The sequence below is a fragment of the Manis pentadactyla genome, chromosome 8 (assembly GCF_030020395.1).
Source record: "Manis pentadactyla isolate mManPen7 chromosome 8, mManPen7.hap1, whole genome shotgun sequence".
Taxonomy (NCBI): domain Eukaryota; kingdom Metazoa; phylum Chordata; class Mammalia; order Pholidota; family Manidae; genus Manis; species Manis pentadactyla.
In genome coordinates, this window is record NC_080026.1 from 63,012,421 (window position 1) to 63,083,386 (window position 70,966).

General features: G+C 49.2%; 2 protein-coding genes and 1 pseudogene across 7 annotated transcripts; 1 reads left to right on the forward strand and 2 right to left on the reverse strand.

Annotated features, from left to right (window-relative positions):
- Positions 1-2,694: 2,694 nt before the first annotated feature.
- LOC118914098 (zinc finger protein 22) lies at positions 2,695-6,582 on the reverse strand. 3 transcript variants are annotated; one of them, XM_036888591.2, is made up of 2 exons: positions 6,224-6,582; positions 2,695-4,645 (listed from the first exon to the last, which is right to left on the reverse strand). In XM_036888591.2, exon 2 carries the CDS (start codon positions 4,560-4,562, stop codon positions 3,885-3,887), a length of 678 nt encoding a protein of 225 aa, XP_036744486.2. In that variant the 5' UTR covers positions 4,563-4,645; positions 6,224-6,582; the 3' UTR covers positions 2,695-3,884. The 3 variants fall into 3 exon arrangements, with proteins under 3 accessions (XP_036744486.2, XP_057361798.1, XP_057361799.1); XM_057505815.1 differs by having other exon boundaries at positions 6,213-6,582; XM_057505816.1 differs by lacking the exon at positions 6,224-6,582 and adding an exon at positions 5,924-6,206.
- A 4,960-nt stretch (positions 6,583-11,542) lies between these two features.
- Positions 11,543-50,822, reverse strand: LOC118914100 (ras association domain-containing protein 4-like; annotated as a pseudogene).
- LOC118922226 (protein DEPP-like) lies at positions 23,677-56,452 on the forward strand. Of its 4 annotated transcripts, XR_008998871.1 has the most exons (3): positions 23,700-24,526; positions 31,912-31,986; positions 55,772-56,452. XR_008998871.1 is itself a non-coding variant. In XM_057505817.1 (2 exons), exon 2 carries the CDS (start codon positions 25,120-25,122, stop codon positions 25,681-25,683), a length of 564 nt encoding a protein of 187 aa, XP_057361800.1. In that variant the 5' UTR covers positions 23,698-24,526; positions 25,093-25,119; the 3' UTR covers positions 25,684-27,672. The 4 variants fall into 4 exon arrangements, 1 of the variants encoding a protein (XP_057361800.1); XR_008998869.1 differs by lacking the exon at positions 31,912-31,986 and having other exon boundaries at positions 23,677-24,526; XR_008998870.1 differs by lacking the exon at positions 55,772-56,452 and having other exon boundaries at positions 23,677-24,526; positions 31,912-32,166.
- The last annotated feature ends 14,514 nt before the right edge of the window (positions 56,453-70,966 follow it).

Consider the following 70,966-nt stretch of genomic DNA (forward strand, 5'->3'; position numbering starts at 1 on the left):
GTACCAGATGTAAATTCTCCCTATATATTCTTCATCAGCTTTAGTGTGACTTTTTAAAAAGATAACCTCTTCTGTCTCATATGCATGGCCAGTGCTCAACAAAATGAGGCACTCTGCCTCCCTAGCACGGGTAATAAGCAGTTTGTGGCCTGTGTACTTGTTTCAAAGAGGCACTCCCACTCCCTGGTAACAAACTCACAGATTCTTAAATTTCCCTGTGGAGAAAGTGAACATCCCTATGGCCAGGATTCTCACCTGGCGCTGGTCGGCTTGCTCACTACACACGTGTGGGAAATATGTTCTTATCGACTCTACAGAGAGCTCTGCCCAGTGCTCTGGGTGGGTGACACGGCTGTATGGCTGCATGATGGCAATGCTTAGGACAGAGACTGAGACGGCTGCTGGAGTAGAGGGGCCCAGAGGCAGAGATGGGTTTCCTGCATGCAGACTTTCCCTGAGTGGATGGGATTCTAGTGACTGACCTGCCACCATGGGGATAAAGTTGAGTATAAGTGCTTTCATCCCAAGAACGTTCCACTGTCATTTTTTTGGTTTCACTGAATCCCTAGTGAACTTGTCCGAGGCTGAAACCCATTGGCAAGACATTCCCCTAGAAACTTACTGGCTGGTTCTTGACTTTTAAAGGCATCCCTTTTTCCCTAAGAGTCTTGACTCAGCCAAAGTAAAATAGTACTCTCTTTTAAACTTACAGGAGTAATACTTTTGCCACTCATAGTTTCAGATTTGATTCAACAGCTTCCCTGACTCTGGAGACCTAGTAAATTGATCATTAAATTCTAAATAATGCACAAGTCTCTTTGCTAAGCTCTCTACCTGCATTACTTTAGTCCCCTCCCCAACTCAACCAGTATGTACCTTCTTCAATTAAGAACAAATATTCAAACTACCCAGTTTCTGAGTGTCTTTCCTGAGGGGGATTTCAACCACAGGCAAGGTCACTCTGGATCTGGTGAAACTGAAATAGACGAAGCCCAAATGCTTGGAGAGTAGAAGGTCTTACACCAAGCTTTATTCCTGTGACTGCAAGTTCACTTCTGCCTCCAGGCCTCTCCACCACCAGGTGGAGTTCTTTATAAAGCAACAGACAGTTATGGCTCATTGCCAACATGTGTGCAAGCATGCACCAGCCAGCATTGCACATGCACAATGGGCAAATAGGTTGGGGTCAGGTAAGGATCCTGGCCATGGTAACTTCCATTTTCCCTATGCTAGGTAGCCAAGATGTAAACCTAAGTAGACTGACCCCAGGGCCCATAGCGTGCTTACCCCTCTCAAAGACTATTATAATGTATCAGACTTAGACACCATTTTATATAAACATATCACTACCTCTCCCCAGCAATAGATCATAGCAGTGATTCACTGTATCACTGTGTCCTGGACTAGCCTGTAAAGTTCACCTGTGGTGTGTCAGAAATGTAAATGATCTGGCTACAGCTCAGACTTACTGAATACGCAAATCTGGGAGTGGACTCGGCATCTGTTTTAACAAGCCCTCCAGGTGATTCCTATGAATGCTGAAATAAATAGAGAACCACTGGGTCAGAGGTCCCTCCTCTGTGCTCTCACAGCACCCTATGCTTGCTTTACTAATTTAGTTTTCCATTCCTCTTACTACCCATGTAATGGAAGTTCCTTTATGCTAAGGCTGTCTTGATCAGTTTTTTTTCTGCCACACACACTGAATAAATGAACATAAGAATGTGGAAGCTAAGGATTTTTAACATTTTACTCATTAGTGTAGGGTGGAAGAAATATAGCAATACTTGGGGAAAAAAGCATCTTTGGAACTTTTTTCTCCCCAAATGAAACATCCAGAGATTGTATAAGAAAGAGGCCTGCCAGAAAAGGATTCAGAGTGTGGTAAAACTGAGATATGGTGGTTATTCAGAATACTGAGGGGCTGAATGCTTTTGTAGGAGGCTGTTCAAAGAGACAAACCTGCCACACTCACATTCTGTTACTCAAACTTCCTGGACATTTCCTTTCATTCACTCACTCAGAACAACTGGGATTTTCTGTCCCAAGAGGCTCATGAAAGGAGCAAAAGCCTGCAGTGCCACTTCAGTTACCCGAGAAGGCTACCATGTTACTGACCTATTGGCTTCCAGCTTTAGGGCTCCCAGAAGAAATGCAAACTACAGTTAAGCTGGGAACACATCAGAACCTGGGAGTGTTTTCTTTATTTTATAGAAAATATGAATCTGTTCAGGATAAAAATATAAACTATGATATTTAACAATACACAGAGGACTTTGTTGCAGGATCCTATGGTTGCTCTCAAAATTGGCAAGTTCATTACATTTAAGAAAGTGGTATTGGTTACTTTACTCACAAAACTGTTAAAAGAACACCATAAATCCTCAAAATGGCCCCTGCGACAAAGGGACTTGGCTGTCATTAATAGGACACTTGCTAAGTGGTCAAAGAGCAAGCCTTTTGTAAAAGTAAATACAATCACCTCATATTCACGAAACGCTCTGTGGATATCCTCTTGGATGCTGCTGTTGTCAACTTCCAACATATGACCCTGCACTCAAATGCAAGGCCAAGAGGGAGGCAACGTTCAAGTTTGAGGAAACAAAACAGGCAGAACAAATGCTTCCTCCAAAAGCTGTGATTTTAGATATCCCAGGAGAAAAAAGAAACAGACAGGAGGAGGATGCAAAATAATCCACTTTAAAAAATTTTTATTTTATGGCTATCATTAATACAGCAGGAATTGGTATGGTTATAAAAGATACAAAAAATCTGAAGAATGTTAGAATTCAACAGAAATTAAAACCTGAGTTGAATGTTGATCAGGATGTCTGATGTTTGGTACTATTCTCATGGAAGTTAAGAACTATGTTTACTAGACTTCATAAATAATTCAAATAACTCAAAAAGTTAGCCTAGATTTCAAAATCTATACATTGAGCTACAATGTATTCACAATTGAATCAAATGACTTTTGCTGCTGACAAACATTAAGATAATCTGAATTACTTAAAGTTCACAAAGGGGAAAGCAGGTAAGTGTAGATTTTTAATTAGCAAGTTGAGATTACTTTGCTATAATACAGGTTTATTTATTCATGCAGATCAAAAGGGCTAGATCAGTTTGCCAGAGCATAAGAAAATGCCAAAAGAAGTCAAAGGCATGGGACAGATCAACATAACCCACCCCAACTTCCTGAAAACAAGAGACATGGTGTAACACCATCACAAAGCCAGTACTAGTAGGAATAGGAGACTTGTGACCTAATATGCTTCTCACTCTGGCTTCTAGAGTATCTCAAGGAGCTTGGTGAAAAACAGAGAAATTCTATTCCTTTAATAACTATTCATAGGCAGAAGGGAAGAAGCAAGAGAGCTAACACAGAGCGATGGGCCTTGATCAAAAATCTGAACATCAACACATTTTTTAGTATGTTGAATCTTGAGTCGTACTTACAAAACATGATTAATATACAAAACTTTACAATCTCATCTGTTGCAGAATTCCAAAACTGAGATTAATTTCTTCTGCCTTTAATTACTCCATTAAAAAAATCCTAATATTGAGTAGTCATCAGAATTCCTGCACACGTGTCATTAAAACATGATTTTGTCAAAATGATACAGGAAGCAATTTCAAGTGACATAAAGTATCTTATATTCTCTCAAAACATATCTTAGCTTATTTGTATTCTATGCCTCATCAAAAAACAAAGAAAGAGGAGAGCTGGACTTGTGAATTTCTTTCAGCCCAATATCTAATTAAACTCCCAGAGTCTCCATGCTGTTAAAGGGCACAACATTTAAGTACTTTATTATAAAATATCTCTAGTTCTAAAAGAGATAGTTTTTCTTTTTTAAAAGGGCTGAAGCAGTGTCCTTTACTTAGCGGAGACCAGCCACTGACTTCCTGCCTGTACCAGCTTTCCAAGATGATACTAAGGGAGATTTTGCCCTAAGATTTTTGGCCTGGGCTTTGCGAGGCCTCTCTTCTTTGTGCGCTTTCACATGCTGCCTGAGATGGGCGCTCTGGGTGAAGCACTTGCCACAGTCGCTGCACTGGTAGGGTTTCTCCCCAGTGTGGGTTCTCTGGTGCTGAATAAGGTGGGAACTCTGGCTGAAACATAGGCCACATTCATCACACTGATAGGGTTTCTCTCCAGTGTGAATTCTCTGGTGCTGAATAAGATTTGAGCTCTGTTTAAACCGCTTGCCACACTCATTGCATTTATAGGGCTTTTCCCCAGTATGGATCCGTCGATGCTGAATGAGATTTGAACTCTGGAAGAAACTTTTCCCACAATCAGCACATTTATGGGATTTCTTTCCAGCATGAATCTTCTGGTGTTGAAAAAGAGTTGAGCTCTGACTGAAACTCTTTTCACATTCAGTGCACTTAAAGGGCTTCTCATCCAAACTTCTTCTTAGTCTACTTAAGCTTGAGTCAAACTGAACAGTCATTCCCCATTTCTGCCTTCTGTTGCTGGTTTTGCGTTGGTTCACAAAGGCTTTTCCTTGGCTTGACCTCGGAGAAATTCCTCCCTTAGGTTTTCCTAACCTCATGGCGAAGAGGCAAATATATTAAGAGTCTACTCTCTTCTTATAAACTAATAATGTCTTTCTAGAGCTATGCAGTTCACAATTCTCTGTATGTAGAAAAAAAGGATGATTTGTTAATTATTCAACTTTAATATCTCTTCAACCCATTAAAATTACATCCATGTTTAAATTTAAAATCTATCCAATATACATGAAAACAAAGAACTCTGGGGGAAAATACTTGCCTAATAATTCAAATAATTTCACCTTTTATATTTTGGGATAGGACAGAAAAAAGTAATAACATGAATGTCAGTCTTTATTAGGCATTATCAAATGAGTACATAATTCTGATTAAAAGGTAGAGATAAAAGATTCTTAAGGGGAAAAGAAAATCTCCAAAAGACAATCAAAATTTTGATAGTAACTATCAGTAAGTTTTAGTATTTACTCCCACATTAAATTTATTTTCATTTATTAGTGACTAATTAGGGCATCCAAATTAGAAATGACAAATCATAGTACTTTTTAATTTAAACTTACTTAGACATGTTACTTTCACAGCTACAGATAACAAGGTGGCTCTAACTTTGTAGCACACATTGTTTTCAAAGGAACAACTCTAAAAGGCATGGCAAGTTTCTGTGAGTTGATCCAATAAATACTGGATGAGAAAAATGTGGATAAAAATGCTTATTATTTCTTATAGATTCTAAAGCTGCAAGAAAGAGCACAATGCTCTGAAAACGTGAAACAAGGTCTGTGTTTGGAGACAGGAAAATTTCAGAACTTTTACTAGATATTGTAATGAAACTGAATAGAAATAAAGGTAAGTAGAGCACAAGAAAAGGAGATTTATAATGTAAAAATAGGATGGAATTAAAAACATACCCAAATGCTGCAAAAAATTTTTAAAAATCTATTTCACTTATTACTTATAAGGTTATTTAAAATAATGGCCACAAACTACAAAGGTGACAGTGTGGGAGAGGACAAGCTGCAAAAGTAATATTGGAACTATTTTCCACATCTTGCCTAAGTAAACTTTAAAATGGGAATAACTACCCTAGATTTCTGTGTACAAGCTTATAAAGCAAGTAACTGAAAACGCAAATTATATCCTTGTTCTTGCCTTTCCTTCATCTGACTGTCTATGACTGAGACTCCAGGCCTGATAGTGCCGAGAACTTTATCTGGATATATCCTGATTACATCTGCTGTAAGTACACGCACGTTAACACTCACTCCTTAACTTTCGTTACGTGTTGGCGCATATCTATTCCAAGGAGACGTTCGTTAGGTCCATGGTGTTGGTGTCCAAAAAATATATACAAGGATAATTACACGTGGGAAAAACATTTATTTTCAATACTACGAAGTCATACCTGGTAGGAAAACGAGGGACTACCCAGCCCGCCCAGGACCGAGCGCACGCGGCGACCGCGCCAGAAGCGGGCCCCACAGGCAGGACGCGGGGCTGCCCAGGGTCCCGGGGAGCTAAGGGCACGCGTCTGCCGCCCGTGGCTGGCGCTCCGCCGCCCTGACCGGCTGCCGACCCGGGAACCGCGCTCCCGGGCGCCTGCGCCCGCCCCAGCCCCCACAGCTGGCGAAAGGCTGCAACTCCAGGGCCAGGCCGGGCGGGGCCCACCCGGGCCGGGAGCGGGGCCCACTCACCGTCCTCTCACCAGCGATCCGCTCCGGCTCCTTCGCCGCGCCCCTCGCCCGGCCGGAAGCGCAAGCCGCTCGTCAGTCGGCGGCGGCCGCTCTAGGAACGTGACGCAGCAACCCTCTATGGTCCCGGGCCCACCCATAAGCCCCAGCCCGACTTTGCTCCGGTTCCCCTGCCCCCTGCTCTCTTCAGGCTTTTCCCTTCTCTCCTGGCTTCTCCTTTCTCTCTGGGATCTTCTAACTCCAGGGGGAAAATCCCGGGGCAAAATATCGTTGAAACGAAAATCAGTCGAAGGGAGAAATAAAGTGGGAGAAAACCATTTATTGCTTACAATCAGTCGTCCACTTCTGCTCTCCCGGGCCTCTCGGACCCGGCTGCAGAAGAAGGGACCCCACCCAACCTGTCCAGTCCAGATAAACCCTCGCTGCCCTTTTAATTACCTATTGATAAGGAGATGGACTACTCTTGACCCCTTGGAAACAGCTGTTAATATGGAGATACACCAAAGCCAGGCGAAAGATTCTGGAAATACTGCCGTTTTACCCACAGATCTTCTGACAGCCCCTACCCCTCACCCCTTCCCTCAGCCTGGCCCTACTGGGCTGCCTAGCTTCTGTTCGCCATGTGCCTCATTCCCCCCTGGAGCTGCTCCAGCCTGGTGGCTTCAAATGCCAGATATGTGGGCCCTGGGATGCAAACATCACTGGGCTCCACACCCGTATATCCAGTTTCATCCCGCCCCCTTGCTTGTAGCTGGGCGTTCTGATCCTAGCCTGTCAGGTGAACTTCAGCTGTTCACCTCACCTGTTGCTTCCATAGTATCCATCCCAGCAATTGGTAGCAACTCTGTCTTTCCAGTGTCCAGGCTAAGAATCTTGATGTCATCTGTAACTCCAGGGAGAAATCTCAGGGCAAAATACATCTAAAACCGAAATCAGTCAAAGGGAGAAATAAAGTTTGAAACCCCTTTATTGCTTACAAACTGCGGTCCGGGGCCGTCTCTTTCCTGCTCTGGCGGAAGGGAAAGAGACCTCCCCCCATCCTCTCAGGTTCAGATAAAATTTCAGCTGCCCAGGTAATTACGCATTAATATGCAGATTAACTACTTCCCTCTAACCCTTAGGAACGCCTGTTGAAATGGAGATGGACTAAAGCCAGGCGAGATATTCCGAGATACTACAATTTTATCCACACATCGTTCTCTTTTTTTTAACCTAAAACCAAAACCCAATCCATCTCTACCTTCAGTGTGTGTCTAGAATAGAGCCACCTCCGACACCGCGACTGCTGTAACCGGCACGAAATCGCCGCCATCTCATCTGGACTATGGCATTGGCTCTATCACTGGTCTCCCCAGGGTCTGTCTACTCACTCACCTTCAAATCCACATAGATCAGGTCTTTCATTCTGTCCAAAATCCTCTGCAGGCCTGCCAGGTCCCTGGAGCAATGGCACACAGAGCTGTTGGGACGTTCCCCTTGCCCACTGCAGTGTCTGCAGTGGTAAGAACAGTGCTCAGTAGGAAGCTGGCACACAGCAATCGATTCTGAATGAATGAGTGAATTTAACAATGCCTCATTATTTACAAAGTGCTTTTCGTCTATAAAGTGTTTTACATCTACTCTCTGATCATTCATCTTTACTGTCTTGAGCTTCAGTGAATGGAGGCTGGGAGAGGGAAATCCGCCTGGAGGCACAAAGAGAGCTGAGGGCAGAGGCCACACTAAGACCAGGGCCAGACCTCAAGTGGGGCTTTCTGCTGGCAGACGGAAAAGCCTGAGCCTGATTAGGCCTACACAAAGAAGGTCAACCCAGTCACCCAGAACATAGACTATTATGAAGATTAAGTGAGATAATGTAAGCCACTTAGAACAATGCATAACACCTAAGAAATATGAACCATTGTTATTACTTTTGTTAAATTATTGGTACAAGTGGTTGATGTTGGTGGTTGAAGGGGGTGGGGTAGGGGGCAATGGACAGTTTCAGCAAAGTTTCAAAAGTGAAAGTGACCTTGTTTTATGTACATTTAAATAATAAGATAAAATGTACTCAAAACATTTTATTAGTAAGACAGTCATTAATGAAAACTATTCCCATGTCCCACATAAAGGTGGATTATCCCTTTTTCTTGTACCTGAAAACCTCTGGTCCAGCTACAGAAAGCCCAGAGATATATAGAGGTAGAGAATTGGGTAAAGAAAGGTGAATTTTAAAAAAGAAAGAGATGAAAATGAGGTAATAAAGGGGTGTGGGTGTTCACAAGAGGACAGAGTAGGAGGTAAGCGTGGAGAAAAACAAGAGACAGAAAAGGATATGGGATGGGGAGGAGGGGGAACACGAAGTAGAAAAGGAGGGACAGGGAGAAAACAGTATTATCTAATTGTGGTAACAGTCTGCGCGTACTGAGTGCTTGTTAAGGGCCAGGCACTGTTTGAAGCACTTGTGGTGTGTCGTTCAGTCGTTCCGTATCCCTGGGGTATGATTGTTCCTGAGCATTGGCCCCTCTAGGGTTTCACATCCCTGCTTATGGCTTGGAGACTTTGAGTGCCTCCTAGTGAACAGCACCCCTCCTCGACGTTGAGTCTCCTTGTGAGCCACATTGGCCACCTCATGCGAGGGCTCACCACGTACCAGCAACAGCTTTGGGTCACTGTCCTTTCCTTCTGCCTGGAGAATAACGTGTCCCAAGGAGAGGCTCTCCATCAGCCTAGGGCCCAGGAGGAGAAGACCCATGCAGCAGAGCCACAGGAGCCCGCCTGCAAGGGCATGTCACCCGTGGGACACAGATGCGCCTGTAGCCCCTGGGTGTGTTGGTGTTACTATTGCAGCAATGTTGGCAAGTACGCCTCACACGACTGACAAGGCAGGATTGCCATTGCCCTCATTTTACATTTGAGGACATGCAGGCAAGTAACTTGCTGAAGGTCAGTCACTCCTAAGTGGCAGAGCCAGGACAGAGCCTTTGCTAGTAGCCTCATATGGATTCCAGATTGTTTTTACGGAAGCTAAATTATAGGAAATGGCCGTATATGATATTTACAAAACACAGAAGAGAAAGGGGCAGGTGTGGGAAGGCTGGGAGGCAGAGCAGCAAAGACTGGCTCTGCCACACCTCCTCCCAACCGTACATCTTTCTAGGGAAACTGGGCCACAAGAGCTTAATGGCTGGGGCTTCTTTGGGAAACTACACCCAGCAGAGCCAAGTGTGCCATCGAGCCTGGTCATGTTTGAAGGGCTCACTTAAGGAAGAGACTTCTGGGATGAGAAAGTCCCAGCAAGCCAGCTTCCCTTTACTATGGCTTTGTCCCCTGCATCCACACTCCCTTACACGTGCACACACACACGCACGTACACACAGAACAGCACTGTCTCAACAGGGAGCACTGCCGCCTTGGGTCTGCATCTGGTAACAGAGGTAGGAGGTTGCTCATGTTCGTGGCCCAAGGGCAATAACAGGAGCAGCCCACCTTGCACAAATGGTCCCTGAACAATGGTTCTCCCCCAAGCCTGAGACTTTGCCATTCTGCTTCCTTTGGGTTGTCTGGGAAAGGAAACTGGGAACTCCCATCCCTTGGATTGCAGAAAACAACTCCATTAAACGCCTGGCCCGGAGGGAACAGGGCTCCACCCTGCACATTGTGAGTCCAGGGCAGGTCAGCAGCTGGCTTTCCCAGACAACTGTGGCCTGCAGGGCTTAAGGGCAACATGTATGCATTGGCTGTTTCTGCACTTGGACCGGTTTGGCTCTGACTGTGCTTCCTGCCTGGTCACGGCTGAGGGGCTGAGAGGTAGGGGCTACTGCCCACGCAGTACCTCACAAAGACACCCCTGCTGTTTGTCCCCGGCTGCAAGGCACCTGTCTGTCTGCCGGGAATGCCGTATATTGCAGCTCCTCCACGAATCACCTGGCCAGACTGATGCGCCTAGTGCTGTGTTTCCCTGAGACTAAAGGGCCAGATGTATCCGGGGTGAACGCATGACTGTGATAGTGGGAAGGGCTTTAATTCATTTTCTGGTAGACATTCCAAGCGGGTAACATATGGTTATCACGTCAGGGAAAAACAAGCTGTTTTTTCTGTTCCTCCTGATAATGTTCTGGGCAAACCACCCTGTGTTTCCTGAGACCACTCCTTTTGCAATCATGTTGATTTCATCCTGTGTTTATCTGTTTTCATCCTGTTTTCTCTGGTTCCTGAGGCCTGGCCTGAGAAGACAGTCCAGTTTTAGGAAAGGACACTCCCAGGAATCTTCACTAAATCTTTGGGTACATTTTTTCCCCTGGGATACTCATTAGTGAAGGTGCATATGAGATGTACTGCAAGCTCGTGGACAGGAAAATGGAGATTCCACATAAACCAAGAGGAAACCACAGAGCCTAGGGAAGAAAGTCTGAAATGGTGCTGTCACAGTGAGCTGAATTAGCAGCTTGTCACGTTGCCTCCGATAAGTGAATACAGTGTTGACAAAAGATTTGTTAACTCCTCAGATGACTGTGGAAGCCGACATTTCCCCCCTCCTGTGCAATTTGCTAGTGATTTTCTTAGCTATGAAATTCAGAAGTTAGGTTTGATAGCATGTATTTCAAAAGTAACACTTACCTAGACAGGCCTTAAATTAAATGACACTGTGACAGCTATAGAAAACCCCCAAACTTCCAAAGCAAAACAAAACCAGCAAGCACTGTCTGAGGGCTTCACCTGAAGGCTTCCCAATGCGGGGCCAGTCCCTCCTGGGCTGGCACCACCTCTCGGGCTGAAACAGCACACAGACCACCTTAGCCACCTTGGGCTCAGCCTCAGGCCTCCTTTCAGGAGCCTTCATCAGCTGCCTGCTCTGCTGGTCCCGACTCCTGGGTGTCTGGTTTGATTCTCCCTGTGAGGGGACCCCTGAACACAGGGTGGACTGTGACTCTTTGTCCTTTAGAACCAAGCAGAGACCTGGCATAATTACTGTTGATGATGGACTGGCAGCTGTCCTAGACCTGGTTTAAGTATGGGCTGGGGGATCACATGGCCTGGGGAGGCCTGTTTGACTTGCTTTTCACCCTCTCCTAGGCCCTGCTGCCATCCCTGAGGTCCTCCTGAGACTAATTCTGTGACTCTGTGTGACCCTCTTGCTCACAGTCCAGACTGCTCACCACCGGCCTGCCGCCCCACACCGATGTTTACTCTCTGTGCCCTGTGGCCACCCTAGTCAGTGCACCACACCAGTCCCAGGGTGGGCTGGTGCTCCCTGCCAAGTCTGGCCACATGTACTGGAGAAGAGCTTCGGTGACTACAGCAGGGGGCAGGGTAGACACATAAAGGCAAAAAGAACACGTGGTCCAGACTCCTTCAGTTCACACACACACCTTTATTGAGCACCTAGAAAACCATGCTGCCAAAGGGAGCAGGGACAGTAGAAACCACGGAGGGCCACCCCAGGCATCACCCTGTGCATCTCTCAGACAGCGGGGTTAGGTCGGAGAACCCTGGCATGAAGCAGGGAAAGTCTCTCCTATATTTGGAAGACTTTATAGTTCTTCTCTTTAAATCTGCTGTCCACAGGCCGCTGCGGGAGAAGACTTTGGTCTTCAGCTTGCTCTTTTTGGGAAAAATACTTCACATGAGTGAAGTAAACTGCTACATAGTTTTGCAAAGGCCTTCTGATTCATTCCAGAAATTCCCCATCAGCTGACAAGCCCAAATTGTTCAGTATTTGGCCCCAGCGAATCCAAAGCCCTTCCTCCTCAGACTGTCTCCTCCTTGCACCTCTTTGACGGGAGGTGGAGGAAGATGCAAGCTCACAGAGGGCAGGAGGCACCCAGGCCCCTGAGGAATGTGCACTACCCTCTGAGCCGCCAGCAGCCCTGAACTCTCGGCTCAGGGTGGCCCCCTTCCAGTGGTGTACAGCCATGTAGCCCCATGACCAGAGCTCAGTGTTTGGGCAGCAAGCTCAAGTAGGAGCGAGTGGTGCTGGGAGAAAACGAGACACTCACGACTTGTTCCTGGTCCGACATCTGGCACCCAGGACTGGTCTATGCAGGTTCACCTGGTGACACTGGAGGCCTGCATGCCAGGCGAGCCATGGGAAAGTGATGGCTGGGAGCAGGGTGGGTCCCATATCTGCTGGCAGCTCCTGCTCCTCCCTGCAGAGCTCCTGAGTGGCAGCATGAGGTGAGGGCCCAGACCATGTGGTTCACGTAGATGTTGAGAACGGGCAATGGCCCCAAGGAGGTTCTGGGCTGGGTGATGGGAAAGCCCAGGCCCTGGGCTGCAGTCAGGTACCGCTCTCCTGAGCAGGACAGGTGTGGCTGGATGGTGTGTGGCCAGTGCCTCCACTTTGGGGCTGCTTGCTGTGCTCTGGCCTGTGCTTGCTGTGTTCTTGGCCTGGCTCTGGGTCCTGTGAATGCTCTGGGAGCCAACAGCCAGGGCCACGGGACTCAGGGTCCTTAGGCAGGTGGACAGGCAGCAGCTCGATCTGGGACTCCCAAGCCGGTGGCCCTCGGTCAGTGTCTGCTAACTGGCCCTCCGTGTGACTGGCTGTGAGCTACTGGGTGTCTACCAGCTGCTGCAGACGCTGTAGCATCATCACACGCAGGGCCTGGAACCTGGGGGAGAGGCAGCCAAGAGGGCCCATTCAGGCTGGAGGTACGCAGGACAGAGGGAGGGACAGCACAGACACGTGGGCCAGGAGACCCAGGGCCCCCGACCGGCTGATTAGAGGACTGTCTCTCCTCCACCAGGGGAGGGAAAGGCCAGGCGGGCCTGGGAAGAGCACTGGTTCAGGGAGCAGTCCCACAGGGCGGCAGACCGGGCCCTGCTTGAAAGCCAAATGCTGCAGCTTCTTTCTGAGGTTCTCTAGTGTGGAGAGGAGCAGGCTGGAGGGAATGGGAAGCCTGCCTGCCATCCTGGGCCACAACAGCCTGTGCTGCCACCTTCCTGTCATGGGCCCCCATGGGCTGTCCACACACTGAACAAATGAACCAAGTGACCCCCAGGCCCCCTCAACTCCAAAACCCTTCGGTGACCTGCCATCTGTGTGTCATCTGTTCTCCCTGATGGGGCTCTATGGCTGCCTGAGGGGTCCCGGCTGCAAAACAGCATGTGGGGGGTAGTTTCCAAGAATCCTTCAGTCAGAAGCCAGAATCAAAACTGGTCCTGGACTGCAGGCGCCTGTGGTGAGCAGCCTGCCCACTCCCACTTCTCTGAGGGCTCCCACTCAGGCACTGGTGAGAGCTGTGTACCTGCACGCCTCAAACACATCCTCGGGAGGTATAGCTGAGCCTTCACGTCGCCTTCCCAGGAGCTGGCAGGTGACAGCTGCTCACCTGTCTGTTGAACCAGTCTCCAAACCGGTCTCCACACCTGAAAAGCAGTTGGCACGGGGATTCCAACAGCCACTGCTTTTTGGCAGGCTCAGAACACTCTGGGCACCAAGCAGGCCCTGTCCTCATTGCTTTCCCAGGGCTGTGTCACCAGAATGACAACCTTGGCCCAGTGCCCCTGCCCCTGCCTGACTCCTGCCCAGTTTCCAGCAGCATGTGCCCCTGCAGTGAGGCATGGAGGCCACTGTGGTGGTCTGGGCTGCGTCCCACCATTTCGGTGGGCTGTCACTCAGTTGGTATTAACACCGAGCATGGGCCAGGGGGGCGGTGCTGGGGGGCCGGGGTTTGCAAGGCCCTGGGCTGTACACTAGGGGAGCCTGAGTGCCCCCTGTCTGGCCCCAGGGGCTCTGCCCAGCAGACTTGCCCTGAGGTCCAGGACCCACGACTGGCTCTTTGAGTGCTGCTTACTTAGTGGTCAGTCTGATTATTTCTCTTTCCTCCTCTTTTAATTTTTCAACAAATCTGTCCAGCACCGGCATTTCAAACTTAATGTACTGGGCGACCTAGAAAATCCAAGAACATTTGAATGTGCTCTAAATTAGAAAACGAAAACGTGTGTTCTTTTCCTGACAGTTTCCATAGGGGCTGATAGAGGCAGCGTCTGATACCCATGGAAGTGGTGCCCCCCCACGTGCCGCAGCACAGCGGTGTGTGAGCCAGGGTGGGAGGAGGGGGCCCATCTAGCATCCCTGGGAGGGGCAGCTAAGTGAGCACTGGGAAGCACTCAACAGTGAGTGGCGCCACACTGGGTGCGGGTAGTGGGAAGGCTGCCGTTTCTCACCGGAATGAACTGGCATCAGCCCGTGAATGGCCCAGAACAAGGGTCTCATGACTTGCCTTTTATGTGCAGGGGAGTTTGGAAATGTGCTGGGCTCCCAGTCAGGACTTGGGTGGTGGCCCCAGTGAGGACCCCTGTGTATACAGTGACGATGAAAAACATACCAGAAGGTCCTATCTGCTTCCGTGGAAGCACAGGTCCCGTTCTCTAAGGCCCAAATTCTCTCTCCCCTGAGCTACTGCAGAAGCTACTGGTCCCTGACAGGAACAAGGCTGGAGCCATCACAGTGCTGGGCTGGGGCTTTAGGACAGCAGCGTGGCCTGGAAACATCGTCTCTGACACTCTGGCCAAGGAGGTCCCTCAGGATGCCCTAGCCCTGCACACAGGAACAGGCCCCCGAGCCTCAGCTCCCACTCACGTCGTGGGGGACCTCCTCGCCCAAGTCAGCTTCCATCAGGAATATCCTGGCGATCTTCTCACATGGCCCGTGCAGGATTCTGGAAATCAGCGGGTACTCACCGTCTTTCAGTTTTGTCCGTTCTGAAAAGGAAGGTGGTTTACAAAATTCATGGGGCATTAAGATTGCTTCTCTCTTCCAAGATGGGGTTGTGATAGAAACAGATGTCCACGGGGCTTGGAACCTTCTCCCGACCTGAGAATGCTGCGCCTGAGTTAAGTGGAATTGTGTCATTCAGCAGAGGCCCAGTTCAGGGGTAACAGGAGTTGAGAGTTGAGGGAGGAGAGAGGGGACAGCAGACAAGGGAGGCCAGGGCTGCTCAGTCACAGGCTGACCACGTGGGCTCTGCAGCTATCCTCAGTGGGTGGCGCCTTCAGCTCCAGCTCACAGACCCAGACATGCACCCAAAGCTCCCCCAACCAAGCGAGAGAAGACATGATGGCCTCCCATTAGTTCTGAAAGGGACAAGTGTGACTGGGTTTGGGACTGGGAGAGGCACTCGTGGTAGGGGCATGGTGGGTCCTAAAGCCAGGGGGGAAAGGTGCCCTGTGCCTGCCACACAAGGGCACAGCCTCAGAGGAGAAGCATGGCGGGTGAGCTTGCCAAACAGAAAGATACTTTGGGTTTCTGGATCTGGAAGCAAAGGCAGACACTTACCCCCAGATTCATGGACGACATAGAGTGCAAACTCACTGGGGCCATTCTCCACCTGCACAAGCAGTAATGGGTCAGAGCAGGGATTTCTCGGACAAGACAGAAAGGGGCCCCGGCAGTAACCACACCCCATACCACACGCGGGGGCCCCCTATCTCTCTGCTGAAAATCCCAGACGTCAGCCCAGAGGAGGGAACTGTGTCAGACCTTCTACTCAGGAGACCCTGGGAAGCTTGCACAGCCCTTGTGAGCTGTGTCCTCAGCAAAGAGCAGTTGCCAGCATCCAGGGCGGTGGCTCACCCGGAACTTGTTCAGCAGCAGGATGAGCACGTTCCTGGCTGTCATGGTGCTGTCGACCCTCAAGTTGGTCACGGACCCATAGGCAGGAGTAAACACAGACGTCTGTGCAGGAAGGGGCACAGGTCAGAGCAGGGCCAGTGGGCGCCACATGATGGGGAAAGCTGTGAATCTGGGTCTGGCAACACCTGGCCGGCTGACTCTCAGAGTGGCACATGTGAGCTGAGCTCACGACAGAGTGCACTTGGGGTGCTTGGAGCAGCCTGTCCCCAAGGAGGGCCATAAACAGGTGCCTTCACAGCCTAGGGCCACACCCCACACTGAGGCACAGGGCCTTGGGGGTTCTCCACTGCATGGGACAACCAGTTCCCCCAAATACTCTCTGTCAAGCAAATCACCATGTGTGCATTTATTCTCCAGCTCGAAGTCCTCAAATCTGTTCACCCTCTCCATCCTCTCAGCCATGCCGGACTAGAGACCCTCCATTTACACCATATCTGCTTCCCAACTTTCCCTTCCAGTCCCAGCCCTTTTGGTCCATTCCCCACACTGCTGGACTAAGGAACAAACTTTTGGGAACCTTGCACCTCAAAGTGTCTTGTGGGCCAGATGTGTCAGCATATAGTCTCAGGCCCTCAGCTGACATCTGGATCGGGATCTGCCTTTTGAGGAAACACCTCGCCCTCTACCGGTGCAGTACAACTCGGGAAGCACTGTCTTAGAGAATGGCTCTCATCATAAATATCCAAGACTTCCTGCAGCCTAACAGGGCCATGTGCAGCCCCTCCCTGACAAGCACATGCCATGGCAGCCCTCCCCCAGCGCTGCATGCCAGCCCCTGGCTTTTCCCCGGTGGAGCTCTATACTCTTGCAGGCTCCTGCCTTTGCCCAGGCATGGTCTGTGGCTCAGCAGTCTGTGTGAGCACCAGCTGGGAGGGAACCTGCAAGTGTTTTATCCTCAGCCTGACTGAATCCTTACAGTGGCCCTTTGAAGCACCTGTTGCTAGTCCCCTTTTCCTAAAAGGATACAGGGACTTGGAAAGGGTGAGTAGCTCATTGGGGTCACTCGTCTAGAAAGGGCTGAGCCTCCAGGAACCCCATGCTTCGCCCCCATGGCACTGTGGCTTCCCAGTCAATCTGACTCTTGAGCTGAGCTCCCCTCTTTTCAAACAGAACTTAAATCCACATGTTCCCCAATGTGGTCCTAGCTCTTCCCTCCCCAAGATGTACCAGGGACAGGAGGGACTTGCTCAGTGTCCCCAGGTGGCCCCCAAGTACCAGAGCCAGACAGAAACCCAGTCATGCCTTCCACACAGTTGAGATGACTATGGGCTGTACGAGAGCCAGACTAGGCTTTTGGTTCCCAAGAAATATGAAATAGAAAGGCCAGGCTATTTCAGGAAGATGCAAGGTCTTGTCAGAAGACATTGCTGGTGTTTCTTCTGCCTGAAGTCTGTTCTCAAGATGACACCCACCAGCTCCAAGGAGGAACAAGTTCCCATGGCTGCTTTCCCATCTCCAACCACTGTTTTCTTCTCTGATAAGGCCAATGATAAACACCTGATAAAACACTCTTTGCTCTCAAACGCATCTGAATCCATCAGGCCAGGGGAAAACAGGAATAGTACTAAGTTTTACCCCGTCTGGAAATCATACCAGCGTGACTGTGAATCAACAGTTTTAAAAAATGATTGGGTGAAGTAATAGTTCACGGTTCTAAGAAGTAAACCCAGAATAACCCCAGGAAGGCAATTCTAGGGATTTCTTCTTTAGTTTCTGCCAGTGACTGGAGTCCTTTCTCTCCTGATGTTTAAGGACAGTGATTCTGAATCTATGTAGAGCAAGGTAAGAAAGAGAGCCCCTCACCTACCCAGTAGACGTGACTGAACTTCCCAACACACCAGTTCATGTCCTGGGAGGTTGTCAGTTTGCCTGGAGGGATGGATCCAGATTCTGCAAGTAAATTTTGGGAGGACTGGGTGGCGGGTTGGTGTGTGGAGGGTGACAGGCTGAGGAGCCGCCCTTGGCAGGGTGGTGCCAATGGACATGAAAGGTTGTGAGGAAAGCCACTGCTGTTCATCTCTGCTCATTTCAAAGGCCTCAGAGATTGCTCAGCGTCAATGTAACCCTGGGACATTTGCGATGACTCAAATAAGGTTTAATGGGTCAGACACACTGCTTGGAGATGCACACAGTGCGGTGAGTGCACTGAAGAAAAACCCCACTATTTGGACAAAGCTACCTTTTTTTGTTAGCAGAGCAAGTGAGAGGCTTTTACTTAGAGATAAAGTGGGAGGACAGAGCTCCTGGCTTATGCCAGGAGGGGACAAGAGAGCCCCAGGGTGGTGCCTTGTGTAGTGGATTTATAGGCAGTTGAAAGACAAAGGGCTAGGGATGTACACCTGCTAAGTGGTCCCAAAATGTTTATCTTTGAAGAGACATTAAGTTTCTTATTAGTCTTCTGGGTTATTTACAAGAAATTTACTGCTCTGATTCCCTCCCAGGATAGCAGCTTCCTGGTCTGGGAGCATATCACTCAAGACTGCCTGTTTTGCTCCCAAGGTGGGCTGAGTTATTGTCAGTTTCATAAAGAGTATGTTAAGAAACTTAACTTTTTAACTAATTGGGTTTTAAAATACAATCTTCAGGATAGAATCCTTCCTGTTTTTACTACTTTGTTTTGGGCTTGCTTGTTAAATTGCCCAGGTTGCAAATCACTTAATTAGGGCTGGAGGAAGAAAAGCAGCACCTGGGTAAAGTCAGAAAAACAAGCTGGGCCCCCCAGCAGGCCAAAGCAAATCCCACAATGGATTATCTTGCTTTGTTTTTTCTGGAGGCCCTCACACTACAAATACTTCCTTTTTGAGGAAGGTAGATCTAGAAAGAGCCTAAATCCACACAAATATTTTTTAAAAATTTAAAAATAATCCCTTACAGTTGCATATTGATATATATTCAAATACTGGCAACTGGTGCCTACTTAACACTTTACAGGCTAAACTCCTTTTGAGCAATATTTAAAGATTACGCAAGTCAGACTGGCTGATCTAAACCATTCTTAATCTCTGCTTAACTGCACCCTGCTTCCCCCACTGGAAGAGCCAGCAAAGGTAACCTGCTGTCACTCATTAACCCTTGCTGCATCCCAGCAGGATGGACACAGACCCTCATGTCAGGGAGTCCCCAAGCAGCCCGAAGGGTTCCTATGAGCTGCCCCGGGCCTCCCTTTGCCACTCTGTCCCCTGTCTGCTTTGAGTCCCCACCTCTCAGGAAGGGCAGCTGCTTGAGCTAGATTCAGACAGGCCTCCCAGCCCACAGGACAGGCCTGTCACAGGACGCTCCTTACAGGGCTTCTCGCAAACTGCATGCTACTTATAAGAACAGCCACTTCTCCTTTTAGTTTGGCTTGTTTTGGGAACGATGCCTCTGGGGAAGGAGACTTTTCCTGAGGCCAGTACAATACATGCTTGGACCAAAGGCTAAGTGCTGGGAATCAGGCACAGTGAAGGTTCTCGAGGGCATAGAAACATGTGCCCAGGGCACAGCTCAACCCAGTGGGCAGGGCAAACTAGGACAGACTAACACAGGCCTGGCTATGAGGCCCACAGCTGCCCTGCCTTTGGGGTTGGTTCCCTGTGGCCTCGGCTTCAGGGCCCAGTCGGGGGGGCCTGGCAGGGACACCACCTTGTGGTTGTAGAAGTGCCCGTTGATGGAGAACCGGTGTCACCAGATCCGCTGGGCATTGCCAGGAGCACAGTGTCTGGGCCTCCTCTGGATCACCACACCAGCTGCATCGCTCCTGGTCTGCATCAGCTGTGGGGTCTCCTCTTCCTCCTCTAGGGGCTCTGAAGCCAGAAGCAGAGGCGGGGACCAGGCTGGAGGGAGCAAAGTGGTGACAGAGGACTGCTGGGGCCCATGGTCAGGCTGTGTGTTGGCCTTCGCTCCCTGCAGCCTGGTGGCCGCACCACAGCAGATGGCAAACTGAATGCAGCTCCTGCGATGGATGCTGGGGCCCCACGCAAGGGCATCCAGTTTGTAGACAGGACCGGTGTCCCCAGGTAGGGTAACCTGTATTTCCAGGCCACTTGGACAGAAGCCTCTGGGCCTGTCTCCGGACACCCAGAGCGAGTCTTGGGCCACCCCATCCCATCTCTGGGCCTCCCCTGCGCTGTGCCTTTCATTGAGTGTATGGTGGAGGGCACAAAAAGGACAGACACAGTTATGGGTCCCAGACCATGCAGAGGTGGTCCAGAGGACTGTGAGCCAGGGTGCTGTGCCCTCCGCTGGCACTCTCCCCTTCCATGAGGCACTGTGCCGCAGTGGTGGGCACAGCACTTCAAAGTCCCTCTGCATGCCTCTGATTCCTTTTCTCGGAGAGTGCACGACACTGCCTCAAATGGAGAGGGCATTTTGCAAGAGTTCCCACTGAAAACAAATGCGCACTCCTACCCCACCAGTTATTCTTCCAGGGTGGCAGCCATGAGCCAAGGCACCTCTTCCCAGGGTGAGCAAGACAGGGCCTGGTTAGCGTAAGGTGGCACTTACCTGAGCTGGCCCTGGAACTCTCTTCCCTGGCTGTGGGCTGGTCACCCTGCTCCTGGGCCGTGGCTCTGTCATCCTGGACAGGTGGCTCCTTTCTGAAGAGAGACAATCCTGGCATTCAGGGAGCTGCTGGCAGGTAAGCAGCTCAGGTGGGAGAGAGGCTGGCTGCCTCCGGACAGGACATTACAGGGAAGCAGGGCAGTGCTGAGGCTGGGATCCATACAGAGCCAAAGTGAGATATTCAAAGAATAGCAAAGGATGGGCAGGGGGCTATCTGCTGAGAGGGGAGGAGCCTGCAGACCTCAGTGGCCGGAGTGTGGTTGTGTGGCGCACACAGGGACATATGCAGTGCCTGGGCCTCCTAGGCAGCAGCCAATGCCCAGCAGGCTCTCTGGGCCTCCCTCTGGCTGGGACAGGGAAGTGCGGGTCTGGCAGGGGCAAACTCAAGGGGGCCTACCTCTGGGCCTTGGGGCGGGGGTTCTCCACCTGCCAGGAGGAATGGCCATGACGGGAACCAGACCCGTCACGTGGGAGCCAGGGAGGTGTGAGCCCACTGGGGGGCCCTGGAGGCCCTGCATCTGCACCTGCTCTCCCCCGGGGAGCAGGAACCACGCGCTGTGCAACCTGTCTAAGAAGCCCATCCAAACTCTATGCGTGAAGTCTGTGTGGCTCAGAACTCACAACCAGTGACTGGGGACGTGTGCAATGCAGCGGGTGTCAACACACTAAGTGACCTCAGAGCAAGTTTACTTGAATTTCTGAGGCGGAAAAGATTCTGAGTTTCTGCCTCTTAGGATTTATTAGGTGTAGAAGCAAGCAAAACTCAGCAGCTAGCTGCCCTAATTGGCAGCAGTGGGCAGGGCGGTGGCGGTGGCAAATGTCCACTAAGCAGTAAGATAGGAAACCATTTCATTCTGATCAAAAACATTTTTTCGACATTAAAGTAAATCTGGTATTAAATTCCAATAAATTGATAAAAGTAAATTCTGGACAAGAGGAGGCTCAATTTGTATGATCTTGTAAGATAGAACAGATGCTGGGAACTGTCTGTCTTGCAGAGGGCGCTGGGAGCCTGGGCGATGCGCTCCACAGGCTCCTTGCAGACAAGGTCCCCGTGTGAGTCTGAGGAACACAAGTGGGGGTAATGGGAGCAGGGACACCCTCCAGGAGGGGAGTGGCTTGGTGGTCACCTGGGAAGACCACTGTGGGAGGGGCTGCACAAGCCACAAGGCCGTGGGCAGCCCCAGGCTGAGGCTGGGTTACGCTCCCGTGTTTGTGCCCCACACAGAGTGGGGCTCTACCCCAAGGCTGAGAATCCCATCCCAGATGCACCCCAAACAGTAAGCTGGGGATGGGATGTCACAAGGCCACCCAGCCAGCACTCACAGGTGGCAGTGGGCCGTCCGGGTGTCCAGGAGGCTGAGAGCTGCACTCGCTCCCTGTCATCCTGTATCTGGAGCCGGATGGGCCGCCTCAGTCCCCAGGCAATGTTGAGGAGGCCCTCGATGATCAGAACCTCTTCTTCCTGCGGGGGACTCACATGGCTCAGCCTCCTTCTCCAGAGCAGCTGCCTCCAGGGGTCACCGTCGCCTTCCCTGACCTAGTCCAGGGGACTCCCGGCACCCGGAGCTGCCCACACCTTCTCTTTGGGGTCCTGTGCTCCCCTTGGGGAAGGCTGGGAGCTCAGCTGAGCCAGGTCAGGAGTCCCGGGGAACCCAGCTGTCAGCCAGCTGGCACATCCATAGTGGTGAGGAACCAGTTCAGGGAGCACGGCTGAACCCCAAACAGGGCAGCACCTCTCCACCCACCACTGTGCCGGGCCCCCAGGTCCCCAGACTGTACTGGGAACATGCTGAGGGCACTGGATTCCATGCCCACTGGAGCAGAGGTGGCTGCTGCCCCAAAGTGGGTCTCAGTCTCACCCCTCTCCCCAAGGTGTGTGGACAGCACGCTGCTCCCCTGCGCCCTGACTCTGTGGTCCTCATCCACAGGGGCCTCCAGAGCACCCTCAGCCAGCTCCCACTCACACCCCCAAGTTCCTGACTTCTTCTGACCCATTTCCGGCTCCTGTCTGTGTGCGTCCACCCCCAGGCTCTGGTGGCCAGCCCAGTCATCCCCACACAGGTGCCCCGCAGGCTGCTTCTCCTGTACCCCCCGAGCACTAGTCAGAAACCTCAGCCTTGCCCTTCCCTAGAGCCACGGTCCTCCAGCTACCCAGTCCTGATCTGCTCTGATGGGATTCCAGCAGTGAACATTAGATCTCATCTTCTCCTCGCCAGCTTGAGCACCACTTTAGATTCGCAAATTCCCTTTCTTTGGGTGGGTGCATTCAAAGCCTTGTGAACACAGGGGCCAGGTGGTAGACCTCCCTGTGCTCCTGGCGCTCGGTGTCAAGGCCATGGTTAACTAGCACAAGTTTAAAATTCCATCATCCAGAGGAAACAGTGCTACTGTTCAAGGCCATCAACATACACATCACTTTCTGGGATGACCCTGCACTTTGCTGAAAAAGAAAAAAGAAATCAAACAACACAAACTCAGAGCTATTTTTGATGACCTCTGCCACCACACAGGTATGGAACCAGTCCTCCCTGTGAAGGAAAGCCCAAACTGATGCCCTGGAGTTGAAGGTTCCACAGGGATCATAAGAAAACCCAAAGTGGGGTTCAGTTCTGTTTTCTATTTTGGCTTCACTTGCCTGTCAGATGTGGGTGTATGGCTGGAGAGTCCCAGGCCCGCGCCCAGACCAGTGTCACAGCAGTCCCTGCCTCAGCCCCTTGCCCCCAGTCCCAGAGCAATTCCTCCTGCCTCCCTGGCAAAGGGCAGGTCCCCTGAGCCTTCCCATGCATCTGTGACAGCCTGGCCTCAGCATGTCCAGCCCCATGGTCCCTGCCCCAGTTGCAGCCTCTTTCCTTCCCTGAGGCATTAAACTGTCTCCTAAGCCCCTCAAGGCAGGGGCCACACCTGCTTCATCTCCCTCCATCCAGGCCTGGCATGGGCTGGTGGGCAGTGGGTCTCTCTGAATAAAGACCCAGAGGTTTGTCCTGTACCCACAAGTTTCAGGCAGGCCACAGCTGGGTAGACAACTGGGCCTGAGAAATGCATGGTGCCAGCTGTTTACAGTTCTCCCAGGGCTGCCCACTGCACCCTTAGCCGCCCCCTGTCCGGCAGGGGCCACCCTGGGCATCCGCAGCAGCTCCCGAGTGCTGCGCAGGGCCAGGACAGCTTCCAAAGCAGAAGTGACTGCTTCTTTCCATCCTTCTTGGAGGGAAATCCAACCACCATGCCAAGGTCCACTGACTTCCTCACATGTGGCCAGTAATGTGGACCCCTGAGCATGCCCACTCTCTCCCCAGGGGCTAAATCGGCTCAGACCCCTGCTAGCCACCCCTCCAGGGGCTCCTCCTGGTAGCTCTGCTGCATTGCAGCCACACTCCTGCAGCTGTTCCCAGAACCTGAAATTACTGCCCTCGTCCACTGAGCATTTGCCCCCCTCATGAAAGGTAAGTTCCAGAGGCCAGGACTGTTTGCTGCTCTGTCCTCTGTGCCCACAGTAGCCTCTGTGTACAGAAGCACCAATTAGATACAAGCCAACAGTTCTCACTTGAAAGCACCACAGGTGGAAGAGGCAAGACCAGGCCCCCACAGGCTGTGCCTCACAGAGGCCCTGGGAGCCCTGCCCAGGTGTGTCTGACATGTTGCCTAAGGCCCAGAGCTCTGCCAGACCAGCCCCAGGTCAGTGTCCTGGGGCCCTAGGGTGTGGACGGTGCTTCCAGGCAGTGCTGGCAGACATTAGGGCTGCCTGGGGAGCCTAGCAGAGCCCTGCCTCTCCTGCAGCCCAGGGTGGCCGGGAGTGGTGGTCACTCCTATCCCGCCTGTGGAGTGACCATCCCAGAGCCTCCCTCAGGCACAAGCTTGGGCTCTGGGCAGGCAGCCGGGCCAGGCCCCACCCACCTGTTTCCTCTGAGCCTTCCTTAATGCTATTTTGGGCTCTCACGACAGTAACTGATGGCTGGTGGAAAGGCATAAAAGCAGCCGCCAGGCCTTGAGGCTCACTAGACAGCTCCATCCAGCAGGCAGTGACCCACCGTCCTCACGGCATCCTTACTCAATGTGGGCACCAGGCTCTGGTTGCGGGAGCCCGTTCCTCTGCCCTGAGCTTCCCGGGGACTGACCTTGCTCGTCCAGCAGCCCTGCTACTCCCAGGCCCTCTCAGCTACAGGTAAGAGACAGCAACTGCCCTGTGGTTTGAGATACAACAAAAAGGTTGTTGCTCTCCAAGGGCAGTTAGCTGGGACTCATGCAGCCTCACGGGGGTAAGAGACCAGGGGATGCAGTTGAAGGCAGTGAAAAGAGGGACTCTATGCTCAAAAAGCAATTCACAGGAGATGTCATTCCACGTGTTGTCACAACACCCCTCTTCCTGGGGATTCTCGCACCCACCTCATGGAGGAGTGAGTGGAGGAATGGAGAGGTAGCCTTGCCAAAGGCAGGTTGGGAATTGGCAGAGCCTGTTTGTAAGCCCATTTCCCCTGACCCTGGTCTATTAGGCTGGGTCCTCTTATTTTTGTGGTTCTTAAGCAACAGGAATGACAGAATCTCAAACACAAGGCTTTTGATGTTCTCAGGAGGGAGCAGCCCAGGGGTCCGAGCCTGGTCTGGGATCTGCAGACTACAAGCTGCTCCCAGGCACAAGAGCCACCAGGCGGCCTCAGATGAGGGCGGGGACACAGGAGGGTGTCAGGACAGAACTCAGACCTTTAAGTCTGGCTCTCTGTCTACCGACAGGTAGCTGCTTCCTGGCATCCAGAAGCCATGAGGTCCCGGCTGCTGCTTTCAGAGGCCCACCTGCCCACAATTCGGGAGACCTCGGAGGAGATGCTGCCTGTGGGGACTGGGCAGGAACCCCCGGCCTCCCCCAGCTTGGATGACTACGTCAGGTCCATCTGTCAGCTGGCACAGTCCACCTCAGTGCTGGGTGTGCCCACAGCCAGGGGCCCATGCAGGTCCCTAGAGGACATCACCACCTACCTCAGGGGCCAGCAGCCTGCACTGCATGGGGCTGGTACTTCTGACCCCCTGCACTGCCTGTTCGGGGAGTCCCAGGGAAGGTGGCCAAGTAGGAGGGAACTTCCCAGGATGACTGGCCCCTCTGCTGAGTCCAGGGGCCCATGTGGACAGATGGACAGTAGCAAGGCTGGGGAGGCCTCCAGAGGGAGGCTCTGTGATGCCAGATCACCCAGGCACTTTCTGGCAAGACCATCGAGGGAATGGCACCAGGGCTCCCTGACTCCCAGGCAGTCTGGCCGGGCTGCAGCCTCCCCCATGAGGCCCAGCCCAGCAGCATCCTCAGAACTCTCTACCTGCACCTCCCAGTGATCCATGAACTCTGACACCTCCCCAGTAGAGCATGCTGCTCTGGTGCTGCCCCGCAGGTCTCCGGTTCATGGCAGCAGCCTGCCTCCACAGCGATCCCATGTGCACTGCTCCCTATAGGCTGACCGTCTTGGCGAGCTAAATGCCTCTATCCCTGGTGTTTTCATGAGTCAGGGGTCCTGACTCCTAGGCTGTTCTGACAAATAAGTGGGATAAAACCCACATATGGGGCTGTGGTTACAAGACCACACAGAGTAGCCATTATTGCTGAGGCTGTCTCTCAGGCGGGAAGTGAGGTTGGACTGAGCAGCGGAGACGGGTAGGCTGAGCAAGGTCCCGGGCACCCCCAGGTCAGTCCCTCAGCCCCGCCCCATAGAGCCTGTGCTCCAAGAGGCCTGAGAGAACACCAGGGCTCTGCAGATGCACCCACTATGCTTTGGGGGGCCTGTCCCTGGGGTGTCCTGGGGACCGCAGTTGGTCCAGCTCACAAGTCCTGCTGTGGCATCAGGTCAGCCTGTGGGGTGCCAGACCCCGGCCAGGGGGCCCGTCCCCACCCCTCCCTGTCTGCACCTCAGCTATGGGGCCAAGTCCAGCCCCACTCCTCAGACCTGTTCACAGCCTGGCGAATCCGTGTTCTTGGAGTCTCTGGCAGAGAGGTGAGGGTGGGGAATAGAGGAGAGGGAGGATCTCCTCAGAGAGGCAGGTGGGCATCAGAGGGCTCCAAAGGTCAGGCCTGAGGACCTGTCCTCCCTCTCACTGGGGCTGTGTGGGAGCTGGCTGACCTGGTCAGGGTGGAGGGGGCTGAGAAGAGAGGAGCCAGGAGCTGGGTGGCTACCAAGTCCACCCCTGCTTCTGCCCCCCAACTCCCTGCTCTGTGCACAGCAAACTCCTTCCTTCCTTTTTTTTTTGGTGCTATTTTTAAATTGCTCTGGACTATAAAAATGTTTGTCCCCTTTCATGTGTATTTTGTGGGGAGACAGAATGTAAAATATATTTAAAAGGGATTTAGTCAAGCAATTTACTATTTTATCTGTAAAATGGGGGCACCAATGCTGGTCTTTCACACCCCACAGAGCACAGGAGCTGGCAGATGAGCTTACAAGCACCACACACAGATGTCTGCATCATCACAGCCTGCTGTATCTCTGCTCGGCTCACATCTGTGGCTCCCTGGCCTCTGGCAAATAAGTACGGGGCAGCCTGGAGCCCAAGGGCCCCTAGGAGGCAGTGAGGAGGGTTAGCCTACTGAGTGGGTGCCTGGCTGGGGGTGAACGGGCTGGGCTTTCTGGGCCCCTTCTGTGAAGCAGCATGAACTGAGTCAGAGGGAGGCAATCACAATGACACTGGCCAATTCCCCTGAGCTCAGAGACCTCGCTGTTGCATTTGGGGAGGTCAAACAATGGGGAGCAGACCCTGGGCTCTGGGATCCTGTTAACATCCGCCAATAAGAAAGGAGCTAAGGCACCTTCAGAAGGTACTTAAAGAAAGCAATAAAGGGCTGGGGGAGGGGCTCCCATAGGACAGAACAGCCTGGAGCGCCGTCCTCGGGATGCAGGCCAGAAGAGCAGCGGCATTCTCCTCACTCCTGGCTTGGAGTTCTGTCTCTGGGGGTCCAGCTCTGGGGACCCACTTGCTGCTCCACCTAGGAGGTGGATGGAGGCCCTAGGGCTTGGATGGTTAATGATGGGTTAACCCCCTGGTTTTAGGTGATCCTCTGTTCTGTGCAGACACCAGCCTGCATGGGGAAGGGACGCAGTGCCCCACCCAGAGGGCAGGCTGGGGACATGTCCACAGGCCACCATTCACTGGGGTCAGGGGCCTGTCAGCCCCCCACCATTTCTGCCTGCAGGCCTGGGAGAAGGTGCTCATTATAGGAAGAGGATCCTGGGGACACAGAGACCGTGGGTGAGGGGGCATAGATATGGTGGGCAGGGGGGACACAGAGACCAGGGTCCAAAGGGACACAGAGATTAGGGCAGGGGGACAGAGAGACCACACGTTGGGGGGCATAGAGACCACAGGCAGAAGGGACACAGAGACCAGGGTCCAAGGGGACATAGAGACCAGGGACAGGAGGACACAGAGACTGGAGGTAGGGGGGACATAGAGATTGGCGGCAGGGAGGACACAGAGATTGGGGGCAGGGGGTTCACAGAGGCCATGGGCAGGGGGGACACAGACCATGGGTGGGGGCACACAATGGCTGTGGGTGGAGTCCTGGGGTGGGTGGAGGGGGCAAGTGTGTGTGTTGGGGCCACCAGGGCGTGCCTCTAGATGACTGAGCACAGAATGTGTGAGACACAGGGACTGGCTTGGAGTTCTGCCTCTGGGGGTGCAGCTGTGGGGAGCCACCCGTGCTCCACCTAGGAGGTGGAGGCCCTGGGGCTTGGATGGTTAGCGATGGGTTCACCCCCTGGTTTCGGGTGATCCCCTGTTCTGTGCAGACACCAGCCTGCGCGGTTAAATATTTGCTGTCTTTAGAAAGCAGACTGTGCCCAGCAGCTCACACTTGTCATTGTCCTATAAGCACAGTCACCCAGAGTCGTGGCCTACAACAGAGGGGGTGAGGGGTGAGGGCTCTGGCTGCCTGTGCCAGGAAGCCCTCTGAGAGCTCAGGCTCCCTGGAAACACTGTCGCAGGGACGGCCCCTCCCAAGGACACACTCCCTCCGTCCAAGCTCTGGGGGTCTGGGGGCAGTGGGAGAGGCACACACACAGGGCCGTCAGGCCTGGTTGCTCCAGGGAGGCCCAGTGACAGTAGCAGGCCTCTGTTCCAGGGCCTGCATGGCTCCACGGGGGCATACCCAGTGAAGAGCCCCTGGGCAGCCTGACGGCACTGAGCTTGGGGGCCGAGGCTGGCAGCCAGCCCCACCCAGCAGCCTGTCCTGACTCTGTGTGGGCAGTGGTCTGTACTCAGGCCTGGGAGCCATGCTGGCACCTTTCACTTGCTGAGGGTCACCTTGGAGAGACAGGCATGGGAGCCTCAATCCCTGTCTGGAATATGGTCATTCCTCTTATATTATAATAAATGAAACAGGCAGGTGCCTGATGCCTATCTGTTCCCCACTCAGGGCCTGCCATGCCCAAGGGGAGGCGATGCAGGGGCAGTCCTGTAGCAGGTGCTGGAACCAGGAGACACGAGGCCTGGGAGGCGCAGGTCTGCATCAAGAAATCAGGGGCTGGATGCCATGTGGTGGGGGGCATGGGAGGGCTTGGTGACCCAGGAATCAGCATCTCAGCATCAGAATGTCAGCCCCATGCCTGCAGCCTAACCCTATGGGGACAGCCACCTCCCAAAGATGCACACTGCCTCAGCCTGCAGGTCCCTGAGGTCCTTCCTGGCTCCAGGGAGGTCAGGCCTGATCTTCGTACCTTCATCAGGCCAGGAACAAGAAACCCACCAGTGGAGTGTCAACTCCCCACTGCTGGGGCACCTGCTCCCTGCTGCCATGTCCCCCACTTCTCCTCGTGGATGGTCCCATCATACACAGACACAGGGGACAGGCTTGGGGTTTCTCAGTCCTGTTCACCACACAGCTGGACCTACAGAGGGACTATCTTGGGGAATCCCAAGAGCCAAGACTGAACTCTTAGACTAGTGGTTCTAAAATGTGGCATTCATCAGAACCCCCTGAAGAGTTGTTAAAACACCAACAGGAGGAGACAGTTTCTGATTCAGCAGGCCTGGCAGAAGGAGAGTGGTAAGAATTCTCATTTCTAACCAGTTCCCAGGCAACATTGAAGCTGCTGGTATGGGGACCCCACAATGACAGTCACCCAGGTCTTAGGTCAACTCCTGAATGCCCAGAGCTGAGGAGGAGAGCCCAGCCAGACGACCCTACCCCATGCCTCCAGCACAAGAACTGAAATAAGTCCAACTCCTCACTTAGCACGGATCACAACGGCCACTTGCTGGCATGCAGGACTGTCCCTACTTGCTCCAGGCCTGCACCTGCTGGTATGTCATGATACCTATGCCGAGGTAAAATGTGCCTGCCATGACAGATATGGACCTGGCACTGGGGGCCTGCCATTCCAGTAAGAGACAGTGAAGCCAGAGATGGCAGAGTGGGAGAGGGGACAGAGCCCGGCTGGCAGCAGAATGGAGTTGGGTAAGGGTGGGTGGTAAGAGGGGTTGGAGGGGCCACTCTGCAGAGGGAGGAGGAGCGAAGGAGCAGGAAGCAGTACAGAGGGGGTGGGACCACGCAGGGAGGCAGACCTCAGGGAGGTGGAGCACAAGCCAGTGCAAGTCATCTCAGGGAGCCCAGCACTTCCTGGACTGGGAGCCAGCAGCTTCCCAACCTAGGCTCCCGCCATGGGACCCTGGCCTGGCTGACGGGCACCACAGGGGCTAAGGTCAGCTGGTGGGTGGGTTCCGGTCGGCCCTCCTTCCTACCACTGACTGGCAACCACAGCAGCCCAGAGCCGCCTGCACACAGGGCTCACCTCTGGCTGGTAATGCAGCAGGACATGCGGCTGTTAGAGTGGCCAAGGGAAGTAAGGACCAGTGAGCACAGTGGCCTCTGCGGGTCCCCAGGGCTTGAACTGCCTGCTTTTGCTCAATAGCAGAAGGGGACTCCCAGGAGGATGACCTTCACCAGACACGGAGGGGTGGGAGAAAGTCCAGGAGCCAAGCTGATTTCCACCTCAGAAACCCCCTAAATAAAACCTCGCCATGATCAGACTCCCCAGTAGGCTAATAAACAAACAGGCAGACCAAGGTGGGGGCTTGGTGCCCTGAAGGGGATCTTGTGTGAAAGGTTCACAGGTCCTGTGTGGCATTAAGTCCAGGCCTGTCTGAGCTGCCACATGGGCAGCTGAGCAGGGGCTGCACTGCCTATCCCAGAGTCCGGCCACTGCCCAGGCTATGTCTGGCCTACAGACATGTTTTGTTGAGCCCACATAGTGTTTTAAGGTTTAGGAAATTCCAGGTATCTAACTTTGGAAAAATCATAAAGGGTCTGCCTGTACAGAGCCCATGATCCTGCCCTGCAGTGAGAGGTTTGGGCTGCAGACAGGATGTGCTCTCCTGTGTTCTTCACTCCCATTGCCTGACCTGTCCCTGGCATTTGGACCTGCCCAGCCCTGTGAGCACCTTCTGGGGAGCTCTCTTCTCTCTCAAGGTTTCCTCTGGTCTTGCTTCTGATTGATAAGCACAGAGGCCACTTTCTGCTTTGACTGCCCTGTGAACCTGGGCCAGAGCCCTGTGATGAGCCCCTACTTGTGCTGTGGGATGGGCAGATAAAGAAGTGGGCTGTGCGATCCTTAAGATTTAAACTCTGATGTCCTGGCAGTTCACCTAGGGAGAGGTCCTAGACAGAAGGAGAGGATTTGCAAGGTGCTTTCCGCCTGCTCTGAACTTACAGGGACACTCTGAGCCTCAGCACCCCTCACAGAACCTTAGAGGAGGGATCCTGGCAACTGGTAACATGGCCCTCAACTCAGAGGATGGGTGACCTTATAATCATTATGCAAACTGGGGCACTTCTGAGAGAGAAGCAGGTGGCCTTAATAATGACCCTAGGATAACAGGCGCAAACCAGGACTATCATATGTGGCAGACCGATGAATAAAGGAGAGACGCAGTCCTTACCTCTCGCTGTCTTAGCTGAAGACTTCGGCCCTCGTGGTAGCAGTTGTAGGTCTTCAGCAGGCTTAAGAGCTCTGACCTAAAGAGGTAAAGATGCACACATCCTCTTGGGGTGTGCTGGGGCCTCGGATAAGGCACTTGGCTTTACTGGCCTCGGTTTCCTCATTTGTAAAATGGGCCTAACACACATTTTGCCAGTCATACATAATCAGTTTAGAGACTGGGCTCTGCCATCAGACACCTGCCCTTTAGTCTTCTCAGGGTTTTCACATCAGCCCTTTGGAAGCCGGAGGGGGAGGGCCGAAAAGGAAGCAAAACTCACATAGTTGGGCCCTCATCCTCTATCTCTAGATGTTTGGACATTTCCACTATTACAGATAAGATTCCCTGATACATTTCCTGTACTTTACCTCTGAGCTACCACCTCAGAATAAGCTGCCTGGGCTTGGATTATCAGCATTTTAAAGATTTTCTTTCCCTCACATTACTTACTATGAGCGGCTGGTGTGGCTGCTGCGGGTGCACCAGGAGTGGGGTCTGCCTCTTCCTGACTTTCTGGAGGATGATCAGGGTGAAGGTGACAGCTGTGAGAATGACATCCTAAAAGGCTGAGGAGGCATTTGCCCAGTGTTTTCTCCCCAGAATAAAGGAAAGCTCAGGCTTGTCTCTAAGCTGATGTGTGGCAGAGAGAAGATGAGGAGAGTGCCCTGCACCCAGGTGGGACTCCAGCAGGTGTGACATGCAAGCCACACCTATGACTGTCAATCTTCTAGTAGCCATGCTACAAAGGAAAATGAAATAGGTGAAATTAGTCTGAATAACACATTTTACTGTATGGCACAATAAAGCTAAAGTATTATCATGTCAACATGTAATCAATATAAAAATTATTAATGAGATTGTGTTCACTAATTTGTTGTTCAATAAGTGTTTGCTAACTGGAAGGTCTGTTATATTAACTACACCTCTCCAGCCACATGTCATGGCTCAGCAGCCACACGTGGCTGATGACCCCACTCCTGGACGGGGACGCTCCAGAACACTTTCCTGTTGGCAGTATTCCCTTACTGGCATGAGAGGACCTCAGGGTGTGGAAGAGCGAATGCCACTGTGGTGCTGTGGTGTGCTGCCCACGTGTGACACAGGGGGATGGCAACTGACAGAGGAGGTGACTCACAACTTGATGGCATCAACAAAGCAGGATTCAATATTGCATGTTCACTGTGCTTACCACTGTATAAATGCTGAATATAGAATCATTACGACACATATATATGAAATTAAACATGTGATAGTTGTTATTATGCATATTATAATTACAATTCGTATTGTCCTTTGTAGAGTTTAAATAAGGAAAATGATGGTATGGGCAGCATGGAGAAAAAAAACAATGGAATGCTGTCTGTTTTCTCAGGGCTTTAATAGGAGGATCCCTGGGTCTGGTCCTCAGCAAAAAACTAGTCCATTTCAAGAAGCCTGGCTTGTCTGCAGGGTGGCAGATAGCTGTCCAAATTTAGAAAATATTTGAACTCTGGACTCAGAAAGGAAGATAAAAAGAAACATGTACTTTTCTTTAGTTCAGAAATGAATTAGAAAAAGGATTCTAAATGTTTCTTATGATGAGACAGAAAGTAAATAAAAATAAGCAAAGTTAAGAATCATCATGTCATAAATATACTTTTTCAATAAAAACTCAAAACCAGTTTGAGGGACACTTTTCCCTGAACTGTTTAACACAATAAGATTATTAATTGGGCCCAAAGAGGAGGGGGTCTAAACCATGACCTGAAGAGACCCTCATTCTTCAAAGAGACAGGCTTCAGAAAGAAGTGTCCCAGCCATAGCTGATCTATCTAGCACAAAGGAAGAAACCCAGAAACCCAGACAAAATGAGGAGGCAGAGGAATATGTCCCAAACAAAAGAACAAGATAAAACACCAAAAAAAAAGGACTTAAGTAGAGATTAGCAATCTTCCTAATAAAGAGTTCCAAGCAACAGTCATAAAGATGCTCACCGAAATGGAGAAAAGAATTAATAATTTGACAAAGAACTTTGACAAGAACTTTGACAAAGAGATAGAATATATGAAGAAGAGCCACTCAGAGGTGAAGAATACAGTAACTGAAATGAAAAATACAATAGAGGGAATGAAGAGCACACTGCTGGAAGTAGAGGAAAGAATCATGGTGATGTAAGATAGGGAGCAGCAGAGTAACCAAGCTGAGGAACAGAGGGAAAAAGAATTTCTAAAAATGAGAAGATTCTAAGAGAGCTGTGTGACAACTCCAAACAAAACAATATTTGTATAATTAGGGTCCCAGAAGGAGAAGAGAGAGAAGGAAGAGTAGAAAGTCTCTCTGAAGAAGTAGTAGCTGAAAACTTCCCCAATATGGGGAAGGAAACAGACTTCCAGGATCTGGAAGCTCGGAGAAGCCCTACCAAGAAGAACCCCAGGAAGACAACACCATGACATATAATAATTAAAATGGCAAAGGTTAAAGGTAAGAAGAATCTTAAAAGCAGCAAGATAGAGGCAGACAGTTACCTATAAGGGAAAGTCCATAAGGTTATCAGCAGATTTCTTAGCAGAAATTTTACAGGCCAGAAGGGAGTGGCATGAAATAATCAAAGAATTGAAAAGGAAGACACTACAGCAAAGAATTCTCTACCCAGCAAGGTTTGCATTCAGAGTTGAAAGAGAGATTAAGTTTCTCAAATAAATGAGAGCTAATAGAATTCACCACCACTAAACTGGCCTTACAGGGTATATTAAAGGGACTTCTGTAGATGGAAATGTTCTTAAGCCTAAACATTTTTATCAGTGGTAATATCCCCTATAATAAAGGTAGTAGACCAATTACTTATCAAACAAGTATAAAGTTAAAAAACAAAAGTAGTAAAGTCAGCTATACACAAAGCTAGTCAAAGGATACACAAAAGATGCAGATTATGACATCTTGTACATAAAGTGTGGATGAGGAAGAAGAATTAAAAAGGGGTACTTTTAGTGTTCAAAATCGAGTGGCCATCCACTTCATGTAGGCTGCTATATATTTTGGAAACTATCTATGAATCTTATGGTGACCACAAAACTAGAGGCTGTAACAGATACACAAACATTTTTAAAAAAGAATCTAAGTCTAACACTGAAGAAAACCATCAAATAGCAAAAGAAGAGTGTAAGAGATGAAGAAAGGAACAGAGAGAAAAAACAAAAAAAAAACAGAGACAACTAATAAAATGGCAATATGTACATACCTATCAATAATTACCCTAAATTTAAGTAGACTGAATTCACCAATCAAAAACATAGGGTGGCAGAATGGACAAAGAAACAAGACCCATCTATTTGCTGCCTAAGGGAGACTCAAGTCTGATCAAACAACAAACAGACTGAAATTGAAGGGATGGAAAAAGATATTTCATGCAAATAAAAGGGAGAAAAAAGCAGCAGTAGTGGTCCTTACATCAGACTAAATAGACTTCAAAACCAAGAAAGCAAAAGAAACAAAAGATGTTACATAGTGATAAAAGGATTAGGTTAACAAGAGGATATAACAATTGTAAATATCTATGTACCCAACATAGGAGCACCTAAGTATGTAAAACAAATACTAACAGAACTAAAGGCGGAAACAGACTGTAACTCAATCATATTAGGAGATTTTAAAACCCCACTTACATTAATGGACAGACCAACCAGACAAAAAATAAAGAAGGAAACAGAGGCATTGAACAACATATTAGATCTGATGCACTTTGAACAGATATATACAAAATATTCCACCCAAAAGCAGTAGGATACACGTTTTTCTCAACTGCACATGGAATGTTCTCCAGAATGTATCACATATTAGGACACAAAAAGAACCTCAATAAATTAGAAAAGCCTGAAACTGCATCAAGCATCTTTTCAAATCACAATGATATGACACTAGAAATAAACCATACGAAGAAAATAAAAAAACTCACAAACACATGGAGGCTAAACAACATGTTTTTGCATGATCAATGGATCAATAAACAAATCAAAGGGTAAATCAAACAATACATGGAGACAAATGGGAACAGAAACATAAGAGTTCAAAAGATGTGGGATGCCGCAAAAGCAGTTCTAAGAGGGGCAGTTCTAAGAGGGAAGTACATAGCAATACAGGCCCACCTCAAGCAATGAGAACAATCCCAAATAAACGAACTAAACTCACAACTTATGGAACTAGAAACATAAGAATAAACAAAACCCAAAGTTAGTAGAAGGAAGGATATAATAAAGATCAGAATAGATATAAATAATATAGAGAACAAAAAATCAATAGAAAAAAAGTCAAAGAAACTAAGAGCTGGTTTTTTGAGGAGAAAAACAAATTAGACAATCCCCTAGCCAGATGTATCAAGAAAGAGAGGACACAAATAAATAAAATCAGAAACAAAAAAGAAGTTAAAACTGACACCACAGAAATTCAAAGAACTTAAGAGAATTCTATGAAAAGTTATATGCCAATAAGTTGGACACCCTAGAAGAAATGGACAAATTTCTAGAAATGTACAATCTTTCAAGACTGACCCAGGAAGAAACAGAAAATCTGAACAGACCAATCACCAATAACAAAATTGAATTGGAAATCAGAAAACTCCCAATAAACAAAATCCCAGGGATAGATAGCTTCATAAATGAATTCCACCAAACATTTAAAGAAGAACTAAAACCTGCACTTCTTAAAGTATTCCAAAAAACAGGAGATGAGGGAATACTTACAAACTGATTCTATGAGGCCAGCATCACTTTAATACCAAAATTAGACAAGGACAATATGAAAAAAAAAATTATACACCAATATCCCTGATGAACATAGATGCAAAAGTCAACAAAATGCTAGGAAACCAAAGTCAAAAATACATCAAAAGGATCATCCATCATGACCAAGTGGGATTTATTCCACGGATGCAAGGATGGTACAGTATTTATAAATTAATCAATGGCATACACATTAACAAAAGGAAAGATAAAAACCATATGATCATCTCCATAAATGCTGAAAGCATTTGACAAAATTCAACATCCAGTCATGATAAAATCTCTCAACAAAACAGGTATAGAGGGAAAATACCTCAACATATCAAAGGCTATATATGACAAACCCAAAGCCAACATCATACTCAATGGTATAAAAAGTTGAAAGCTTTTCCTCTAAGATCAGGAATGAGACAAGGATGTCCACTATTGTCACTTTTATTCAACATAGTACTGGAGATCCTAGCCATGGCAATCCAAAAAGATAAAGGGATAAAAGAAATCCAAATTGGTAAGGAAGAAGTAAAACTTTCACTATATGCAGATCATGATACTATATATAGAATAACCCTAAGGACTCCACCAAAAAGCAATTACAACTAATAAGTGCATTCAGCAAAGTTGCAGGATACAAAATCAATATGCAGAAATCTGTTGCATTCCTATAACAACAAACTAACAGAGAAATCAGGAAAACAATTCCATTTACAATTGTGTCAAAAAGAATAAAATACACAGAAATAAACATAACCAAGGAGGTGAAAGACCTGTACTTTGAAAACTATAAGACCCTATGAAAGAAACTGAAGACACAAGTAAATGGAAATCTACCCCATGTTCATGGATATGATGAATTAATATTGTCAAAATGGCCATCCTGCCCAGAGCAATTTACAGATTCAATGCAATTCCTATGGAAATACCAATGGTATTTCTAAATGACTCGAGCAAATAATCCTAAAATTTATATGGAATCACAAAAGACCCAGAATATCCAAAGCAACCTGGAGAAAGAAGAAAAAAGCTGAAAGTATCATGCTCCCTGACTTCAAGCTATACTACAAACCTACAGTCATCAAAACAGTACAGTACTGGTGCAAGAACAGACCATAGATCAATGGAACAGAATAGAGAGCCCAGAAATAAACCCATCTATATATGGTCAATTAATATATGATAAAGGAGGCATGAATATACACTGGGGAAAAGACAGCCCCTTCAATAAATGGTGTTGGGAAAACTGGACAGCTACATGCAAAAAAAGAAACTGGATTACTGTCTAACTCCATACACAAAAGTAAACTCAAAATGGATCAAAGAGCTGAATGTAAGACATGAAACTATAAAACTCTTAGAAGAAAACAGGCAAAAATCTTTGCACATAAGCATAACTAATTTTTTCTGGATATGTCTTCCAAGGCAAGGGAAACAAAAGCAAAAATAAACAAGTGGGGTATATCAAACTAAAATCTTCTGTACAGCAAAGCAAACCATTAACAAAACAAAAAGGCAATCTAACATATTGGAGAATATATTCATAAATGATTCGTTTAATAGGATGTGAACATCCAAAATATATAAGGAACCCATACAACTCAACACCAAAAAAATCAAGTAACTCAATTAAAAAGTAGGTAGAAGAAGACTTGTTGCAAAGAAGACAGACACATGGCCCACAGGCATATGAAAAGATGCTCCACATCAATAATCATCAGGGAAATGCAAAAACCAAACCACAATGACATATCACCTCACACCAGCCAGAATGGCCACTATCTGAAAGACAGAAACAAGTGTTGGCAAGGATGTGGAGAAATGGGAACCCTCCTACACTGTTGGTGGGAATGTGTCAGTTGGTGCAGCCACTGTGGAAAGCAGTATGGAGGTTCTTCAAAAAACTAAAAACAAGAGAGAACCAAGATGGCGGCATGAGTAGAGCAGTGGAAATCTCCTCCCAAAACCACATACATTTTTGAAAATACAACAAATACAACTCTTCCTAAAAGAGAGACCAGAAAACACAGAACAACAGCCAGACTACATCCACACCTGTGAGAACCCAGCGCCTCGCGAACGGGGTAAGATACAAGCTGCAGCCCGGCGGGACCCGAGCGCCCCTCCCCCCAACTCCAGACTGGAGGAGAGGAGTCGGAGCCAGGAGGGAGAGGGAGCCCAGTACTGCTAATCACCCAGCCCCAGCCATCTGCACCAGGGCGCAGAGACACAGTGTGTGCGTGGGGTGCTGGAAACTAGGGAAACAGGACAGTAAGACCTGTGAGAAGGTCTCTGCAGCCGGCGCACCAGGGACAAAGAAAAGCGAGTACTTTTTGAAAGTTTTAAAGGGACAGGGACCCCACAGCTGGACGGAAGTGCCCTGGGATACCTAGCCCAACAGCAGGGAATCCTGGGGAACTCTGGGCACCTGAACCCCCGCAGCGCAGCTTGGAGGCCCCTCACTGCGATAAACACCCTCCTGCCTGTTCCCCCTCCGACGCGCCCTCGCCATATTGGAGCAGCAGCCTGAGTCAGGCCATGCCCACAGTAACTGCAGAGCTAAATAAACTCCATAGTGGCCAGGCAAGATGAGAAGCCCCATCTGCAGGCAGCTGCCCAGCACAAGCTGCTAGAGGCCGCTGTTCTCCCAGGAGAGGAAGGCCACAAGCTGGCAAGAAGGGACTTTCTCTTACCCAACACACGCACCAGCTCCCCACAAATATATCTATCACCATGAAAAGGCAGAAGAAATTGATACAGACAAAGATCACAGAGGCAAACCCTGAGAAGGAGATAGAACTAACCAGTCTTCCTGAAAAAGAATTAAAAACAAAGCTCATAATCATGCTGATGGAGCTGCAGAGAAATATGCAAGAGCTATGGGATGAAGTCCGGAGGGAGATTACAGAAGTGAAACAATCTCTGGAAGCATTTCTAAGCAGAATGGGTAAGATGCAAGAGGTCATTGATGGAATAGAAACCAGAGAACAGGAACGCATAGAAGCTGACATAGAGAGAGATAAAAGATCTCCAGGAATGAATCAATATTAAGAGAACTGTGTGACCAATCCAAAAGGAACAATATCCGCATTATAGGGGTACCAGAAGAAGAAGAAGAGAGAAAAAGGGATAGAAAGTGTATTTGAAGAAATAATTGCTGAAAACTTCCCCAAACTGGAGGAGGAAATAATTGATCAGATCATGAAAGTGTACAGAACTCCCAACAGAAAGGACCCAAGAAGGACAACACCAAGACACATAATAACTAAAATGGCAAAGGTCAAGGACAAGGACAGAGTTTTAAAGGCCGCTAGAGAGAGGAAAAAGGTCACCTACAAAGGAAAACCCATCAGGCTATCATCAGACTTCTCAACAGAAACATTACAGGCCAGAAGAGAATGGCATGATATATTTAATGCAATGAAACAGAAGGACCTTGAACCAAGAATACTGTATCCAGCACGACTATCATTTAAATATGAAGGAGGGATTAAACAATTCCCAGACAAGCATAAGTTGAGGGAATTTGCCTCCCACAAACCACCTCTACAGGGTATTTTAGAGGGACTGCTCTAGATGGGGGCACTCGTAAGACTAAATAGATGTCACCAGAGAAAATAAAATCACAGCAAAGAAACCAGACCAACCAAATACTAAGTAAAGGCAAAAAATAAAATCAACTACCCACAAAAGCAGTTAAAGGAAGCACAAAAGAGCACAGAATAAAATAACCAACATATAAAGAACGGAGGAGGAGGAATAAGAAGGGAGAAAAATAAAGAATGACCAGACAGTGTTTAAAATAGCTCAATAAGCGAGTTAAGTTAGACAGTAAGATGCTAAAGAAGCTAACCATGAACCTTTGGCAACCACGAATCTAAAGTCTGCAATGGCAATAAGTACATATCTTTCAATAATCACCGTAAATGTAGACGGACTGAATGCACCAATCAAAAGACACAGAATAACAGAATGGATAAAAAAGCAAGACCCATCTCTATGCTGCTTACAAGACTCACTTCAAACCCAAAGACAATAGGAATAAAGAAAGACTGAAGGAACAAACAGCAGCAGAATCATAGAACCTAAGAATGGACTAACAGTTACCAAAGGGTAAGGGACTGGGGAGAAAGGGAGGGAAGGGAGGGATAAGGGTGGGGAAAAAAGAAAGGGGGCATTACGATTAGCATGTATAATGTGGTGGGGGGCATGCAGAGGGCTGTGCAACACAGAGAAGACAAGTAGTGATTCTATAGCATCTTACTACGCTGATGGACAGTACTGTAATGGGGTATGTGGGGGGATGTGGTGAAGGGGGGACCCTAGTAAACATAATATTCTTCATGTAATTGCAAATTAATGACAACAAAATTAATTAATTATGAAAACAAAACAAAACAAACATAATTAAAAACAGAAATACCATATGTTCCAGTAATTCCACTTACAGGAATTTATCCAAAGAAAATGAAATCCCTGATCCTAAAATATACATGCCCCTATGTTTATTGCAACATTATTTACAATAGCCAAGACATGGAAGCAACCAAAGTGTCCACCAATAAATGAATGGATAAAGATGTGGTACATAAACACAGTGGAATCTTATTCAGTCATAAAAAAAAGAAATCCTGACATTTGTGATAAAATGGATGGACCTACAGGGTATTATGCTCAGTGAAATAAGCCAGGCAGAGAAAGACAAATACCATATGATTTCACTTATTTGTGGGATCTAAACAAAAAACAAAACAAAATGATCAAAACTGCCACTGACTCATAGACACTGAGAAGTGTCTTGTGGTTATCATGGGGAGGTGTTGGGGTCAGGTAGGTGAAATAGGTGTGGGGGTTAAAGGGGCACAATTTCTTAATCATAATATAAAATTAGGCAGGGCATGAAAGTACAACATAGAGAATATAGTCAATGGTTCTGTAACATCTTTCTATGTTGACAGATAGTAACTGCACTATTTGGGGTGAGGATTTAACAAGGTAGAACGGTGTTATAACTTGAAACCAGTGTAATATTGTGTATCAACTGTACTTCAATAAAAAATATATCATCATCAACAACAATGACAGAAGTGCCCCACAGTGACCTGAGGCAGGTACACTGTGCAAAGTGATCTGTGCAAAGTGCCCTAAAGCTGTCCCCAGTAGGGAGTGGCTGAGGGGCTGGGGGTGTGAAGTCCTGCTCTGCACACAAAGGCCTACTTCAGAATGGACTTGCTGTCACTGATGGGGACATGGGCACTGGGCGGACAATCTTCCTTCATCTTCTCCTGTTATCTGCAGACCTGGAAGTTACCTGTGAGGAAGACAAAACAAGACAGGTGGCCTGGAGGCATGTGGGTCAGAGCATTGCCAGAGCCTTGGTGCCCAGGGACCTCAGCCTCTCCCCTCCCAACCCCCACTCCCTGGTGCACTGGGTGGCTAAGGCTGAAGGGCCAGGCCCAGAGGACTTAAAGCGGCCCCACACCCACACATATCAGCCAGCTTTCCCTCAGTGGGACAAAGTCAGAACTGCTGAGAGGCTGGGACCCAGAACCAGCCCTATCAGCACCTCTCCAAAAACGTCCATAAACCACAGGAATCTGAATCAACTTTCTAAATGTTTCAGACCATGTACTCTCTTCCTTTGGTTGATGATGAATGATGGTTTCTGCCTTGATTGCTCCTGAGGCCCCACAAAGCACCCTGGGCCTTTCTCCTCCATGCCCACTGAACCCGGGCTGCTGGCCCAACCCTGCTTTGGAGTCAGCATACCAGGGCCCACTCTCCTATTGATGGGTTAATTGGTACTGTGCCCACTACATGCTGGAGGCTGTGTTGAGCATTTTTTGATTTATCTCTCTCCTTATAGTACCATCCTATTCCCATTTTATGGAAGAGAAAACGGGAACAGAAATTAGGTACTTTGCCTCAGATACCAGGCAAGTGGCTGAGTCACTGTTTGAACACAAGCATTCAGACCCTAGATTCTGGTCTCTTAATTCCTCCCCTACACTGATGTGGGACAGTGACTTAAACCCCCCACCCCCACCCTTCCTTTTCTCATCTCACTGTGGGGTAATCTCTATCCTACAGGATTGTTAGTGGATGCACACAGGACACTACCTAAATCTCTTCCCATTCACGTCTGTGGAGCTTCTCAAACCCTCTCTGTCTTTCATGGAGAGCTTTCTCTATCTGTGTGCATCTTTGGCACAGATTTCTACCTCTCTGTCCACTTGGTTCTAGCCCAGGACCTTTATCAAAGCCCCTGTGTTGGGCAGTGAGCCACAGCTTCACACACTGCCCGTCTGAGCTGGCCTCTGCCTCTCCTCTCCAGTTGCAGTGGAAACATGGGGTTAGGCAGAGAGGAGGCAGCCAGGGCACACAGCTGCCTGTGCCAGAGGCTGGCTCCTCCCCAAACCCAACATCTGCTCAGTCGTGGCTCCCTATCTGCATGTCAGCAGCTGTTACCAGGCGGCTCAAGCACACTAACTGCCATCCTAATGTCCTCAGGGAGGACAGAGCACTCTGGCCCCTGGGCACTGACTGACTGCCCAGCACACACTCTTCTGGCTTGACACCAGCTGCAAAACAGGCTGGGCTTGCCTTCTGTACTGGCATTGGCCCCAAGAGCATTTGGTTCTGGAAGCAGGGGACACTTGCAGAAGAGGAATGATCTGAGGGAAGTGGCTTCTCCGTGACCTCAGAATCACCCTATAAATGCCTGCCCTCTGCCCTGGCCTGGGGTGAGGCATAGAGATGTCAGGCCCCTGCAGGGTAAGGGCACCATGGGGGCCTGGAGTGGGGACCTCCAGCTGCATTCCTCTCCAAACTGGAAACAGGATTTCAAAATAGGGGTTCAGTTCCTCAGTACCCCAGTCTCCTGTGCAAAAAGTGACCTGCCAGGTGCCCTCTTTGGGTAGCAATGCAAACACATCCATTGCAGAGATGGCTTTAGCCATGGTTCCCAGGAGCTCAACACTGTTCCTGCAGGGAACCAGCAACAGCTCTGTTGCTTTAAGCAAGTTCACAGAAGAAAGCGCTGGGTTTACCAGCACAGCAGGAGGTGGTTTTCCCCTTGCCTTGCTCTGTGGCCAGCTTCTCTCCCCTTCCTCCCCACCTGCTGCTCTGAGCTGCATGCAGCCTTCCAGGGCTGCTCACAGCTCCCCTAATGGACTCTATACTTTGTGCCCCCTTTGGGTTTCACCATTCTGTTCCCTGTGCAGAGCACAGCCTTCCCTGTCCCATTGTCTGATGTTAGGGCCTCCAGGACACCTTGCCAGAGCATCCCCCTCCTCCGGGCCGGGGATCTGGCAGCTCCTCAGGGGCCCAGCAGCTGCTACCACTGCCCACCAAGCTGGGCCCTGCAGGGCCTGCGTTGTTTTGCCTTTTTTCTTTTTCCAAGAGAAAAGGAGTGTGGAGCAGCACAGACCCTGCTTTTCTGCCTCACCATTTGTTTCCAGCATCAGGCACAAGCCTGGCTTGCGCAGGGGTCCATAATGGCTGTTAGATTCTTGGATGTGTATGAGAAGCTCCCCAAGCCCCCAAAACCACCTTTCCCAGAGCTGTGTGTACACAGTTGGAGCAAAGCATGAAGTGCCAGTGGCCAGGGAGGCGATGTGGCCAAGAAGTCCATTGGTCAGTGAAGTCCGCGGGGCACTGGGGACACATTGGTGACTAGAGGGGCAGAGCTTCTGGTTATTTCACGGGCAGCCAGAAATTGGATTTTTGTATTTTTGTGTGTAAAGTCAGGTGACTGGTGGAGCGTGTACTGCCCCTGGGCCCTGAAATGACCATGTGTCTTACCAATGGGTTTCAGCCCCCGGGAAGTTCACTATGGATTCAGTGTGACCAAAGAAATGACAGTAGAACGTTCTTGGGGTGAAAGGGTGATACCCAACTTTATTCCCATGGTGGCAGGTCAATCACTAGAAGCCCATCCACTCAGAGCAAGTCTGCATGTGGCAAGCCAGTCTCTGCCTCTGGGCCTCTGTCCTCAGTGCTGCCACCACTCCAACCTCTGCTCTGCTCTGCTCTCCTGCAGCCTTGCAGCCGTGCCACTGTGTCACCCAGAGCACTGGGTGGAGCTCTTTATAGAGTCAATAGCAATGTATTGCCCACATGTGTGCAGTGAACTAGCCAACTAGGGCCAGGTGAGAATGCTCACCACAGGAACTTTCATTTTATCCACACCATGCTCACATTCCTCGGGCCCTTGCAGCTGCAGAGCCATATGACTAATGAGTCACATGTTATACACAAGTGTCATGTGTCACTCCCAGGCCAGCACATCTGAGCCAGTATGTGACCCTGCAGCCCGTTGTTCTCTGCTGTGCTGACCCAGAAAGCCATGTGCCCCAATTGGTACAGCTTCCTGATGGTCAGCCTGGGTCCCAGGGTGCCTTTGTGGAGCACAGCCCTCTGCCAACTCACAATGGATAGAAACTGGGAAAGAAAAATAAACATCTGCTGTGATGGCACTGGTGTTTTAAGGGATTTGTTACTGCAGCATAGCCGCGACTATCCCAACTAATACAGTAAATAATTTCATAAAATGAACACATAGGTAAAAGTAAAATGTAGCCATGGTGTGGGGGGATCATGGGGAAGACATGTAGCACAGAGAAAGCAAATAGTGACTCTGTAGCATCTTACTACACTGATGGACAGTGACTGCAATGGGGTATTGGGGGGGACATGATAATATGAGTGAATGTAGTAACCACATTGTTTTTTCATGTGAAACTTTCTTAAGAGTGTATATCAATAATACCTTAATAAAAAAAAAAGTAAAATGTAGCCAGACAAACCATAAAAGACAGATGGTCTCACTGTACCTCGTTTGTAACATGACTCATCTTACAATACTTTCATTCCCCCAAAGCATGTGGGGAATATGTCCATTTTGCTCCATTTAGTAGGAATTCTTACAAGTGGAATTCTCTATTCATCAGTGATTGGTTATTCACAGAAGATGCTTCCTGAGGCACTCTGGGTTGGGGGCTGCTAAAGAGCTGCGTGGCTTCAGTTGCATGCTTTTCCTCTTGAGCCTTAGTTTTCCCACCTGTACAATGGGAGTATTGATCTTCAATGGGTTACAAATTTTCTGACCTGTAGAACTTTGTTCAAATGGAATATTATGCAAATCAGACTAAAGGGGGCTGTATGGTGGGAGGCAGGGAGCCTGTGGATAAAGTGAAGATTCCTACGGCCAGGATTCTCACCTGGCCCTGGTTGGCTGGCTCACTATGCACATGTGGGGATTACATTGTTATTGACTCTATATAAAGAGCTCTGCCCAGTGATCTGGACGACAGAGTTGCATGGCTGCAAGGCTACTTGACTACAGGAGAGCAGAGACTGGAGTGGTGGCAGCGCTGAGGACAGAGACTGAGGTGGCTGGGAAGACAAAGAGGCCCAGAGGCAGAGACGGGCTTGCTGCATGCAGACTCGCTCTGAGTGGATGGGATTCTAGTGATGGAACTGCGACCGTAGGAATAAATCTGAGTATAAACCCTTTCATCCCAAGAACGATCCACTGTCATTCCTCAGTCTTATTGAATTCATAATGAGCTTGCCCGGGGCTGAAACCCATTGGCAAGGCAGAGCCCCATCCAGGGCTTTGCTTAGGGCTCCAGATAAGCACTGTGCTGAGTGACATATGAGACCTTCCTCACACCAGAGAGCTTCACCCTTGGGAGTCTGCTTATTTAAAGGACATGGCCAACATACTGAGTGTCTCCAGGAGGAGTTGGGTGACATCAGTTGAGGGAGGCTGCTCAGAGGAGGGAATCAGGAGGAAGTGAAGAACGGTCCTGGATTGCACATGACAAAGTGAGAAAGTGGAAGGTGGCTTTTAGGATAAACAGCTTAGCTTGGGCAGGGATGGAGAATGGGTTGCATCATCCCCAATGAGGACAAGAGGTGAGTGAGGCTGGGGCATGGGAATGAAGCACCCGCTTCACCAAAGGGGCCTCCTACAACTTGCCAGGCTGGGTCCAAGCCTTATGGGGTAGGAAGCTTGATCCAATAGAAAAACAATCTCTCCTATGAGAGAACCATGCATTTTGGTGTCCTCTGACATTCACCATCTGTGTGTCCCTAAGCAAGTCACATGGTCTCGCTGGTTCTCACATTCCATCCCTCCACCCAAGTAGGTAACATTCTCTACCTCCCTGAGTTGCAGACCTGAGCTCTGGGGCCACCTGCAGAATTTCACTATGAATTTGAACACTGTGCATTTGTGTCTCCTTTACCAGACTAGTGGCTGACATGATTTTCATTCACTTGGCAAATCCCAGTGTCTTGAAGAGTTCTAATGTCAGCTGCATGCACACCTAAGAGGCAGGCTAGAGATAACAGTGAGCTGCCCCTTGCTGTCCCTTTGCAGTGGGCAGGGCCTTAGAGTCTCTCAGGGAGTGCTTCTTAACACTTAATGAAAAGCACAATCTTATTTTTTAGATAAAATCTTAGGCAAAAGCCCAATACACAAATGGATGAAAGCTAAGAAACTTTAGTGGAAACAAAGTTGGGGAGAGAGTGGGCTGGGACCGGTCCACTACTTAGGCGGTCTGAAATCCAGGTGACAGATGCACCAGGGCAGGCCAAGCCCTGCCACTCTGGGGAGCCCAGTTTCTTTGTCCTGGCCTGCTCCCCAACCCCTAGCCCCACAGCACTCAGCTCATGCTGGAGGGGTCTGTCCCCACCTGGAAGACTCAGGCTGCAGCCAGGGCTCCCTGTCCCCCAGGATGGTTTGCCAGCCACGGTTACCTGTCCTCGGTGAACAGGCAGTGGATTGTCTTTGCTTTTCACTTCAGCAGCTGCTGAGGATGGCTGGCCCCACAGCCTGCCCTCCCTCTTGTCCCTGGCCTTTGGCTTGGGACAAAGGACACTGAAGCCTTTGTAACTGCCAGGCTTGGTCCTTCTTCCCTCTTTTGTGGTCATGGAGCCAGCTGTCACAGAAGAAGGCAGCTCTGTGACTCTTCAAGGTCACCAACACAGCTCCATTCCTATGGCCGAAGAAAAAAGGCTAATGAAGTGGCATTTTCAAGAGACCAAAATGAGTGCATTTGAAAGCCCTGATTTCCAGACTATTTGCTGCCTACTTTTCAGTCCGTACAATGCCCTCTCTTTCATGAAATGATGGCGAAAAGAGTTGGTCATTTTTGTCCTCTCTTGGCAAAATGGAAAATGCACCAGTATCCAGATTAAAGTGTTCTGAGGATGTCTGTGAAATCTGAGGGCTTGCTAATGTCTGTTCTAACTCTTCATAAAATAATGATTCCAAATTTCTTCCTTAGGCATGATTCACAAACGTGTAAAGAATGTGTCGTGGGAAGTAAAAGGCGGAAGGCACAGCATCTGGGGCACAGCTGAGAGCCTCCTGGCCTAGTCTGCTCCGACTAGGAGGCAGAAGTTCCCGAGGCAGAAGTTCCCAGCACAGGTTCTGGTGACACTGCAAGGCACTCCTGAAGGGCCCAAGGCCCCTGCTCTGGAGCCAAAGCCCAACCTCCAACCTCCAAATGCCAGCCAGGGCCAGCAGGGAGGCGCTGAACACAGTGAACCTTTAAATGGACCTCCACAGCCTGTCAGCCAGCAAGTGGCAGGAGGGAGGCCAGAAGAAGCAGCAGTGCCTGCTGGCTGCCTCTGAGAGGGGGTCTGGCTGGACGGAGCCTGTCCCTCAGCATGTTTCTGCTGAGAAAACCAGCTGCTGGGTTGTGAGTGGCAGGCAGGGACTTGGCAGCTGCAGCCCCCTTCCACACTGCTGTCCTCACCCTCCTGTCCAGCTCCCTCTGCCACCATCATCCCCTCTGGCTTGGCCACACCCCTGCCTACCCAGCACTGAGGCTGGGAAGCCCTGAGAGGACAGGGCACTGTCCAGGCGGAGATGATGGTGGCAAGAGGGGAGCAGAGGAGGTGGGTGGCTACAGCGGGCTACACTCACCGCTTTCTCCTGGGCTGACTCATGGACCCCGGCTCACCTTTACTGTATTCCTCCCACCCCAGCAGTCCTGGGCCCACACCACCAGGTCTCTGCAGGCCCATTCCAGCTCCCGGGCCTCCCAGACACGGCTGCCTTCCTCTGAAGAGCCTGGCCCTCTGCACCCATGCAAGCTGGCCTCCTCACAGCTTCCTGACAAGCTCAGACCCCTGCAGCAGGTTTTCTGGTTTCTGCCCTTGCTTTCAAGGGATGGGGCAACTTGGGGCAAGAAAGCCCTTTCCAATTCTCCTGCTCTCCATTATATAAATGCTCCCTGGCCCTGTGGGGGCTCTACCCCCTCCACCAGGCTCACCTCTTTCCTATGGAAGAAGGGATCTATGGACACAGGAATCATCTCAGCCATGCTTTTTGGACAAACAGGTGCTCAGAATGGCCACTGGCCAATATCCTGAGTGCCTAGCACCAGAGGTGCAGCCCAGGGGGCAGGCCCTCCCAGTGCTTGGTGCCAGCTGCTACTGAGCACTCCTTGTGGCCACCCCCCACTCACCTCACCTGTGTGCCATGTGATGGCCTCCTGTGAGACACCGTGTGCCTCAGGATATTCTGGGTCATGCTGCCCAGTGGTGTCTCTTGAAAACAACACTCTCCCCAGAAAAATGCACATATGCATGAGTGTGTGTGGCAGTACCCTCGCACTCAATCTACATACCCTGCAGGGGGATCAGGAAGCACCTCTTCCTGTGTCCCTGGGTCCCCAGATTCCAGGTTAGGAACTCTTGCTGAGGCATGTCACAGCATGAGGGAGGAGGCAAGGGGCACTGCAGCTTGGAGTCTGGGTGAGAGTTTTGCATCAAGGTGGCATGTGACTCGGCATGTTGTGCCATCTCTCGGGCCTTGGTGTCTATAATAGGATTGTTCTGGGAGCTGGTTCAGTGTCCTCAGGGCTCTTCCCAGCTGTACTGTACTGTCCCCAGGGTCAGGCTGGGTAAGGGGAGGAGGTTCCAAAACTCTCTTAGCAGTGCATCCTGGGAAAGGCAATCAGCCAGCCAGAAGAGACTGAGCAAAGGGCAAGTTCCCCTTTGTGAAAAAACTGCAGAAGCTTTAAGAAGTGCAACTACTTTCTATTTGATTTTAATTTACTTTAAGACAATTTCAAAATACTTTCTTCAATATCTCTGTGATAGGATAACCACTGAGTTTTTATAAGGATCTGGATTTAAAGCTCTGCTCTGGGACTCTTTAGCTGTGTGACCTTAGGCAAGTCCTTTTCCCTCTCTGAACCTCAGGTTCCATACTAGTGGAATCACTGCTGTGAAGGTGAATGAGGGAGTATGTAGGATGAGCCTCACCCATGATAAACAGAAGCCCCTGTTCATAGGTCACAGTGGGAGTCCCCTGGGGCTCGGGGAGAGAGTGGGATTCCAGAGATGGTAATGTGGGACTCAGAGAGGATGGCGCCCTGCCAGCAGGAGTCCTGCCAGCTGTGAGTGAGGGCATAAGTTGGGTTTACTCCCAAACCAGGGCCCAGGTCCCCAGGGGCCCAGCCCAGAGTGCTTTCTGAAAGACCTCTTCATTGGGGTCTCCCTTTCAGGCTGTTCTTCAGGATTGACATGCAACATGTCTGAGTTATGTTCTTGTTCTTTGTTATCTGTCATGGTCCAGCTGAGCCTAAGGGACCCTGGGCCTTCACTCTGCTCTCCGCCTGCAGACCACCCACTGGGGCCTCACGGTGGAAACCCCGCCCCACCGCCCGCTTTCACACTGACACTAATCTGTGGCAGCTTCCCTCACTGTCCAGCCTTGAGGCACCAGCCCAGCACACAGAGAGAATTATGACAAGAGCTACTGAAAATACACTTAAACACTGACAAAGTACTGAAACACTCATTACAATTTCCAGCCAGCCGGCAAGTTTTTGACCTAAATTCAACGCCTTTGATCCTCTCTCCTCTACTTAGCTTCCTTGGCCTGCCTGCAACCCCTGCTCCTCCTCCCTCTCCCCAGCACCTCCCTCCTCCTCCCCAGCACCTCCGTCCCCCAGGCAGCAGCTCAGGAGATACACTGGGCATCAGACAGAACTCATTTACCCGGTAGTTTCACCAATTCACTCACAGACTTTCTATTTTTTTGTAAGTTACGGCTTTGTGCCATGAACAGTCAGACTGCAGTGAAGCAAGCACATGGCTTTGGAGTCTAGGCTGCATGGGTTCAAATTCCAGAACCCAGCCCTCATTTCCCCGCCTCCTTGGTGACACCGGCCTCTATGGAGCGCAGCAAGAAGGCTGGGGGCCCCACAAAGCCCAGATGCTGACACCACTCCCGCCGATGGGGAAAGCCCAACACCCAACCCCCTCCCCTGAAACGGGGCAATCCAAGCACCAGTGCTGCGGAAGGGGGTGCGGCGAGCTAGAGCCCTTGGGCGCGGGTCTGGGCACAAGGGCCCTCTGCGGCTCTTGCGTTGCCTTTCTGGCTTTGAGACTGGACGTCCAGAGGAGCCTTGAGCCTCCCTGGCTCCAAGAGCCCTGCCTTCCCGGCCTATCCTTCCCGGGTGCCCGCCCCCCCACCAGGCCGGGTCCAGCCGCGCAGTACCTGCGCCCTTGGTCAAGGACTGCGCAGCGCCCGCGCGAGCCCGACCCGCCATCCTCCCGGGGCCCACGAGGCACTGCTGGGGCAGCCCCGGGGCAGGTGCGGAGGTGCGGGTGCCGCCGATGGACCCTCTTGAACTGGCATCACTTACCGCGCAGTCCAGACGCTGCCAACGGCGCTGTGCGCCCCCTGACCCGGGTGTCCTATGACCGCCCAGCCCCTAAACCTGCCCATAACCCCGCCCCCCATCGCTCAGCGCCCCGCCCCTCTCCCGAGCCATTGAACAGCTCTGTCCCTCTCCTCCCCTCCACGCCCCGCCCCTCGCCTCGTCCTGGCTAGTGAACAGCCCCATTTTGTCCCGCCCCGCCCCTCGGCCACGGGGCGCTGCGTCCCCAGGGAGAAGATGGTGGGTACGGCCGGGTGCTCGCTGCGACGTGGGCGCCATGTAGGAAGTTGGCCTGGCTGGGGTTGAGAAGAGCTGGCCCGCCCCGGGCGCCGCCTGTCTGTCGGAGGAAGACTCCGGGCGCTGAGGCTGAAGAGACGACCCGCGCACCTGGCCTGGGCACCTGCTCCCCCATCACCAACTCGGACCGCTTTAGTTTCGTCCCTTCGGGGTTCCTAATCTTTCCAGGCATATGGCCACTTTGCTTCAGCTATGGCCCTTCTGGAAAAACGCATGTTATTAGAAACCCCAGGATCTGTGACTCGCCTCAGAGGGAAGGTGCCAATTCTTTATTAGGGCCGCCGGATTTGGGGTACAGACTGGGCTCTTCCACCAACTTCGTGTGTGACCTTGCTTGTTGCAGTCGCTCTGGGCTTTACTTTCCCCACCTGGGAAAATGAGGGTGATGTTGCAGGTGGAGTTTGTTCTCCTCCGTTCTTGTTCCCCTGGAGAACTGAAAGGCAGAGACACAATAGTGAAGTAGAGCAAAAATTTTATTTGAATACACTCCAAGGGATGTGCCAGAGTCAGGGTGGAATGACCTCCATCAGTTAGACTGGAGGCCTTTATATTACTTTCTGGGTAGGAGGCACCTGTAATTGACAAGGTGGGGGGAGGGGGTCACTTGATTGGCAGGTCCATCTATAGCCATCCCTTTCAGTGCCCATGTCCTTTCTCACGAAGCAGTGTGGTATGGCAGTTCTTAGTTTTGTTTGCTAGAGCTCATGCTGGGAACTGGTATGGCCTGGTACCACTTGGCAAGAAAGTTATCACTCTGCAAAGCCTTTGTTGTCCTCAGGCGGCACCCATCTGTGCAGAGTTTGGGTGGTTCTTTCCTTGAACCTTATCTTCCCTTTCCCCGGCTGCTCATGTCTATCTTTCTACCCAACAATAAGTTGGCCAGGCCAGAATCCTTCAGCTCTGCTTTTGCATGAATTCGTGGAGAAGGTTCATCCTCTGTCAGTCAGCTCAGGGAGTCCCTGTGCCTGGGGACCTCTACTCTTGCACAGCCCAAAGGTCTGGCCATCAAAGCTGAGGCCAATAATGTGGGGGCTTCTAAAAATAATGGGTAAAATTCAGCATAGCTCTGATCCTCTGAGTATTCGTTCATGTCCAATAGGATAGGTTAACAGCACCAGGATAACATACCATTTCCCCAGCCCTGGAGTGAGTCATTCTCTCTGACCTAGTTGATGCTGTCTCCAGGGCCAGGACTAGCCTGGACTGAAGAGACTGATAATTTTTTTAGGGTTTCAGGAAGCAACCTGATATGTCCTGCACACCCCCTGTATGTCAGGATTGTGCTAGGTGCTTTACAACAACAGAGATCACACACAAGCCCCTCAGCACTCCTGGGAACAAGTAACTTGTTAGGAGCAGCTGTGTACTAGCCCCTGGTAATGGCTCAGGACCACTGTATTTTTCATACAGCACTTAAAAACCAATAGTAGGTTATGAAATGAAGTTAGTAGATGATGTGGTTAGTATTTCAAAAATAGAAGAGAAAATATCAATGTAAGTTGTGTTTATGAAACTTCCATTTGCATTATTTATGTTTCAGTTATATGTATTAGGCTGTGATATAAAATATATTTCTCTGTTGATCATGGTAAAAATTTTAAAAGCTATTGTTTAGGTCAATCTTGACAATTCTTTTCATGGCTCTCCCAGGTTCTTTTGACTCACTTTTGGGCAAGGAGGCAGGGAAAAGTGTGCTGGGAGAGAAGGGATTTGAGGGAGGATGAAGAAGATTTTTGCTTTCTTGGCAGAAGGAACAGATACTCCTCCCCTCTGCTTTTCTGCCTTAATTGTGAATATAATGTGTGATGTTTGGAGCTTTGGCAGCAATTTTGAGATTGTGATAAACAGCTGATGGAGAATAAAGATAAAAGGAGTCTGGATCTTTATTAGCATCACGGAGCTGCTGCACCTTGCCTGCCCTGCATACTCTACACTTCTTGCCATGGAGAAATGTTGTTCAAGCCAGAGTTGGTAAGTCTTCTATAAAGGACCAGATAATGAATATTTTAGGCTTTGCAGGCTAAACTGTCTGGGTTCCAACTACTTAGCTCTGATGTTGTAGCTTAAAAGCATCCATAGACAACATGTAACACAAAGGGCATGGCTGTGATTTCAGTAAAACTGTTTATAAAAACAGGTGGCAAACCACATGTGATCCATGGGCTATAGTTTGCTCTAGATGATCTTGTCTCCTTTATCACCCCTCTGACCTCATCTCCTACTACCCCTCCTTCTTTCTGCTTTGGTCATACTTTCCTTTCCTCATACCAGGCCACTCCTCCTCAGGTCCTTTGCAATTCTGTTCCCTCAGCCTGGAAGACTCTTCTCCCAGGTATCTGCAGGATATCACCTTCAGCTCCTTCAGGTCTTCACTCAAAAATTGCTTCATCTTGAGGTCTTCCTTTTGCTACCAACTAAAATGGTGCACGTGTTTTACTCTGGCACGCTATATATCTCACTTCTTTATCATGAGCTCCTTGAGGGAGGAAGACTGTGTCTGTTTCAGAGATATCAACTGTTCGGAATGTCACAGTGTTTAATCAATATCTGGTATATAATTGATTTTTTTCCTTTCTGCCAGAATCAGGTAAGAAAACAGACTCAGGGAGGCTCAATACCCCATCCAAGGGGACACTGCAAGTAAAGTGGTAGAATCTGGGTTTGCATCTCGGTGGCACTGGGAGGTCATGTGTGCCTCCAGAGTGTGAAGATTGAACACCATCTACTTCTGTTGGAAGATCAAACCTCAGGGAAGTTGAGGCCACACAGAAATTCCTACAAGATGTTTTGCCCTGGGGTAACACTGCAGTAAAGGAGGCCTTTGGGAGCCCATTTAGGGAACAGGGTATTATCCTGTTCATCTTGGGCAGTCTCACTTTTTATAGTAACCTTACATCAGGAAGTCTTTAGACAAGTCATTGTTTTATGAACAGTCCAGTCTGACTTCTAAGATCCATAAGAAATCCAAGTGGAAACACCCACGATTCAACATTTTTAGTCAAAGAGCCAAAACAATGAATTCATATTTGATGTGCAAGCTGGGCAACACGAAGGAGCCTAGAGTCTGATGAAGCATATGTGACCTCATGCAGTCAGATAAAGCTTCTATTGGGGTGAGTGTTCAGCTCAACTTTTGCTTGAGCCTTCTTGACTCCCGGGCACTGTCTCAAGAAGAAATTGCCTTCTTCCCACTGGTGCTTTGAGAGGCCAGTGGGGAAAACTCCTTGGTGTATAATCACATATTGTGAAGATGCAATGAAAGTTCTCTGAGTTTTGAAGAACAGGTTTATGTATTTTAACATAAAAAATACTAATAATGCTAATTTGCAAGGTCATTCCCTTAAAATGGTAATGGGGAGTTTGAATTAAAATTACTGGTTAATTGCCTAAGGCCTTTCATGGATGATTTTGTATGATTTTTTTCCTTTCACTGTTGCTAGTGTAAGATTCAGAGCAAGTGAGTTTTTGGAGCAATTTCTCAAAATGTCTGTGTGATTCCAATTAGATATTCTTTAGAAAACAATTGGATGCTTGCACTTGATGGTCGGTAAGATCCAGCTTAAACCAAGCAAGTTTTCCTTTGCCCTCAATGGGCTCCATGTTATCAAAGCCCCCAGCAGGAAGAGGCCACTTCCAGCATGCTTCTGGCACCAGGTACTTGGGTGGAATCCCTGGGTGGTGAGGTCATCCCATTGCATGGTCCTAACATACAAAATTTGCCATCTGTTTCCAGATGCTTTCTCAGATGAAGTCATCTGCATACATCTACCTTTCTTCTGTAGGTGAAATGGTTTTCATTAACTTCACTTGTTAGCCTATAAATAATAACTTCAGTTTAATAAATGGAGCTCCTCAACCCATACCAGAGGCAAGACTGGAAATGAGAATTTATTCTACAGAAGAACATGGATTTTGACAATGAATGCTGCCTAAATGCCTTCTCGGTACACACACACTCTTTGTGTGTCATTTGTCCTTATGGTTATGCCTTGGCAAGGCTTCTGTACCCACACTGCAGAGTGAACACGTGCTTAGGTGCAGGGTTTCCCAGGAGGGGCAGAGCTTGATTTAAAAGGTGAGAGACCTGAAAGTTGTTGCTAAAACTTCCTTTTGAAGAAAAATAGCTGCTTAGCTCAAGCCCTATCTCCACCCAGTCTTGAGAAAGGGTGTGCCAATCCCCAGGTCTGCACCCAAGATGCTTTGGACCAGGACGGCATGAACATCTACCGGCAGAGAATGAAACTGACCTGGTTTCTGGATGAGTCTAAGGTCTTTCTTCACCTTCTGCTCCCTATTTGCCTGACACTGGAGATCTCTATCTATTTTATTTGCATTTTATATTTATATTTCTTTATATTATTTTTATATGTTTGTTTTGGTTCATACAACATAAAAATCAGAGGCTGCAAAGGGACAGCTCCCCACTTCCTTAGGCTTCCGCTGCCTTCCCAAGCCCCCCTCAGAACTCTGTCACCTTCTCACCCACCCACATCTCTTACACCCTCCCCTCCTACTCAGGCTCTGTTCCTGGAGGAGGCTGCTACCTGGAACTGCTAGAAAGTCAGTTATTACGAATGGACACGGTAATGGCCATCAGTTGATAATGTCTTAAAAATACAATAAAAATACTATATCAATGCAAGATACCTGAACAAACTGCATTATCAGTGTAACTATAATTTTAATAATAGAAAATGACTTTGTTGTTCAATATTTTGATTCACTTAGCAAGACTGTTTGCTGGACATGGCATGAAACAGCACAAGGGCAGGAGGATTTCCAGAAGGACCATGCTTCTCCAAGTGGAATGTCTTCATTAAAGATTTCCCTCTACAAAGAGCCTGTTCTTGTTGGGAGCCAGAAGAGCAAGACAGTGAGATTCAAGACTGTGAACTAATAAGCCAGTAGGACCTCCCCTGGAGCCAGGATATTAAACAGCCAAAGGAAGTGGAAGCCTTTCAGATGGAAGAGAGGAATCTGGAGTCGGCACAGAGCATTTGCACGGACAAGGGTCGTTTGTCCAACTCCTGGGCTGTGAATGCGAGGGCAGCCTCAGGGCGATCGGGGGAGATTTGCCAGCCAGAATATGTGGCTGCTGCTGTGTCCAGAGGAAGAGCAGCCCCCTCTATCCCTTCTTCCAAGCCTGCAGTTCCCGAGGAATGTGAAACATTCCCAATGGGGCTCTGGCAAGCTGGCTAGACTTGACCTGTTAACCTTGTGTTTAAAAACATGTCTTAGCTGAGTTGACCTCACCTGAGAACCTGCCCTCAAAGCCACCTCTGTTTAGCCCCTCGTGTGACAGGGCCTGCCCATCCCCAGGTTTCCTTTCCATCCTTTGTAACTCAAGTGAGGACATGTGTAAGAAAGGAGGGTGCCATATAATTATAAATGTCTTAAAGTTTGTGTCTATTTGGGAATCATCTCTGGTTTTCACTTTGAAAACTCTCTCTCGGTATAACAAGTAAGAGGTTGACCTTACAGCTGGGGCAGGATTAGAACAGTCAGAGTATTAGTCCGGGTTCTCCAGATAAACAGAATCTACAGGAAATATATATATATATATATAATATCCTGTTGAGATAGATAGGTAGAGATGAGGGAGAGAAAGGGAGATTTATTTATTTATATTAAGGACCTGGCTCATGGGATTATGGGATTATGGGGACTGATGGGTCCAAAATCTTCTGGGCAGGCCAATACACTGGAGATTCAGATAAGAATTGATGTTTCAGCCTTGAGTCTAAAATCTTTGGGCCAGCAAGCTGGAAGCTCAGGCAGGGTTTCTGGGTCTCAATCTTGAGGCAACTGCCTCTTCTATAAGAAGCCTCAGTCTTTTCTCTGAAGGCCCCCAACTGCCGGGTCACAGCCTACCACATCATGGAGGAGCTGAGACACTTTACACAAAGTTAAAAAAAAACCTTCTTGGCATCTAGACTGGTGTTTGACCAAATAACTGGGCACCAGGCTTAGCCAAGTAGATAAATAAAATGAACCATGGCAGCCAGTGAGCTTGACCAGTGACTTGTTCTCCACCATGTCCTCAGGGCACACTCTGTGGCAAGGTATGGCTAACATTAGGCCTTCCAGGACTCGGGGGTGGTGTGCCTTTTCCCCCGTGATTTGGTGTTTTAAGTACCTACATGATCTGCGGCAGTTTTTCAGGGACTTTTGCTTCTCCACTGGCCTAATGGATCTAAAGTAGGAGCTGGCAAACACTTCCAGAAAGGTCTGGATAGTAAATATTTTCATACTTGTAGACCACATTGCTTCTCCGTCCTCTACTCAAGTAAAAGCAGCCATAGGCAATCTGAAATGAATGGTGTGGCTGTATTTCAACAAAACTTTATTTACACAAAACAGGCCGAGGGCCTGATTTAGTCCACAGGTACGGGAAGAGTTTGGGATGTTATCAGACCTTTTCCCTCTGCCAAGCCTGGCAAAAGGGGTGGATAAGCTACATCTGGGTTAGGATGCTTTCTGTTGTGAGGAATTAAAAACCCAAACAAAGTGGGCTTTATTACCTTATGTAATAAAAAGCCCCAGGGTTGGGGAAATCAACCCTCAGAGATGTATTCAAAGACCCAGGTTCTTTCCATATTTGCACTCTGTTGTCCTTAGCATGATGGTTTGGTTTTGCTTGATATTTGCTGGTGGTTTGTATGTTTCCTTGCAGATGTGACCACATTCAGTGGGAGAAGAGAAAGGATGCACCTCTCTGAGGCTCATTTTAGTAACAAGAAACCTTTTCTGCACCAGGCCACCTCTCTTCACTTCTCATTGGTCAGAATGGGATGTGGCATGCTGCCGAGGGTGGATCCTCTGCACAAAGGGGAGGAAGGCAGATTAGCTGTGAAAATTCAGGCCACTGGGAGGAAGCCCACCAATGCCCATCTACAGGCCCATCTAACTGCAGTCTGCAGATGAGGGGTTCCATTTCAAGGGGACAGAGCTGCTGCCTTGTGATGAGTGTGCAGGGTTTGAAAGAGAAGAAGGGGACCAAGCTGGAGAGAAGTTCAGGAGAGCAGCTTCTCTGTAGGAAGGATGGAGGCTCTGGTAACTGGAAGAGGACCTTGGCTAGAGAAGAGTAGTAGGGTGACCATAGGCACAGGGAGCCACCCAAGTCAGAGAAGTGGGAACTGAAAATGCTGGATGAGAAATGAGAGCTCCTGGGACCTGAGACCAGCCCCTTGCAGGGGAGGTGGGGGCATGCTTAGCCAGCAGCTGTGGTTCTGGGAGCAAGGGGCCTTGGAGAGACTGTGCTGGCTGGGCTCTCTCTGCTGACCTCCTTTATAAGCTCTAGGGCTAGAATGCAGCAAGCAGGGTCCCCTGGAAGGAAGCTGGAGAGATGGCATTTATGGTGTGCCCCTGAGTGTCAAAGTGAAGTCTGCTTAGCCACTTCTTACTTGCATGGACCCGGAGAGACCCTGCTGAGGCTGAAATCTTTGTCCCGGCTTGGAGGCAAGCCATGTCGGAGGGCTGGGCACAGCTCCCAGGAAACCCAAAAGGCTCCAGGTCCCTGGCCATGTGAGCAACACATTGTTGATGTGCTAGGGGTAGAAGGCCTGTCAGGTACTCTCCTTTTTTTTTTGAAGCTATTAAACCATTTATTGGTTACACATGATAATGGATGATACACAGCTTCAGTCCCATCTATAACTTTATCTGGCATCATAATTCAATTCAGATATATTGCATAGGATGTGCCAACAATCATGTCAACAACCAAATAGACCCCTGACTTTACTTGGGTGACCCTTTTGACAGTGTAGCTCCAGGCTACAGCACAGTGGCATCAGCTCAACTACACCGAGGTTCCTAAAGACAACCCTTCTGCCCCCACCAGCAGGTTGTAAATGATCTCAAATGGAACCTGACATCATCCTGATGGAATCCAACTTCATGCCTTTGGGGCAGTTTACCAGGATGGCCTCAGAGCAGACAAACTGTTGGGGTGGGATGCTTAGTGCTTAGAACAGTAACTGTGCCTGGGCATACAAACACAAGGGCAAAATAGGAGGCCAGTCATGACCCAAGTGGGAAGCTCGTCTTCTGCCTTGTTCCACCTGAGCTAGTTCTCCCTATTTTTATTTTCTTTATTCCTCCCTGTCCCTTTCCTCCTCTCTGCTACCCTAAGAAAAATTAGAGTTTCAGATGACTTAGTTGAAAGGGACCTTAGAGTCATCTGATCAGCGCCCTTCTCATTCAGAGGATGAGGGAAGAGAAGCCCAGAGGAAGGGGCATAGTCAAGGAGATGCGCCCTGAGGTCTGTGGCCAGTCTGAGATTTTGGTCTCCTGGCAGCATTGAGAATCCAGCTGTAGCACCTGGAATGCATCCTGGTTCTACTGTATCTTAGCTTCATGGCAGGGTGCATGTTTCTAAGTCCTCCATACCAGGAATTCCCGTCTACAGGTGATCACAGTCAGCCTTATTTATAAGTGGTTGAATTAAGGGCATGGAGCCTGTGGAACATGGTGGGCCCGGCACATGCTCAGTATTGATGGTCAGTGCTCATTGTCACTGTGGTCGATGCTCCTGTCTGCCTTATACTCTTCCTGCCACAGAGACATCTTCTTTTGTTATGCATGGAAAATATATCTGCTGGCTTCACACTCTGGGGCCTTGTCCCAGGACAGACAATTACGTAACTGATAACATTCTGGTCCTCAACAAAGATCCACCTTCCTAGATTTCCCTCTGAATCCACTTCTCAAGGCACGTTGTTTGCAATTTTTTTGTAAACGTCTCTGCATCTTTATCTCTGCATCATGTCAGCGACACTCAGTGACCATCTTTGGGCTCAGACAGTGTGCCCGACTCGTTCCTTCAGTCCAGCTTCTTGCATGGCACCTAGACCACCAGTGGACACTTAATATTTGTTGAGGTAAATTGACTCTTGTCCCTAGTAACTAATGTTACTAGGGTTTATACTAGTGCTGCTGGTTTAAAAGAAAGGGACATGTTTGTGGAGATTACACATCTTCACAAGTTTCATCTCTGCTTAATATTTTCACGGGTTTTCCACTGCCTGGAGGATAAAGTCTGGATTCCTTAGTCCAGAGTCCCAGGCCTCCTGCGAGCTCCCCTGTGCCAGCTCTCCACCTCTCCCCTCTGTCCCCTCAGTGTCCTCTTCCTTTAGACTGTCCGGGCTCACAGCCTCAGCCCCACCAGACACATTCCTGGTGCCTTCACTCGTGTCGTTCTCTCTGTGATACCTCATTACCTTCTTCTGCAATGTTCTCTCCTCCTTGCTGCTGTCAGACTCATCATGTGAATTTCCGGGAGCAGCACCTCTTTGGAGAGCTGTTTTAAGCCACAGTTAACTTCTCTGCCCAGTGTTACTCATGTTGTATTTGAATTCCCTGTTAGTGTTGTCCTCTCCCTGCAGCTGGTGAGATTTATAGACTCAGGGATGGAGGATGCTTGAAAGAATGAAGGAGGCATGTCCAAAATAATTTTATATAAATAACTATTTTTTAAATATAAAAATATTCCAACCTAACTCCAAAGGATAGTGTGACTTGGACAGATCACACTTTTTGGGCATTGGTTTTTCTGTGTTTATGAGGAAGTTGGACCCTTCAGATCCTTCTGAGTCACTGGGGCTGAGGTCTTTACAGCCCAGCCCCCCTGATCTCCATTTCAATTAAGTCATCTTAGAAGAGAAGACTGACAGGGGTGGGATTGCCATGGCTGGTGGGGCCTGACATGGGACCGCCTACTTTGCTGAGTGAGCCTCACTGGACAGGGCCAGGCCCCACTGTGCAGCTCAGCTTCTGGGATGATCTCTCAAGACACATTTATGGTGTGCAGCCGCAGGAGGTTTAAACCATTCTATGGGCTTGGCCCCCTCAATGACCACAGATTTCTGGAAATTGGTCTCTGATATTAGTCCTCCCAGGGAACCCAGTGATAGAAATACCTGTCTACATTTGCAGCATTTAGGGCTTTACTTCCCGATGCTCCCAGGAGCAGGCACATGGAGGAAACAATATTGCAGCCAATGGCACCAAGCCACCATTGGCAGGGCCCCCTCTGCTGTAGCTGGGAAGAGAGGCTTCCTCACCAGCCAGATCCCCAAAGGAGGCTCAGGAGGAAAAGCACAGCCTCCCTCATGAGGATCTGGACTCTGCTCCCCCAAACACATGTGCCCTGAAATATAGGGGCTGAGATGAAACTGAAGGGGGACCATGATTTCCCATTTGGTGCCATGCTTATAATGACAGTGTTTCTGGGCGTTTTGATGTTTTTGGTTTAAATTAATTCTCAAAAGATGTCTAAGGCTGTGGCAGGGAAAAGGAGATTCCTGTGGTGAACTTTGTTTACAAGTCAACCCAAATCACCTGTAAGCTCCCTAAGTGCTAAAAGCATGTTCTATTCATTTGGTTCTGCCCATTCCCCCATCATCATCCAATTCCCAGTGCACACACCAAAAACATATTTTTTCTAACTGAAAAAAAAAACAGGTTTATTGTTGAAAACAGAGGGGCTTCCAGATGCATGTGGCTCTCGATCAATAAACATTTGGCTCCTCCCAACCAAAATAGAGTGTGAAAATTTAAAAAGTGTTCACTCCAAGGACACAAAAGCAGACAGGGGAATTCAGTGAAGGATGCTGGAGGAATGGCAACTGATGTCACAGACATGGGAAGGTTAGAGCTTCTTGCCCACAGTAAGATTTGCTGTGAGCTGTATTTCACCCTGCAAATCCTTGAAGTGCTTGGTGCTGGGGGCACCAGAACCAAGGAGCAGGGGTCACTCTTGGGGCTAAAAGTGAGGGGTAGGGAAAGTCTGTACATAGAGCAGTTGGACCCCCAGGTCCTTGCCCTACCAGTGTCAGGGGTACCCCCACCTTCCTCTCTGCCCTGCCCTTTTCCTGCTCCCCCATCAAATGGAGACCAAGTTTCATTCCCCAGATGAATGGACAGGGGAGGCTACAAGCAGCAGAGGGAAGAAGCCACGGATTGAAGCCAGATGGGGGCTGAACTGGCTCATCCTTCCCCTGCCCCGACTGCAGCAGCAGCAGGCGGCTGTGGGACTCCTCCCAGTGGGCAGATGGCCCAAGAGAAGGCCCGCGTGCTAAAAAGTGAGGGCCAAAAATGTGCGGAGCTGGCAGAACCCGCAAGTCGTTGGAATTTCCACACTTCCAATCAGTTCTTCAGTAGTTTGTTCTTGGTATAAGGACACTCCAGGCACATGTGGTATTTGAGGAAAGGCTCTTACATGACAGAGAGCCCGGAGAGGAGGCACAGATGATGTACAACACATAGGAAACTTAAAAATAATAACCCCTATAATTATTATCTTGAGAGATGTATGAGAGGCCGATAGACCCATAAAACAAGGACAATACAATGAAGAAATAGCCAGAGCACAAGGATCTAAAAATAAAAAACATAAAAACCCTAACAAAATAAAATAATAAAATAGTTGGAAGTTACAATCAAGTAGAAAAAAATGGGAAACTGAAGAGAAAGGCTGAGCTTCACCTACTGAGCTACAGGAGTTTCAGGAAAGCAGAGGAGGAGGAAGAAGTATGGAAGATAGAACACAAGAAAATCCCCCAGAACTGAGGAAAATGAGTCTCCAGAATATTAAATTAAAAATTGCAAAATGAATATACTACCACAATATGAAAGTGAATATGAGAAGAATTTGCTAGAACAGTTGCTAATGTTTGTCTTTGGGGAGTGGAACTGGGGAAGGGATCTGGAGAAACAGGGGCCAGCTTTTTATTATTGTTTTTGTTTACTGCTACTTACAACTCATATTATTTCTTCACATGTTTAGCTTGATTACCTTTTTATTACTTTGAAAAAAATAAAAATGTATTTTGAAAAGGGAAAATAGTTTAAAAATTAAGTAACTCCCTTCCAGATGTTCCTATATTAGAAAATATCCTACTAGATAGACTGTTATGCATATACGGAAAAACATATTTTCTTACCACAACAGATTGTTAACATTCATGTTGCTAAGTAATTTTTTAACCTAAAAATACACTGGAATTATGCACCTGTCAACAAAGGCATATAGCGTACTTACACACAGAGGGACTACTGTAGCTCTAGGAGAGAATAAAGCAACATTCAGTTAAAAACCATAAAAGCACCATAAATTGAGTGGCATGAGTGAGGAACAGGAGGGTTGGGCTGATGCAGGTAGGCTTTCTAGAAGAGGCTTCTTAGAAGAAGGGTCCTTAAGAGAATCCAGGAAGCACTACAAGCCATCAGTGGAAGGCCTTGGTGACACAGAGGTCAAGTGCCCCATGCCATCCAAAGCTGTTGAAGTGTTGCTGGAGGGATGGGCCCACATCTGTCCTGTTTGTAGACCAGGTAGAGGGGGACGGGTAACTCCCCACTTGGTTACAGGAAGTACTGTCTCTGGCTGGGAAGGAGGGAGAGGGAGGCCAGGCACCTTCCTCATCTCAGTGATGACATCTATCCACTTCTTTCTTTCCTTGCGGGGAAGTTTCCAGCAGCTCTCCCACTGTGAGCTGCTTTCTGATGAGCTGAGCTGCCTTGAATGAGGGACATCACTGCAGGCTTCCTGGGAGCGGCTGCATCAGGCAATGGAGATGCCCAGATAATCTTCTGCTTGGGATGAAGTCCCTCACATGACTGCCTCCTCTGTCAGCTCCTCACCTGTAGGTTCTCTGCTTTAAAAGCCAGTCTGACTTTTCCTAGGATCCCTCACCCCTCTGCTCCTCCCACCTACAGAGTCTGCCTATATAATTCCCACATGTTTTACCTAGTCGAAAAGACTACCTTAGAATGGCATCTGGAAACTTTGGGACTGAGGGGACTGCACCAGGACACAAGCACAAGACAGGGATAATGGGCAGTACATGGGGACAAAGAACCATAGGGCTCTGGGCTGCAGTGGAGTCTTATATCTGAGAACATGTGGGGAACCCACATACGTGGTCCTCCTTACTGACCCCAGTGAGAACCATGTCTTTCCAATGGGTTTCAGCCCTGGGCAAGTTCACTATGGATTCACTGTGACCAAAGAAATTGACAGCAAAATGTTCTTGGAGTGAAAGGATCATACCCAACTTTATTTCCAGGTGTCAGGTCAGTCACTAAAATTCTGTTCCCTCAGAGTGAGTCTTTATGCAGCAAGCCAGGCTCGGCCTCTGGGCCCCTCTGTCCACACAGTCATCCCACACAGCCATCCTCCAGGCCTCTGTACTTGGTGCTGCCCCCACTCCAGCCTCTGCTCTGCTCTCCTGCAGCTTTGCAGCCCTGCCACCATGCCATGCTCAGAGCACTGGGCAGAGCTCTTTATATAGAGTCAACAGCCATGTATTGCCCACAGCTGTGCAGTGAGCTAGTCAACCAGGGCCAGGTGAGAATCCTGGCCACAGGAACTCTCATTTTATCCACAGCCATCATGGAAACTGAATTGCATGCAACAAATATTGGTTCCAGTTATTGCTCCCATCTCTTCCACACAAATTTCCTATTGCTGTTGTAACAAATTCCCACACATTTTGGGGCTTAAAATAACACACATTTATTATCTCACAGTTTTGAAGGTGAGATGTCCCACACAGGTCTCACTGGGCAAAAATTGAGGGGTTTCCAGGAATTGTGCTCCTCTGTAGGACAACACTGTTCCTTGCTCATCCAGGATGTTGACAGTGTTCAGTTTGTTGTGGCTTTAGGGTCAGAGTCCTTGCTGGCTGTCAGCTGAGGTGTGTTCCCGGCTTCTGAAGGGTGCTTACATTCCTTATTTGTGGCCCCCTTTCTCTATCACCAAAGCCATCAAATGTGGTCAAGTCCCTTTCACCTTTGAATCTCTTCTTTTATCTAATCTCAGCTGGGAAAGCAGCTCCACTGTGATGGTGAGGTCGCACGACCAGCATGGGGCCCACCTGGAAAACTCCTGCTCATCTATTTTAAGGTCGGCTTATTAGCAAATTCATTCCATCTGCAACCTTATATCCCTTTTCCCTATAACACAACAAACTTTCACAGGTCCCAAGGATTAGCACACAACATTGTTGGGGGCATTATTCTGCCTGCCATGCCCTCTACCCTTCCTCTGCAGATGCTGCCTCCTGCAGAAGACTAGGGCAGGGAACCTAAGCACAAGAAATTGGGCATCTCTCTTTCAGAGATTCCTCATGGTGGAGTGTCTTACCAATGACTTTCAGCCCCGGGCAAGTACACTCTTGATTTGGTGAGACTTTCTTGGAGTAAAAGCATTTATACCCAAATTTATTCCCACGGTGACAGGTCAATGAACAAGTCTGCATGCAGCAAGCTGATCTCTGCCTCCAGGCCTCTCTGCCCCCACAGCCCCCTCAGTCTCTGTCCTTGGCACTGCAAGCATTCCAGCCTCTGCTCACCTGCAGCCATGCTGGCCAGAGCACTGGGTAGAACTCTTTATAATAGAGTCAATAATAATGTATTGCCTGCATGTGTGCAGTGAGCAAGCCAACCAGTGTCAAGTGAGAATCCTGGCCATAGTAATTTTCATTTTCTCTACAAGGAGGGAAAACTGAAGTTGTGGAAAGGGGGAAAGAAGGGGCCTTCAGATCAGTGGTTCTCAAAGGAAGCTCTCCAGTCCAGCAGCATCCGTATCACCTGGAGATTTGTTAGAGATATAAATTCTGGGGGTCCCACCCAGACCTACTGAATTAGGAACTCTAGGGGGCGGGGAGCTTGAGACCTGGGGCATAACAAGTCCTGCATGTGTCTCTGATGTGAACCACTGTTCACAGGAGTCAGCCTGGCCTGTCAGGGTGGCCTTCGGCAGAGCCTTCTCCATTGCACTGCACTTGGCTACTGAGGGCTCCTTAGGCTGCCAGTGACTCCAAGCCACCCTGGGGTCTCCCTAGAGGACTGGTATGGATTAGATGAGAGTTCCTCTGGCCAGGATTCTCACCTGGCCATAGTTGACTAGCTCACTGCACACCTGTGGACAATACATGGTTGTTGACTCTATAAAAAGAGCTCCACCCAGTGCTCTGAGCATGACATGGTGGCATGGCTGCAAGGCTGCAGGAGAGCAGAGCAGAGGCTGGAGCGGTGGCAGTGCTGAGGACAGAGGCCCAGAGGATGGCTGTGTGGAATGGCTGTGCAGAGAGGCCCAGAGGACAGCTGTGCAGACAGAGGGGCCCAGAGGCAAAGGGAGAGACCAGCTTGCTGCATGCAGACTTGCTCTGAGTGAACCAGATTTTAGTGACTGAACTGCCACCTGGAAATAAAATTGGGTATATCCCTTTCACCCCAAGAACGTTTTGCTGTCATTTTCTTTGGTCACACAGAATCCATAGCGAACTTGCCTAGGGCTGAAACTCATTAGCAAGACAATTGGCATAGTTGGCAGGATTCATTGTTGACCAAGGAAAATGACAGGCTGCCCTTATGGGAGGGGTTTTTCAGTGGGCTGCCCCTGTGAATGGGGAGACAGTGGATCATTCCCCTATGGGTATGTGGTCTGAGGTGGCTTGCCTCCTAGAGGACTGGGCCCTACCCCAGGACTGGCGGCAAGTGGAGGTGACACCTGATGCATTAGGGGTGGCCCTTGGTATAGTAAGTAGATCCTTTGAGAAGCAGAGTGCCTGGGAGGCAGTGGGGGCTGTGGGTTGGCTGATTCTCACCATCTTAAAAAGGTCTGCAGAGGAGACCCAAGAAATGGCACTGTGAGAATGTGAGCTGCAAACTTCAGTAGATTCCCTGAGGAGGGAAATGGCATTGATGCAAGAGGCGGCACAAGAACATGAGCTGCAGACTTCTGTGGATGCCCTGAGGAAGGAAATGGTATTGATGTGGGAGGAGGTGGCATGAGAACACGAGCTGCAAACCTCTGTGGATTCCCTGAGGAGGGAGATGGCCTTTATATGGGAGGAGGCAGCACGAGAGCACCGGCAGCAAGGTGCCATTGTAGACGAGATGGCAGTGCTGCCAGGTGTTCTGAAGGAGGAAGAGGCCATCAAGAAAAAGATGAACTCCTGAGGGAAGCACAGGCACAGGTGGCATGAGAAAGGCAGCTGTGAAGAATTGAGCTGAAGGTAAGAGACCTTCTGAAGACTGAGGTAGCATTGCTGCGAGGCACAGTAGAAAAGGTAAAGGTTGTAGCAGAGGAGGCACTCGGGGGAGGGGAGAGAAAGGTGCCATCAGCCCCAGAAATGGAGGAGCTGGGGAAGGATGAAGGCATGGTGCTGGAGGCACTGGCACCTCCTGTATTGAAAGCATGCCCAGTGGTTGTAAAGAAAATAAAGACCCAGGAGCTGAAACTTCCCCAAGGAGAGGAGCAGCCCCCTCCCCAGGTCGTGGAGCACTCTATGCTCTGCCCCTATACTCAGGCTGAGCTGGTGGATTTGGCTCCTGGTTTAGGCAGAAGCCCTCGGAGTCAATATCAGCTTGGCTCCTGCATCTGTGGGACTTAGGGGTGGATTGAATTGTTCTGTCGGGATCAGAGATGGGAAAGCTGGCTTCCCTGACAGTGCAGCTGCCTTGAGACAGCGATTACAAAGTGTACATCAGACTCCAGGGAGTCACTCCCTCCTCGATTGGCTGATGGCTGTACTTCGTGCTGTGTGGCCCAATCCGGGTGATCTGCCATCCTGTCCTGTTAGATGGCAGACATATGCTGAGCTCCAACAGGTGCTACGAGAGCTAGGCATAAAAAATGCCATCTATAGTCCAGAGAATTATGGCACAGATGAAGAGATTTTCACTACTGGGATGAGAAATATTGTACTTCAAATGGCTCCTACACCCCTCTTTGGGTCTCTGGTGGCCATTCTTTCCCCTCACTTAGGGCATCACATAAGTGAGGTGACATGTACAGTAGCAGACTTAGGAGAGGTTGAAGCAACAAGAAACTGGAAAGAAATCAGACCTGTTACTCACAAGAAGAATTTACAGGGCCCCATGAAGGTTACGAGGACCCAGATGTGGGTTGATATAATATGGACAGGAGCAGATGGAAGGAAATTAGATAGGAAGTCAAATAGGATCTTACTAGAGCTCTGGCAACAGCTGAAACCAGAGCAGCAGTTCTAGCCATTAAGGCCAAAGAGGCAGAGGTCAGAGACAGAGCCACAAGTCTGGCCTGTGTGTTTGCAAGACTTCCTGCTGGAGAGGGAGCCAACCTTACTTGAGCTTACACAGGAAGGTGATTGGGTAACATGGTTTGACTGAGGGGAATGTCAAGGTATCTGCCCCGAGGGACCACAGGGGGACCGGAGGCCACATTTTGAAACAGCTATCTATTGTTCCCCAGTGAACATACAATGTGTCCTGGCTCTGGTGGACACTGGGGCTGAATGTTCACTGACTCATGGTAACCCTGAGCAGTTCCCTGGGACCCTCACTATCATAGATGTATATAGGGGTAAGGCTATCAGAGTGAAAAAAGCCCAAATCCCTCTCGGAATAGAGCATCTATCCCCAAAAGAGTATACCATGTATCTATCTCCTATCCCTGAGTATATTTTGGGATTGATATCCTGCAGGGTCTATGGTTGCAGACCACTGCAGGTGAGTTCAGACTGAGAGTACGTGTGGTGAAGGCAGTTCTGAGGGGATATGCTAGGCACCCACCCATAGCTTTGCCTGGGCCTCAGCAGGTGACTAATACCAAACAATACAAACTGCCTGGAGGGCACAAAGAGATTGGAGAAGCACTCCAGGAGCTGGAAAAGGTGGGTATTATAAAGTCAACCCATAGTCCTTTCAATTCCCCAGTGTGACCTGTAAAAATGCAGATGGCTCCTGGCATATGACTGTGGATTACAGAGAACTGAATAAAGTCATACCCCTTATGCATGCTGCGATCCCCTCTATTGCAGGCTTGATGGATACCCTCAGCCATGAACTAGGACCATACCATTATGTGGTAGATCTTGCTAATGCCTTCTTTTCCATTGATATTGAGCAGGAAAGTCAGGAACAGTTTGCCTTCACGTGGGAAGGGTGGCAGTGGACTTTCACCGTCCTTCCACAGGGATATCTCCACAGCCCCACCATCTGTCATGGACTTGTAGCCCAGCACTTGGATACATGGGAGAAACCGCCAACAGTGAGGCTGTACCATTATATTGATGATGTCATGCTCATGTCTGATTCTCTTTCAGATCTAGAAGGTGCAGCACCTAGAGTGCTGCAACATCTACAGGAGAAAGGGTGGGCTGTGAACAGTACCAAGGTTTAGGGACCTGGTTTGTCTGTCAAATTCTTGGGAGCCATCTTGTTGGGTAAGATGAAAGTTATACCAGAAGCATTTATAGATAAAGTCCAGGCCTTTCCTACTCCTACAACCATAGCCACAGCAACATGGGACAATAGTTAAGGGGCCTATACCCCTCATCAGGTGGCAGATAGAGTGTATTGGGCCTCTACCTGTGTCAGAAGGATATCGGTATGTGATGACTTGTGTGGACACAGCTACTAGACTTCTGGATGCTTTTCCTACCTGTTGTGCAGACCAGCAGGTGACCAAAAGAGACCTGGAGTATCTCTTTGCTCCCTATGGCCAACCACAGGTAATTGAGAGTGATCAGGGCACCCATTTTCCTGGACATGCACTGTAAGAATGGTTGCAACAGCTGGTAATCAAATGGAAGTTTCATGTGCCATACAATCCTACCACAGCAGGCATGACAGAGAGGTACAATGGCTTGTTAAAATCCGGACTAACGTCAGATACCAATAGTCTGAGGGGATGGTCAGTCCACTTATGAACCATCCTATGGCGTTTGAATGAGAGACCCTGAAAGGGAGCCCTGAGCCCTGTAGACATGTTAGCACATATGGCTGCCTCCCCTATACAACTGCAAGTATAAACCGAGGAAGAATCACTGAAGCCAAGGTTCGGCCACCAGAATAATATCTTGCTGCCAGCACCAACTGCACTGAATTCCAGAGGCTCCATTGAGTGGATGTGGCCTTAGACCTTTAGACACATGGACCAACAATGGCTGGCTCTCCTGGTGCTTGGGGACAAGGCCTGGAAGCTGGCCTCCTGTATATTCCTGGAATAACAGCAGAGTGGCCACCAAAGGTCACAGTAGTATATCCTGAATGGTTTGAAGGTAGGAGCATCTTACCAGGGAGTTTTGTTTTATCAGTATGGCCAGTGTATGCACCTCCAATAGCACTATATATAGACCCTTCAGTAACCCTTATGGGGAAAGAAGTAAAAGTATGGTATACTGGACCTGGAAGGGACTCCCTTCCTGCTACAGTCGTATCACAGGACCCTCTCTTGCATGCATCCAACCTGATGGACAAGATTTGCCTATGTTGGTGGCATTAAAACATGTGTCTTATCGCCCCTAATGTCTTTGTTATTAGGAACCACCTCTGGCTTAAGTATTATTATAACTTTTGTTATCTATATCAAAATCTTGCTGTATCTTAATTTTTATTATCTCTAAGTTGTTGTTATCCTCTGTTGCTATTGTGGAATCTGGTTACAGTGCTCCAGCTTTCTTGCACAGGAACCATTGTGGAAGATTGAAAGCATGTAGATTGTAAAGCGAGAATCCTTGAGGGGTGGAGTGTGTGGAGTTGGGGTTCCTATGGCCAGGATCCTCACTGAACTTAAACCACCTGATGATATAACTGGCGTGTTGCTAGGCTACTGCTTACACACGTTTAGGCAATAAACTATTATTGCGCTGTGTAGAGAGCTTGGTCCAATGCTCTGGGCATACACAGAGATGCTAGTGCTTGACCTACCGCTGAGAGAACAGGCCAGGAAATAAACACTTTCATCCCAAAGAACGTTTTGCTGTCAATTTCTTTGGTCACATTGAAACCATAGAGAACTTGCCCGGGGCTGAAACCCATTGACAATACAGGTGTGTAGCACAATGCTGGCACCCAGTTACAGTGGAATGGTGGTGGGGCTGTCAGTGGGACCACTGCTGCTCTGCCTGCACTGAGACTGTCTTGGCTTCCCAC

Excerpts from the sequence above, each read along its gene's own strand:
- LOC118922226 (XM_057505817.1), top strand. The coding sequence starts at position 25,120 with ATGAGGTCCCGGCTGCTGCTTTCAGAGGCCCACCTGCCCACAATTCGG.
- LOC118914098 (XM_036888591.2), bottom strand. The coding sequence starts at position 4,562 with ATGAGGTTAGGAAAACCTAAGGGAGGAATTTCTCCGAGGTCAAGCCAA.